Below are 72,089 nucleotides of genomic sequence, written 5' to 3' on the forward strand. Positions count from 1 at the left end.
TAAAGCAGCAATCTGCACTGATTCTAGTTCAGTAAAGAAGGGCAATATCTGACAATCTATGTCCATCAGTGTTGCAACAGCATGACTGTACTAGAATTTTCTAACTCTAAACATGGAGTCATTTGCAGTTCTCAAAAGGCCTTTTGAGGAGGGATTCAGTGTGGAGATCATACCAGATCAGATATTTTTTCACTTGATTTCCATGCCTGGTTTTCCTGGCTATAAGCTAATAGGTGTTCTTCTTTGGGCTCCAGTCTGTTCATCACCCACTGCCCCATCACAGGACAAGATTCCCAGAGCATCAGGAGAAGTTTGGAAAGTGGCCATTCTCCATTTGTCCCATGGGTTCTTGCTCCTCTCACCCATGCTAAGATCCAGAAGGTCCTGTCACTGGAAAAGGACAGGGATGTGTCTCAGCTGCCTCTTTGGCTCTCGTCCTGTCAAAACTCCTGCCACAGCTGGTTTGACTTTCAAATCCTTTGCCAGAGAAAGGGCAACATAGTCAAAAGAGGAAAGGTGGTCATAGAAAGAGGTAATCCAGTACACACCTTACAGCTCTGCCCCAGGCAGGACCAGCCATATCTGATTATTTCTATCACTCAGCCATCTCATTTCTGTATCTATATCCTGTACCTTGTATGTAATCTGTAGATATTTATTTAATAATTTTCCTTCTATCATTCAGACCACACTAAGCAAACTGGAGCTTGATAGCCTTCTGAAGCACAGTGTTCTGAGCTTTTCTTTTTCAACTGGCCTGATCAAGGCTCTTCAGTAACATCAGAATGTCCTGTACCAATTGCTTGGCATTTGTCCAGCATTGAGATGGTAGAGTTTTATTTTCTTTCTTTCTCTATTCTGCTCTGCTCAGGCAAGCCAGGCTTGCTTAATTTCCATTCTTTTCTATCCTTTCAAAGTGTAACATCATCATATGTGGAACAATGGCTAGCTGAAACAAATCCAAGTACTCCGGGCCTTTAATGCATAACTGCTGACAACATTTGTTCTCCTGAGATTGCAGACACCTCCGTTTCTCACCAGTTTTAAATAAACCAAGCCATTTCTCCTATACTGAGATGATGATTTCCCTTAAAGTAAGTAATTATATCTTGTCATAATACTGAATAAATCTGACCAACTGTCTGGTTGCCTTACACTTAATCAGCCTCTGAGGAGTTTAAACCTTCAGTGCAGCAAAGAATTCTTCCCATGTCCCAATATATTTCTGTTTTGGATATGCTCTACAGCTGGAGTCAACAGATAACATCATTTATAAATGTCAGTTTGAGTATAATCTATCTGACCCAGCTCAAATCTTTTGGGTCACAAAACAGTTTATCCAGACCTATCTTTAACTTTTTCATTGTTAAACCCCAGGAGGAGATCCGTGTTCTTCACATGCAGGTAGGAAGGCATGAAATACAAGAAAATTATAATTTACTTCAAGGGAAACAATTTCCTTTCTTCTGAAATCAATCATAGTGGCATTCATGTAAAGAAAGAGCATGTAATTTCTTTTTCTTTTCTCTATATTCTGTTTGTGCATCTTGAAGGAGCATTTAGAAGCTAGAAAATTATTTTTTAAATCATGAGAACACCAAAGCACAAGAGATAGGTGATTTAGCTACTTAGTAGTCCAAATGAGGGGGCATCTCCATAGACTTTCCAGCAATTCAGAACCCTGAGCCATAAAAAGGAAGAAAAAAGCAATTACAACAATTTAATTGTAATATTTGACACTCTCTGTTAATTGTTAGAACCAGATTAAGCAAAATTTATGAAAGTCCTTACAATCTGACATCATTTTTCTATACATGTTTGGTCTGCTTCTTTTTACTTCAAGCTTTTGATGTTTTGCCAAACTTACAAAGGAAGAAGCACTCAGATTAAACAGATTGAAAAAAACATGCTCTATCTTCAAGAGTTCATCAATATCACAAAAAAAATATTTTCTTGAGATGACTGGTCAAGTCTAAATTATGCTAGATTAAATTGAATAAAATCTGTTATCTGCTACAGTAAAGTCTCTTCCTTTCTTTTTCTGAATTCCCTGATATCCCTTGCCAGGGATGTGCTTCATAGAAACTATTAATTTCCAGATTTATATTTGCATGGCAGTGAACAACAGTTTGACCTTAGAAATAAAATTAATCACTGATTCTCTATGAGTTGTCTTAAATGTCTTACATATATTGTGCTACAATGGGAAGCCTCTTAATAAATCCTCTTTGATACCATTATTGAAGAATAAAAACTTGACTTTTGAGCCCACAAAATGAGGAATGTCAGGTAGGGTGTAGAGGAACCTGAGTAGTACAGAGTAGGCTGAGAATCTACAAGAAGTGAATGACAAAGTGTCTAATATTTCTGAGCCTGTTGAAGCACCTGTGGGTTCAGGATATAGATTTTTTTTTCGAGTTATCCCTTTGTTCTTATAAATGCACACTTGAGGAGGAAATTCATGGAGCTGTCAGTCAAATCCCTTAAGGCTTTGGGAAGATTAACTGAACCATTAGGGAGATTAATCTTTAAACACTTATACTGCCTCTTCAACCTCAAATGTCAATGCCAGGCAGATGGGCTGAATTTTTTTATTGCAAGGGATACCTAATAACAGTGTCTCAGTTTCCTTATAGTCCATCTAATTACAATTCATAGAAAGATGTATTGAGATGTACTGCACAAGAAATCCATATGTCCCAGAAAGGAACCAGCTCTCACCAAATTAATTAAGACAACAGCACTTAAATGCAAAGCTGATGATTGGTTTTAGGAATAATCTAGTGTTTTTCACAGAAATTTTTTCTTACACCTTAGGACCTTGAAGGGCATTCTGTCCAATGCAGTAATTCCACTGAATAGTGAATTCCTGATTTTTAGGGAAAAAAAAACTGCAGAAAAAGAATAGATAAATATATTCTACGTACTTGCAGCAGAGAAGCATCTTTATATTCTCACATACTCTGCAAGTCTCACATAGCATATAATCACACTATGCAATCTGAAATTATATACATAAAAATTAATGTGAATATAGACTTGTGGAATGTGGATGACATATTTCAGTTTAAAAAAGTTTCATTAGTTTAAAAAATTCATTAACAATATTCAAGGGATTATCTTACTTTGAAAACACACAGGAAATTCAGAACAGATGGGCTGTAAAAGAATTCTTTTTCCATCATATCTATAGCCTTTACTTTGTCCTTGCTGTTACATGAGTTTATTCACCCACATGATGCAAATAATCAGGATGCCTAGATGCTTCCAGTTCCTTCCTTTCTTCCTTCCCTGCAGGACACTGAAAACTCTTATTTTCATAGATAGAAATTAAGTGGCCAGAGGAGCTGTTAGTATTGAATTTTCCAAATTAGATTAAGTGTCACATTCAGACTGAGTATCACCAAGAATCACAAGACTGGTATATATCATTATATACCAAGATGCGTAAAAGGAATACCTCATTTTTAACCTGAAACAAATGCAAATTTAGAAGAAAAACACATAAAGGAGTCCCGTAGGAGCCATTTGCTTTCTTAGTGTCAGAAGCCAGCAGATCCCCCTACATGGGCTGGCACCTGATCCTCCATTCACGTGTGTGAATTCTCTGTCACGCTGCCCAGTGCCAGGAGGCCACACTGCCAACCCCAGAGGTTGGGGCCATGGCTAACAGAGACTCGTGGCTGCTGCCAAGGTCCTCTGCCTCAGGAAAAACAGGCAAAAAGTGAACACATAGGATCTTTCCTTTTCTTTCCTCTCATCCTGCATGGAGTGGGACCATTTACATGAAGCTCCTCCCAAAAAGAGTTTGAAGATGCGTAAGAGGGGGTCACAACTCACAAAGATAAGCTGAGGGTTTTATCAGAGCTAGAAAACCAGACTCAGAACAAGAATGAGAAAGGGAAATCAGATGTCATCAACTCCATTTCTCTGTGACTACAGCCTCATATTGGTGATGTACATAGATTTCCACATAAAAAAGGGAATCAATAGGACCACTGTACCTATCTGCATAGCTGTTTGCATACCTTTTTCAGTTGTTCACATACCTTTTTCCAATTCCACACACTTTTCTGGAGTTTTCTAACCACATTTTTTCTGAATAATGATCCATTTACCATAAGAAAGCTTTTTATTTACCTCTTATGAAGATAATAACATTTTCATTTTTATCTTTATTTTGAATTTATCATATGCTTAGTGTTTTTCTCACATCGTTATCTGCCAATTTCTGAGATCCCACAGGTATTTTAAATTTCAGAAATTCTTTTTTCTGTACTGGCTCTGACAAAGTCATATCAGCATTAAATTTCTGAACTGCATCACATTTGTAGTGTGATATATGGAGTAATTTTGGGATTGGCAACTCCCAGATTGTCATAATTCTAATATTACTTCTTTGAGTGATTTCAGACAAATTGAATACCTGCTTCAGTTTTACATCAAGAAAAAGGAGATAATATATATATAATTTAGCACAGCATTTCAACATATAGTTATGTTAGGTGCTACATGCATAGATGCAAAGAAAAGGATATAACCTACTCATATTTAAATACTTTTCTTATCTACTTCTTTATGAAAGTCACTTAATGATTCTTTTATTTCTCAGTTAGTTAAAAACCCAAGTAACCAATTCATTGTACTGAGCATTTTACTGTGACTCACGACAGAGAGATCTATGAAGGTGTCATTTTCCCTTTCTCTCTACCTCAAAAAGTGAAGTATAGACAATCAAGGTCACCAGGGAAACTCCCCTCCCAGATTTCAATTCGTTCTAGCCCAGCTTTTAGTGGAATACTTTAAAAATTAAGATACATTTTTGAAAGACTGTCTCTCAATGTCATAAAAGAACTTATAATCATGAAGAATATAAGAATTTTTAAAGTCATGAAAAAAGAAGTCTAACTTGGAATTCTCCCCAAAACAGTACAAGATATATTACAAAGATGATGGCAGATTATTGAATCAAATCCTTCTGTGAAATACTAGATATTAGAGTAACAATAATATCTTGAATGCCGCAAAATCAAAAAACATTAATTTTTAAAGAAGTTTAAAATATTCTATTTGACATTTGTGTTTTCCATATTTTTGTTTAACCCCAAATTAAAACCAGCTGATTGGTAAAATTGGAACCAAGAAAAGAGAAAATAAAAGAAAAACAATATTTATGTTTCAGCTGAATACTAGGCTCTTCTTTCTATTCACTTCAGTGATGCCTGTATAACTTCCATCAGTGAAGCCCAATAAATACTTTAAACCTTTGGAGAAAAAAATAAAAGGGAAAAAAATCACAGTATATATTTATTTTTTTATACAATTGTATGTCTGAAGCTTAAATCTACTACAGTCATTTTAACAGCTTCTAAGACACTAGTTAATAGCTTCCCAACAGGAATAATGGTTTTCCCAGTCTAACCTAACAATCCTGTGGTTTGGGCTAGGCTTCTTTATTATTTTTAATTCTCTTTTTTTTAGATTTTAAATATATCAGTTTCCTTTGGTCTAAGTCCAGCTAATTTTATCCTCCCAAGAATATTTATGCAGGCCAAATACTTGAGGTCTGCATCTTGAAAAGAAGCTGCTACTACTGAATTAAATTTTTTACCAATGAAAAATTAAGATGACATGACAGAGCTAGCTGAGATGGGCATATATTAGGATATAAAAAGGCTTTCCCTGTGGCGGTTTCCACACTTTTAAAAGTTAAATATAGTACCTTCATATTTAAACATCGATCTTGAAAGGCCTTTGCACCTAGACAAGAACCAGTGGTACCTACAGCCGCAGGAAACAAAATTTGTATAAAAACAATATAGGAGCTCATCAGAACTTTTATGCATTTTATTTCTAAAAGACTGGTACAAAAGAGTCAAATTAAGCATGAAGAGAAGCTCCAGGAAATGGAAAAAATATCACAGCTATTCTCAGTTTCAGGGTAGGACCAGTATTCCCAACTCTACCTTCTGAATGTAGCAACAGCCATACAAAATATTTTTGTAAGTTCTGAAAAACCCATCCATCATTTCAAAACACCAATACAACCTGTACCTAATGTACCAATCTCTCAGAAATAATCGCTAGAAATATAAATTCACAAATGTTGAAATGAAATGAGAAAGATGCAACCAATTATGGCTTCCTTACGTTGCAACACTCTGCATTCTGTGGCAGAAAGGATAATTCCTCACACACTGCAAGCCATCAGAGTTTTACAGATTGCATTCTGGAGTACATTTCAATTTTTTTCCCATTTTTCATTATTGTGGAGGAAAAAGCCAGGAATAAATATGTGTATTATGAGGAATAATAGGTGTTCTGACTTCAGCCTAAATAATAAAGCAATATTGAGGTAAGATACTAGTCCAAATGTGAATTTACTCCTTCAGAAGTTTATTCTGGTTAATATAGTAGTCATGAATGCTTTGACCTCCAGTATGATTATAAAGAAAATACCAGGGTAAAGCAGCTGATTTACACTCACCAGAAAGATAAGTAGATGCATGTATGAGAGACAGAAAATTTAATGCTGTGGAGCTATTAGCTAAACTCTCTTTATTCCAGGTCTCCCATTTGACAAGTGGCAGTCATTAACAACTGGGAAGAAAGACAGCAGACGTGCTTCAACAGACATCATGGAAAATTTCTGTCAGAATTAAAGGATGCTCTAAAAACGTCACCTCCAGGGAGAACATTATGCACCCACTGATTTTCTTTTTTCCTTTGATTTGAAAGGTTCTGAAGACTAATGAGGGCTCAAATATGCAGACCTGAGTCATGCTTCTCTCTTTACTTAAGAAATTAAGTTGTCTATCAGTCTCAGTTACACAGTTCTACAAACAGTTAATATTCAACACAAAAGTAGAGATGCTGGCTGGAAAAAAAAAAACCCAAACTAAAAAACAAGAGCATCTTGACTCTCCTATAGCTATGAGAAAAGCAGCAGAAGCACAGACAGATTTCAAGTGAGCTTCCTTATGCCCAGGCAAAAATACAAAAACATTAATTTACAACAGCCAAGACAGCTGCTTCAAATTCACTTTGGGCAGCAGTGGTGCTGCTTCTCCATCCTTTATAAATATATCCATCCTGGTGTTCCCCCACCTCTGAGGAATGATCCTCTGGCTTTTCCTAATGCAGGGTTAGCCAGACAACACAGACAGAGTCTGTGGGTGTGTGACTCTCTGTGACATGAGAAGGAATATTATTTGTCTAATAGCAAGCCAAAGACTTGCCTGTAGGTAATCCTGACCCGCTGATCACAGGCAGTGCACGTAGGGAGAGTGAGGTACTTCAGTAGATCAACTGATACAGTTGTAAACGAAAAAGACTTTTGGATACTCAAGTCTTTGTTTTACAGTTGCAAACCAGAAAGACTTTTGGATGCTCAAGTCTTTGGTTTACAACTGTATCAGCTGATCTACTGAAGTACCTCGCTCTCCCTGCATGCTTAAGCTCACACCTACATGCACTGCGTGTGATCAGAGGGTCAGGATTACCTACAGGCAAATCTTTGGCTTGCTATTAGACAAGTAATAGTTTTGGCCTTATTTGTTCTTTGAGTCACCTGTTGAAATTTAAGCAACTTTATATGAAATTTTTCAGCACTTCTTTATAAATCTGAATTTATTTTATTTTCACACAGAATGTAGGGCACCTGCCTTTGGTGAGTTATTGCTAAGGCAGGAGGACCATGTAAAGGGAATGTGTCCCTGATCTTTTGCAAGGACTATTTCAACTGCTTGCAAGTGTTGCCATTAAGACATATGGAAAGATACAAGGAGTGTGTTTTTTTCTTTCATAACTCCCACATCATTTCCATAAAAAAAATGAACTGATGAATGTGTTCTCAGAGTTAAGGAATTTATCTTCCCAGAACTAAATCAGTATATTTTTAAAGGAAAGTTCACCCTGTGTTCTTTCACCAAGCACCCTTACTCTGCTGCACATATAAAGAAATGAGATGGAGTCAGCAATCTCTGCTGCCATCTTCTGCTGCTTCTTTCCATGCAACCAGCGCACAAGGGACAGAAACATTGAAATCCCATGCTTTCTGAAATTGAGTGTTACAAATGAAATGCTGTAAATCAAGAATCAAAGCTCTGTCACACAATCACAGAAATTTGTGAAGAAAATGTTTCTGAATCACACTCAACCACCTTTATAGCACAGAATTATCCATTATGATATGTGCTCCCATCTCACTGGGGCTCTGATATCTCTCATAATAAGTTTTATGTTCTCCACAAAAGCTTCCTCCTTCTAGCATTTCCTTAGAGCCAGAGGCTGCTGCCCTTTGTGACAGGGTAGATATTCCTTTTGTAAGTACTTCATATTATTTTAATGGGACACAAATCCACTCAATCCAGTTTTTGAAACAATATATGTGTTGGGGCACAGTCTTCGAACAATAGAGTATTTTCTCCCTCCAGTAGCAATTTCCTCAGATATGTTTATAATTCCCTCATTTTCTCCATGTTTGGTGTCAGGTCAAACACCATCAGAACAATTTCTTCTGAGACATGGAGCTGGTTTGCTTCCCATTGTCCTAAATTCTTAACCTATCTTCTGAATATGGGTTAACTAAACTACCTTTACTTTTACTCTTTACATGTATTTTGTACTTAAGTCCTTATCCCCTCCCTCATTGCCACTCTTTTCTAATTCTTTTGATATTTGTGATTGTCAGCTTCTGTGTGTACCCATCCAGACCATTTCTGCTGCCTTACAATCATAACCAATTTTTCTTCATTCACTGCACTAAATCCCATTTGTTTCCTCTTCCCAACAAATCTCAGTCATCTATTGCACTACATCTTCTGCAATGAAATCATCAGCATATACAGCATGGATTTGCATTAACTGGTCAGCTTCTCTAATAGCCTTACCAAGAAATAAAAGGGAAAATATCTGCTGCCTACCTGCAGTGTCAGAGCTATCAGCTGTATCTTCCTAACAGTTTCATTAAAGATGCCAAAGTTTTGTGACTTTTGGGTGTGGATAATACATTACCACATGCCTTTTTGAAGGGAAAAAAGCACAAATATTTTTACAACACTTCTCCTTGCTCAATGGAATAAAAACATGTTGTAGTGTGTTCTGTTAGTTTGTTTGATTGCTCCCCTGTTTTCTGTACATATAGAACATAAACATAGCAAGAATAACAGAACAATCAAGAATCTGTTAGGCATTTTCCTTTGGTTTCTTTTCTGAATGCTACCCCTAGATTTTTAGTTCTCTTCTTGCTCTTCTACATATAGATGTATACCTTTCCCATCAGGGGACTAAAATTTAAATCTCAGTTATCATTTTTATCCTTCATCAAGTACCCAGAACTGCATTTTTTTTTTTTTCAGATGAAGACAGGAAATAAGCGTTAAAATAAGTCTTTAGTCCAGAAAGAAGTTAATATACAAATTTCAATCTATGTCCTAGAGGAAAAACCTTGATTGTTGCCACATGCAGTGCACAGATTCCATGACAGGTTTCAGGGACTTTCTAAACATATCCACTCTCCTCAACTATTGCACAATGGCAAGCTTCATAAAAATAATGTCCTTTCATAAAGTTTTCCCCTCTCTTTACTGTATCCTTTCTTGTTACCATGCTGTGCTTCAAAAGAAATATTTCTCATTAAACTTTGTCAACTGGTTGTTGTATTCTATTACTCGTGAGTTTTTTATCTTTCCTGCTTTATCTGTTTTTCATAACTCACATTTAAACTATCTCTGCCACAAAAGCTATAGAACCTTTGTGACACTACACCTTTAGAGATAAAAAGGATATAATTCTATATCATCAAGCATAAAGTATCCTGAAAGCATTTGCATAAAGAAACACAAGTTAATGAAAAGCCATATATTACTTTTTTATTAGTATTATAAGCCCATATTCTGCCCTTCTCCTTAATGCCCCAGACTCCCTGTTAACCAATTTCACCCTTTCACTGGGCATTTCAGAAATGTGGTTCATGATGGTTTCTGTGACCTTGGTAACCAAAACAGTTTTTTGGTCAGATCTGCTTGGTTTTTTGCCCCTTCACAATTACTGCAGCAAGAACCCACCCCTTGTACAGCTCTTGGTACCTGAAAATGCCTTCCTTCTATCTTATATGCAGCATCATTCTGCTTCACTGTAGCATTCTCATTTAAAATATGTTTGGAAAATATGTATTAGTCTTACTTGCTTAATCTCTATTCTTTTTCTCTTAAATCTGAATTCCATTAAAATGTTCCTAACTAGAAGCCTTATCTATGTAAGGAGACATTATTCTGTGGGAATGTTCTGCCTCATTTGTTGGGCATAGATTGAGAAACAGACAGAAGTAATAAGAAATGGAAGAATGCTGTCTTTTGTGGGCAGGAAGAAAAAAGGGCTTTGTCATGACTGCATTGACTTTTGTTACCATTTCTGTAAAAATGACACTTATTCTTTCAAACACATTCCTTGATCACAAGGAAACATACTGTCCTGTGTCCAGTGTAGTACGAGTGTAATGAGAAAGCAAGCAAGTAAAAGAGAAACAAAACATATTCACAGCTTCTTCGCATTTGTTCAACAGCATAATTTTTTTCTTGTAAGAGAAATAAATGTGGGATTTGGAAGTACAAGAGTGTCTGCAACCTGCAATTCCCAGGGAGTTTGAGAGCATGGTACCTCATGGTCACTTGTGTCAGCACATCTTGTGGTCCTGTCACCACATAACTGCACCCTCAGGCCTCATTAGAAAGTAAGTCCTTACAATTATAACCTTGTGGAAACCAGACTTTTGTCCTGAAATATCTTTGGGCTGAATAGCTTGTCATCCACTGTGTTTTTCCTTAAATACTTAAACCTCTGCAGAAATGGGCACATAAGAGTGATGACAACACTTAGAGCAACATAATTTTAAAAAGCAGAAGAATGATCAGTGTTTTCTCCTCCTGTTTGTTCTAAACTCTCAAAACTTTTAATAGAGTCACAAAAATGTGTTTTGCCACTCTATTTGACTGTGAATAAGTTGAGTTTGCAAAGGTGACTCCTAGTTTCACTCATCTCAATTTGAATTCTAAATTTTCAGTTTTCTACTTCTCAGTTATGGAAGAATTACATTTTTACATCATCTAATATATACTTCTGTATACTTATGGTCCTGTAGCCCTTGCAAAACTGATTTCTGGACATCTAAAAATAAGTAATTAAAAATTACCCCAAGCATCATATTCATGAAATAGAAAGTAGTTCACCACTCTTTAAACATTCCCATTATTTTACATTATTAGTCTATTTCCAGTTGTGTGAAGAATGTGCTAAACATTATCTAAGCAGAGCAAACATAAATGAGCTGCACAAACTGATTTCTGAGACATTAGTTTTACTAGTTCACTTATTTCTTTCTGCTTTAGACAAAAAAGACCTATGGTTGTTTGTTAATGGCAGAATTCAAATATATTCCTTTAGCTATCCTTAACCTTAGACTTCCTGCAAATACCAGGCTGTCAAACAACATTGTTGGAGTCAGCTGCACACATTTGATTGAATGCTGCAATATCTCTGTATAGAGGAATGTCTAAATGCTGCCTTTCATTTCTCCCTTATCACTGGCACAATGTGTTGCCCAGTTGAGCATCAGCAGCCACAGCAGTTGCACCTCCAGAACTGTGAAAAGAGTCACAGGACTTTTCCCTTTAATTACTCCAAAGTGCAAAACAGCCCAGTTTCCCCTGGTGATATTACTCCTTTGTGATGAAGCCTAGATTGGATTTATGCTTTCGCTCCAAATGGCAGATTAAGAAATGCATGAATATTAATTTGCAGTATGTTTTGAAGACTGTGTTTACAGTAATTCTGTGATTACTCTCTGGTAATTGTATCCTAATAATGCTAGTTGTTTATATACAACTTCAAAAATAAATATGAAGCAATTTCATTAGCAATGGACTCTCAAGAGATATTTCATAATGAGGAAAAATTTCCTGTGTTAAATATGGAGAGGCTGCAGAAATATTCAGATACAAACAGGTGTAACATCACTAAGGCAGACAGATGCAATAAAAACTTGCAAGCACTTTGGCTGGATTTTTATCAATTACCTCTTAGGAATTTAACTGAAGCACATAAATTGGACATCTGGCCTTGTTTCACAGTCAACAGAGATCACTATAAGACAATTCAGGCTATGAGAAATAGGCAATAAAACCAGAGAACTGAGCTGAAATTAAATATTCAGGGTGTAGGTCAAGGCTTTGTTTTATCATTGTGATCAATGCCTTTAAACACCAGAAGGAATCCAAAAGATTCTCAGGGTTAGTGCAAATGCCAACCTTCAGCAGGAAACTATGACAATGGTAGTTCTGGACACATCACATCTTTCTGCACCACTGTGCTATCAGGGACCATCTAACTCAGGTGGCATGAAAAATCACAGCTTGTGAACTGAGATTCATGAGTGAACACAGCTAAAAGGTGGGGATGCTATTACATGATGAAGTCAATTTTGGAGCAGTACCCACACCCCTTCACCAACTTCTTTTCAACCTTTTCTTGGACATACAGCAAACTCCTTGCTTTCTGCACCAATCTGATAGCTACTTAGTAGTTGCTATGTAGTGAACAATTGAATAGCTGTCAGGGCTGGCAATGCATGATGATGGATTAGGCAATTTTGGCAATCCTTACTGTTGGCAATTTTGGTCAGTGAAATTTGGAAAGAACTTCAGCATCTTTGGCTGAAAAGGCCTCTGTTAATGCCAGTAATTAATTATTAACAAATGTGCTGTTATTATTTTAATAAGCCTCTCAATATGGTTATTGAGCTGTAAAAAAAGCTCACAACTCTTTTAAAAGTTTGCTTCAAAATACAGTCACCCTTTCTGCTTCCAGTATGAGCCTGTATCCATGCCCAGGGGGATCTGCTGTGCCCTGATGATGAGCCCCACAATGTGTCCATTTCACAAGTGAAGTGTGAGAGGTCACAGCACAGCAGATGCAGTCCTGCTTTTCAAGTACAGTCTGGAGGTCTGTATTCAAACAAGTTATCCACAAAATCCTCACCTATTATGTTAAAAAAAATAAAAATAAAAATAAAAGCCCCGAGATGCTGATCACTCTGCCAGCAAGGAAGGTCCCATTTTCACTGCCAAAGGGATCTTGAAGCACCCTTTGCAGCCAAAGAGCTCCAGCTGTCACAGACTGTGCACCAGATTTGCTGTGCCTGAATGGCTCCATCCATCTCCTGGTACAGAGCAACTCTCACACACACCAGCAGGAGCCAAAATCACATACTGCAGGAGAAGGAGCAAGGATAGGGACTATGCTCACTCCTATCCAAGACATTTTTCCTTAAAAGAGCCCATCCCCTCCTATCTGGTGCTGTCTTCCAGCCACTGGGCATCCCCAACACAGGAAAAAAAAGCTCAATAATTTCTCCAATTCCACAGAAAACAAAACAGTGCTCCAGTGAAGATTAAAGTTCCCTAGAAAGTAATATTTATCTTGTCCCTTTCCACTTAAGTCTACTTCATCCAAAACTCCTATCATTCATTAATGTTTCTAGCTCATCACTTCCACTACATATTACTCCATTCTTTTGGTAATTTTTTTCTCTCCTCTTTTGTGTATCAGCTAATTCATAGAGTAACTCCATTCTATGAATCCCAGAATATCTTGATTGGAGATATTAACCTTCTTTAAAAATACCCTGAAAAAAGGAGGTGGGAGCCTAACTCTGTAATAGCTGTCTCTGTATGTCCTGGATAAATGCACTATACACTTAGAGCTGTTGTTACCACTCTTGCAACTCCATCCTTGACTTTTGCACCTGTTGATGTGGCCTATCTGTGAAACATAGCCATAATCTTCATAAAATTAACCTAAACACTTTTTCATCTCCAGATGTCTTTACAGACCTTAAATGAGGTTTTTCCGGCTGTTCCATGTCACTCTTGGAGGAGATGCTGCAGAAAATACCTGAATTCCCAGCTGAAAAAAAAAATTGGGTCTTCTACCATTACTCATCTATATGTCTACCTAGGCTTTTATGCTGGATGCTGTGACTGCAGAACCCTGCCAGGTTATTCCGACAGTGAAATGTACCTCGGAGGGGTGTCGGTCTTCTAACCTTTGCAGCATGCTGCATAAGAAATTTGACCTCTGTCCTTCTGTATCCTCTGGCTGAAAAAACTGACTTCAAACTCAAACAGTTGATTAAAATGAAAAATCAGATGTAGTTCAACATCCATCCATAAATCAGTCATATAGAACTTAGCCAGTTTCTTGGCAAAACCCTTGGGCAGCCACAAAAACCACACACACAACCACTACATATTAAAAATGCATTAAAGTTCAAAGGAGAAGAGAGTGTGCACTTCCAGGCAATTTCTTCTATTCAGAGAAGCAATAGCTTCATTTAGGAATACCTGAGCAGAAGTGCCCATGTCACTGCTATTGTTTTGAATCATATTTATTTTAGGATCACAGCTCTTTTAAGATCATTAATCTTATCATCGAACAAAACAACAGCAAATGTAATAATTTGTCCTAGGCCATTTTATTTTATAAGCAACACGAGAGAAAATGTTTGAACTTGGAGTTTGGACAGAGAAAAGTGTGGATGAGGTCACACATACTGTACTGTGTCAACAGCTATCTAACCAAATACATTTCCTTTCTCAAAAAAAAAAAAAATGCAAGGAATCATCACATCCTATGAAACAACTGTGCTGTAAAAATAAATTAACCCTCTTAAACAGTTTTGTGTTACTATATTGCAAGGGTTCCACATTGCTAGAGTTTCATACCTCCTTGGTGTTTCTTGTAGGCAGCTCCTCTAGGCACTAACTCTTCCTTGTTCTCACAGCAGCCAACTGACTCCAGCTCCCTTAATCACCCAAGCCACTCTCTTATAACACTCTTCATCTTATTGGCTACAGCTGTGGCCTGTTAACATCAGGCCTGCTCCTAATCTATAATAATTAACCCAGCTGCAACTCTTTAGGGGGTACGATTACTTTCTATACTACCTTTGTTTATTTATATTCTATCCCCCTACAGTTTTGAATTTCTCAAACGAGAGAGTTAAGTGACAATCCTCATCCCTGATAATAGCACAGAAAAAGATAGGCAGTGCTCTCTAATATATGTCCCAGTGATTATGATTATTAAAATACAAAAGAATAATAATAAGGAACCAGACTCTTATGGACATTAGAGGACCCACTAAGAGCATATAACCTAAATCTGTTATTCCCTCCACAGGTGAGGTCTACATTCTCTGTATTTTAACATACTCATGGCAATACCCAGACACAACTGCAGCACGTAAGCACAATCAGGCAGAAAATGATCTGTAATTTAGTATTTCTTCTATGACTTTTGACTACTTTACTGTTGTTTTTAGCAACAAACAGAGCAATGTCACAAATATATTTCATACATGGAGCTATATCAGCACTTGGGCTTTAAATTTGAATCAGATTAAGTAGCACTACTGAATGCAAAACTTCACCATAATGTGTGAACTTAGCCGTCAGTTGTGAATCATGAACATCCTTTAACAACATCAAAATTTGTTCACTGGTATTATTTCTAGTTCATGGTGCTGTTCAAAGCACAATGCTTATGCAGCTTACCATCATTCCAATTGTCAATTCCAAGATTCACAACTGAAATCTTGTTTGTCCTGGATCACTCGTCTCAACATCTCTTTTCCTCAAATATTTGCATTCTCACATTCTCAGAAGGAAACACAAGATGTTGCAGGACAGAATAATTTGCAATGGAGGCTTTTTTTCACTGTTCACTGAGTCCTAGTTAAGATCCTCATGGGAAAAATAATAACAAGACACAAAGAACATATTTCAATTAAAAAAATGAGAATTTACTGCTCAAATGTCTTCACTGGAGAAAAATTCAATCCAGACAATGTTTATCTGAGGTGAGAGAACTATAAAAGGATTTGACAAAATATCCAAATCTATGACTAACCCTGAGAAAGAGAATCAACATCTGTAATCTTTGTCTCAAGATTCATTAACAGAGGGGCAATAAATTATATAAGCAAATATCAAAGGAAATATCCACCCTATGTACCTTAACATGTCTTAACCAAAAGATCTGTGTCAGAATTTAATATGATTTAATAAGGAGATCAGATATTTGTAAATATAATGAAAATATCCCCAGACATAAAACTAAATACTTATTCAATATTCTGGGAAAAAAATTTTGCAGGCAAGTTCAGTATCAGTTACAACATTCAGGAACTTTAAACCTGTGAAATTAATTCTGTTGGTAAAGAAGCAGATAGATAATGTTTAGAAATTGAAGTTAAATGAAATCAAGGCAAATGCTTTAACAGTAAGGCTCCTAAACAGTGCCACAACTCTAGCAGGGGTGTAATGGATTCTCCATTGACAGAACCTTCAAAGGATCACTGAGTTTTGAGGGAGTTGTAATTTTTTATTGTTATTTTTATTTTCATCCTGAAATATTGTAATCCATAACAGACTCTGGTGAAGTAAGAACTATGGAAACCCTCTGTATTCCACAAGAGGTCGGACTAGAGGGTCAAAATAGCCACATCTCTCTATTAAAAAAATCTATGAGCATGTAAGGCTTGACCTGAAAAATGACTTCTCAGTTTTGATGAGTATATCACTCATGGAGAAATATGCGTATGAATGAAGCCTATATACAGCTAAAAACCCAAGCCCTGACACTTCACTTTCCTTTGAACTTTGATAAAACTATGGATAAATCCCTTCATTTACCAGTACTCTTTGCACAACCATAAAATATAACAATATGTTCCCACTGCTTAGTTTGTTGAGCTTCTTAATTGGTAAATATTTATAAAGGGAATCTAAATCCTTGAATTAAAGAAGAGATATGCAAATGATTATTGAATGCAGGTGTTCACAGCTCAGTAGTAGCAGAGAATGTTATCTTCCCTTGTGCGTTATACCATCTTAGAAATAAATGTCAGTTGTCATTTTAAAAGTACTAAGAACAAGCATAATAGGCTGATCCTGGGCAATTTGTCCTTCTTGGCCCCAGCTGACAGGGACGAATTTTCTGTATCTTCATGAATCACCTTAATGTAGTCACTCAGGAGATGTGTAATAAGATTTGTATATTTGTAACTTTGCAGGGCTACAAGATTTGCAATTCAGTTTTGAACTGTCAGCTGTTTCTCTTCACATTTATTCCAAAAGCTCTGGCAACCATTTTTACAATACATCACGTGGATATGTCTGTGCAATACCTCTTTCCCTAATAAGGGGTTTGTTTGTTCAGGATTCAGGCAAAAGACATCTGGGGCATAGTAATGCACTGTGTTGCATCAGAAAATAGCTGGACATGCATTTAGGATAACAAAGACCTCTGCTTTATGGGCAGCTGTAACTTGGCCTGAGGGTCACAAGAGTCATGTCTGCATCCCCTTGAGGGCTTCTCCAGCACCCCTGGAGCTGGCAGACACAGCCACCCAATATCTTTGGAGAGGGAGGGTCCTTGCCCCTTTATTCCAGTGAAGGGGTGTCTCACCATTTTCTTTCAAGTCCTTTCCCACCATTAACCACTTGGTAATGGCAATTCATATTCATATTCACTAATACCAGTGAATGGCAATTCACTGGTATTAGTTATATTTCCAAAACTGTTTACAGACCCATGAATCTTGCTTCTATTTATATTACATTCAGTGACTGTAGTTGAACCATTAAGAAATAATCAGCATCACAGTGGTTTTTATCCTAGAAGTTTAATTAGTTAATTTTGCTCTATTTGGTCTTCCCCTTTTTTGTCCTTATTTTGACATTAAAATCCCTCATTTTGGCCTTGTAAGGGATGTGGCAAAGTGGATAGAAAATGTCAAAACTGTGTACCTGAACTACAAGGTTTTCATCTTTTTCTTAGCCAACGAAAGATAAATTATCTCAGAAGTAAAGAAGCAGATCACAGGGAAGAATAAACATCATGAAATGTCCACCTCCTTCAGTAACCTGAAATTAACTGCACCTATTTTTACTTAATGACTGAAACTTCCCAAATGAACCAGAGGAAATTCCAAATTCCATCATGCTCTCTTTCCTTAGTTTCTATCTCCTGACTGCTACTTTTATGTCATGCTTGCCCTTTCAAAAAAGAAGTCACTAGATATCCAAGTGTATTAGGTTTGCATGGCCTGGTTTTTGATAATGGGGGTGCCTACAGGCCCTGCTTCTGTGAGAAGCTGCTAAAAGCTTCCTTCAGGTCCAGTGGAGTCAATCCCTGAAGCTTCAAACACAGATGTGCCGCTGGCCAAGGCTGGGCAAATTAGAAATAGTGCTAAAGCCTCTGTGATAACTGATTTAGGAAAAAAGGAAAACAAAAAGGGCTTGTACAGTTTTAGTTGTGGCCAGAGAAGAGTGGGCCGAGAACGTGTGAGAAGAGCAATTCTGCAGGCACCAAGGCCAGCCCAGGAGGGGCAGGAGGTGCTGCAGGAGCTGGGATTCCCCTGCAGGTGTGGGGCAGACCATGGTGAGCCAGCTGTGCCCCACAGCCCTGGGGTCCATGGGGATGCAGAGATCCACCTGCAGCCCGGGGAGGAGCCCACACAGGAGTGGGTGGGTGCCTGAGAGGAGGCTGTGAGCCCGTGTGATCCCTGGAGAGAGGAGGTGGAGCAGCCTGTCCTTGAAGGAGTGCACCCTGTGGAAGAGTGACCCACGCTGCTGCAGTCTGGGGAGAGCTCTTGCCCGTGGGATGGAATCACATCCAGCGGGTTACAGGGAGCTGCTGCTTGTGAGATGGAGCCAGGTTGCAGAAGTTCATGGAAAACTGTCTATAGTATGAGTCTCAGTAAAATATGTATTGTATAAGTGGCCTCGCCCCAATCCTAGTTATTCTAAATGGGCTGCAGCTGTGGCTAGTGAAGATAGCTGGGATAAAAGGCGGTGGGCTGGCTGGTCAGGGAGAATCTGGAAGGAGCCCTAACAAGCAGAAGAAGTTGTCTGTGCAGTGAAGAACTGCCCCCCAAGAAATATCACCAAGAAGGTATGGGGCTTTAGAAATATGATTGTGACAGTATGGGACTCTAGAAACATGATAACAGCAATATGGTAACAACAACTGTCTCCGTGGGAGGGACCCCATGGTGCAGCAGGGGAACACCTCCTCTCCCTGAGCAGCAGGAGAAACCACAGTGGTGGTGAGCTGACCATAACCCCCATTCCTTGTCTCCCTGCACTGGTGGGGGAGGCAGTAGAGCTGGCAAGTAGGGAGGAGAGGGGCAAAGATGGTTTTATGTGCTTATTTTATTTCTCATTACCCTGCTCTGATGCTGTTAGTAATAAATGCACTTCATATTTCTAATTAGGAGCCTGTTTTGCCCATAATGGTATTTGATGTGTGATCTCTCCCTGTCCTTACTTAAATGAACCCTTACTTAAATTTCCTCTCCTCTGTCCAGTTTGCAGAGAGGAGTGAGTGAGCAGCTTTGGTGGGTGCCAGGAATTGGGCCAATGTCAATCCACTACACCAGCTCAGTAGGAGTTTCTGCTGCATGCTATTGTTTGCCTGTAGGATTCAAAGCTATGTACAAATTCTAAGGTCCCTGCCAATATTTCCACTGGTTCTAAAACAAGCTCTGCTCCTGCTCCCACTGATGTAAGGGGCAGGGAATAATATTCATGCTGAGCATAAATTCATTCTAGCCTGCGCAATACTGAAAAGATTTAGTTTAAAAGAAGGGGGGGAAATTATAAGCATGAGCTCTAGGAATCATTTAACCAAGGGAACTAAACATTCTCAAATTTTACCAGGCATAGATGAGAAACAACTGGTTTTGTTCCCTATTGAGATTCTCTGGATACTGGAAAAAGAAATAGCTTCCCTAGGCAGCCTCAGAGCCTGATGGTGGGAATATCTCTGTCAATTGATGATTTTAACATGTTGTGCTGTATCTTTTCTTCTTCCAGACTGTTTTTTCTGTTTTGCTGGACTCATTTATTAGTTGACATAGACGTTTTTTATAAAAGCCAGCAGCACATGTTGTGGCTCAGAGTTTGTCTGTAAGGTGTACTTTCCAAGTTTCATACCAGATTCAGGCTGTGAATATCTTTTGGTGTGCCTCTGTGGCTGTTTCTTCAGGATAGAGATAAATAAATAGGGCAAGCCCCCTTTCTCTGCTTACTTCAGGTGTAGAAGCTTCTTCCAGGCAAATATTAAGTACCTCAATGGAAAAAACGTGTAACAGAACTTAGGACTGTCTGTTCAGAAAAAGACACTGGTGAAAAACAGTTACAATCACTCAGACTGTCTCAAGTTTTCTTTAAAAATAATACCCATCTTAAAAAATCTCCAGCAACTTAGGCTGTTGGTGGAAACTCTTTTTGTCCACTATTTCAGGCCTAGAAAGCCTCTTTCATTGAAACAAACCCCTCAGCTGACTTCAGCCTCACATTTGCTCATCACTAGCATCTCACCCATGTATCAAAATGGATCACACAGCTTCTCCACTCCATGGCTGCCCTGAATTGTGGAACTGCAGCAAGGTCCCAGCCCAGCAGTGAAGCTCCCCAATGAGGAACATATGAAGAAGACTCTCCCAAGAGGCTCCCCCTCCAAGAGGAGCTGTTAAAGCAGCCATTTCCACCTGCAGCCTTGACATGTGGCCATTTTTCCATCAATGCTGCCAGATTCCCAACACACACATGAAACATATTCCACTCCATGGGACAGAAGAACACAGTGTGCCTGGTCTAAATGCAGCATTGAGATGAAGGAATTCCTTCATGGCTGAAGATATGTTACCCATGGCTGAAGATGTGTTACATCTAATTTCTCTCTCCTGTAATATAACAGTCAAAAGTGCAGTCAAATAAAACAAAAATACTGACAAAACACTTTCCACTCCCTCATAGACATTGCTACATGCAAAACACATGCAGCTCACCACTGAATATGTGTGCTGTGTATTCAAGCCTATCTGAGCTGAAAGTTCAGCTCCTTCTTGATACTGGCCGAGGAGCAGCTGGAGCAGCAATACTCCCAGTGATTTCTGTTATGTGTAAGGTGAGCAAAATTTCAATGCATTGCACTAAATCCATTTCCAAGCTTCTTGTAGATTGGTACCATAGGAAAGAAGTTCAATTGAATTCATAGAAGATTGATATTATTCTCCTCCAGGCTGTGATGGTATGGAGCAGACGGAGCAACAATAACACTATGTGACAGCAAATCAGCCAGTATAGCCCACAGAATCTATCCAATCTCAGTAAGATTAATTTTTCACTTTTCTTAGCTTTCTCAGCTCTTCATCTTTGGGAATCTTACTTGAAGTTATGTATTTCATTGGTTAAATTCCTTTTATTATCTTAGCACATGCATACAAGCTCAGCTTTAAATCTATCTCTTCTATGCTGCAATGCCCAGTATAGACACATTACAAGAGCTGATGTAATTAACAGTCAAAACAAAAATATCCTTCCTCCTTTTTATTCTGTGTATCTGTCAGCTAAATTCTAATTAGCAGAAGACAGATAACACTAGAGAAACTCCACAAATACACAGACACAGGTTCCATAAGTCATATTCTGTTCCCATAATATTATTAATTATGAAGATATTCCCCACTGTTACTATGGGACTCCATGTCTGATAAGGCTAAACTGAATTACTGCGCATACTAGATATTCATGCTGAGTAAACAGAAGCAGAAATGGTAAAGACTTCGGTCCAAAAAATGACATGAACTCAAACTTGTAAAAATTGGAATAATAAAGTCATACTTGCTCCGGGGATAAAGCAATCTGGCAAGAATAAAGATAGTGAATTCCTGCAGCACAGATGGGAGGCGAGAATAAAAGAATTTAAAAGTACAGGATGTTTTCTTCCAGCCACTTGCAGTCATTATATGTAACATATATTTCTTGGTTTTTTGTCATAAAGAATTTTTTTTTTCTTGAAAAAACAGTCTAGTTTGGGGTTAGAAAAATACATACTGTAGTATATGGGGACAGTCCAATATTTGGATGTCTTTTTAATGTATGGAAATATCTAATATGGCTTTAAAAGCTCAGACAATCCTTGTAGTACTTTAGGAATTTACACTTGCAGACTTAAAAATGAGCAAAATACCTACATATTGTGTCCAATAATGTGTGGAGAATAGAACCTTTTGCTACTCATTGCATCTCACTCACTGAACTAGCTGAAACCTCCTAATTCAATCAAAACATCCCAGGAGAGCACAACACTTGAAAATTATGCTTGGCAGTAGGTAGCAACCTTCCATTTAAATCCTGTCTATTCACAACAGCAGAGGAAAGTCCAGCTGCTCTCTGAATTAGCATGCATCTTGTCTCCAGCTGTTCTGCAAAATCCATAGCTAGCACTTGGAGATATTAGATTTTAAGTTATTATATACACACATCATTAACTTTAAAAAGTAGAGTAAATGGAGTATTTTTCTTATATGTGTCAGTCTATGACATACATTTGAACCAGGCATGAATTTTGTTCTTGTTTTAAAGTATCTAGATCTCCATAAACGTGGATACAATTTTCTGATCATTAAAATGGATTCCTAAACTTCTGAAAGGCTGACAATAAAAAATAAAAGTAGCTAGCTCAATTAAAAGCCACTGGATAATTGATTATTTGATTATTGCCCTTTGCTTAGCATTTTTGGAACAATTAATTATAGTGTCTAACTAAATCGGGCTCATCAACTCGCTAATATTCAATGGAAATCTGTGGTATTTACTAAATGAAAAGTTTGAATTACATTGTTTTAAGTAAATTGCCAAGCTTATACAGAGTGACAGTAAGTTATCTTGTGCATGCTGCTTCACAGATTGCCTTTTCTACTAGCACTGCAAGTGAAACTGATTTGGTTTTGGAATTGTTTTTTGTATCTTGCAAATAGCAGGAGAACATTTTTGCTTTTAACTCTACCTCTTGTATAACCCCATAATCAGAGGGGCACATGCAAAATGCAACACAAAAAATAACCTTATACTAAAGCTAACATCACTTTAAGATAAGCCAAGATCTGAACCTCAGTCTGATTCCTTTCCAGTTACTTGGTTCTATGAAAGAGCTCCTGTGGTTTTAGTTATGGCCAAGTCAAACCCGACCCAGACAGGAACAGTTTCCAGGCTCTGACCCAGATGTATCTGATTGTGTCTTGAAAGAAAACCTGAAACCTGATCTGCCAGAAAACCTGGATGCTGAACTCTAAGGCTGTGGCTAAAACTTCAGCAGTGGAACTGCTTGAACTGCCCCGGGTAACTGACACCACCAGCTTCCCAGACATTTTTGGTTTTTGGCCTTCTGCCACCATCTTCCTTCCCCAGTTCAGCCCACCACGTAGCAGCCAGCACAAACGCTTCTGCCAAGCCAGCCCCGTGGGCCATTCCAATGGCAAGAGTGAACAGCAGGAGGGGCACACACAGTGGAAGCCTTCTTCCACTGGCTCTAAAAATTCTATTGCGAAGTTTCCCATTTAGCTTAGTTTTAGTTTCTATCCAGATCCTTATGAAGACTGTAATACCTACAGGCATGGCTACAAACAATAATTTGCCATCACTGAAGACTCACTGATTCTGACAATATGACAACAGCAACTTGAAACTGAAAGATTATAGGATGGCTGGTAGCCAGAGTCAGTGCAAAAGTGCAAAATGTAAAATGTCCTTCAGTCACCAGCAAAGGAACACACAACACATGAGAGACTTATTGCAACATTTGTTTTCCATTCCTTTCCAGAGGAATTGAATGAAGATAGCAATATTGTTTTGTGTTTGCAGCCTGTAAAATAAAGTATATCATACTAGTGTTCACTCTGGTTTGTATCCTCAAACACTGGTAAAACTGAAATGAACTGCAAAGGGAAATGCTGGTAATCCATCTTAATTGATTGACCAATACATCAGCCCTTGAAATCTAACAACAAACCAAAAGGTTGGTGTAGCTTAGGGCAAGTAATTGAAATAATGTTTTATGCCATATTTCCATGATGGAAACCTCCCTACAATACACAAAGATCAATACCTAGAATGACAGATGAATGGTTTTGAAAGCTTCAGAAGTCAGCTGGCTGACTTCTAGTTCATGAGATATGAGAAGTATGTCAAACACTGCACAACTGCACCATTAGTTTTGGGAACTTGTTTAATATGTGTTTGTGAAAAAGAACAAAAGGATTTATGACCTGCCTCTTTAATACCTTTCTACACATGGGAAGGCTGCTCAGGTGTTTTCTAACTCATCAAACTTTCTTCACACCTGGGAATGCAAGACTGAATTCTAAATTTTTGGAAGTTTTTATTCTACACACTGGGTTCACTTTGTGAAAGACAAGTTTTATTGGAACATATAGCAGAGTAAAGCCAGGGACCATCTTTGGCAGAGAGCCTAGGTCTGACTGCCAGGTTACTTACAGGATGGCAAGTTGAGGAGAGGGTTTTCCAGTGCTCTCAGGTTGGCAGAGCAAACACATGAAAGTGGAAAGGAAGAGTCATCATTTAATGTGGCTTTCTCATTGATCATCCTGGAGGAAAACCTTGTCAAAACAAAGAAGCTGGCTCTGATCAACTTCTGGTAAGGTTGTCATGGTTTAAGCACTTCACCAATGAAGACTTCTACCCTTGTCCTTTTATTTATTGTGGCAGAACTTAGAAATGTCAAGATATGTAGTGATGGCTTCAAAGGGTTTTATGATCACTCTGATACAGAAGGTGTAAGCAGCTTTATAAATGCCCTTTTTTCTGTCTAGATAGACCTTTTAAGGTGCTCAAAGGTTTGGTTTAGTCTAAATTTTTCAGGTAGAATAGAGTAGCACACGCTCACTCCACAGCGAGCAAACGCATAAGAGGCTAACAGGGCAGCCTCTCAAATTAGATATATATCCTGTAAGTCCTGTGCCTGGGTTGCAATGTAATGGTGCATGGAGGGTCTATAGCCCATATTATGGAATCCTCCTTTGTCCTTCTATACTCCATTTAACTCTTCAGTGAAGCATATGCCAGAGTCTCATCTTTCAAAGATTTAGCAGAAAGCATTACATAAGCAATAAACTAAGAGTGAACAAGGAATTCTTGGTACGTGGATGTTAACAGTCCTTGGTCATCTTGCTAAATGAAGACCATTTACTTTCTTGGGGCACAAGGAGGTGAATACCTCAGCTGCTGCTGCTCAAGGTTACATGGATGTCACCATCCAGCTGTCCTGGCTTCTTGTATTACACAGCACAGCTACTCTCACCCTGGAGGTTACCATTCCCATTTCTCCTCTCCTACTGCCTGCCTTTGTAGCTGTGCACCTCTCTGGGCTCTTGTGCAGTCCCACATTGGAAAAAGGGAAGGGAACAGAAGATCAAAGTACATCACCCAAAGATTTCCAAGTGAAAACTTAAACTACCAGAAAAGAGTAGTCAGTAATCTACTTACTACTGAGGACAAGGGTATGGGAGCAGGGAAATAAGAAACTCAGGAACAAGAACTATGTAACCCAGAGATCTCAAGTTACAGTAGGAATTTTGTTTGGTTTGGGTTTTGGTTTGCTTCTTTTTTCTAGTCTGTGATCTTGGTGCAGCAAATATTTAATTTAGAGAGGAAACACAATAAACAATATCAGATTTAGTGACTAGATATGCTCCACTTTTTCTTGCATCTGGTGGTCCAGATTCAACAGAAGATATGAAAGAGGAAGAAGATTAATGATAAAGACATCATATGATAAAACAAAAGAACAGATTCAAATTGCCTGCAGCTGAGGTGAATTTGAATTTCCTGCACATGTTTTCTAACCAAAAGGCACTTCTACCATGACTATTTCCTCTCACAGACATATTATAAATTTACTTGACTCGGTTTTTTTATGATAAACACAGTAGTTCCATGGTGAATTAAGTGTCATCTAGAAAACCCTAACCAACTGGGATCTCCAGGGACCTGTGAAAAAAGAATTTTAAAATGAAAGTGCTTAAATATAGACTCGGTCACAATGGATCACAGTTACCTGTCATTCTGCACAGCAGGACTTTGGATACCATATAAATTCTTCCAGGGGAAACAGCAAACATTTTTCTTAAAATAAGTGTATGCTTCATTTTGCTTTTACTAGATGCATCATTCAAAGCCTAAATTCTGTGTAATATAAATTCTTCTATTGTTAGTAATAACTGCATTTCTGATGGTTTCTGCAGGTTAAGAAAATACTTCTTAGTGTACCAACACTGTCTAAGTGAAGACTTGCAAAGTAGATAAGGTTAGAACAGCACTCACCAGTGTAAGTCTGCAGGACTGTCTGTAACTCAAATCTTTGTGAAGTTCTGTACTTGCCTCCATTCTCTGATTGCTTCAGTCCTCAGATAGCAGCTGGATGTAACCCATCAAACACTTTTCACAACAAAACCTTCCCACATAAATTCAGAAATACTCCACACAACTACTGCATCATAATTTTGGCTGTCAGTGAACTCATATTCTTATAAAATGCGATATTTCTCCCTAAAAACTTCTCAGACTTTGAAAAGTTAAAACACAGAACAACTGGATTATAATGGAGTTTAAACCAACTTATTACCAAACTCCATCACATTTTTCTAATAATTTTAAACCAAACTGGGTTTAATATATTATAGATATGTTTGAATCATGAAGTTATCTAAAGTTAATTTGGAGCAATGAGTCAGCCATAACACCTTGATAATTCTTTCTTCCTACGTTGTCCAGGACATATTCTTTTTTCTTTTTTTTCCAAATTTTAGTGTCTCTGTGTGAATAGATTTTAATTTCCATGCATTCAGATACAAAGAATGTGGTCTTTGGTCTGTGGAGGAAACCTATCTGTCATGCAGAACCCAAACCCTTTTGTAGCACTTAAGGTGTGCAGCAAGACTTGTGACTTATCTTCAGTATGTTACTTCTACAGAATCTATTATTTTGTTTTAGGATTGTGTGGTGCATCCACACTCTTGTGCTACAAAACAAGGACACACAGTCCACACTGTCCTTCCAATGTGGAGCATCTACTTCTTTAAATATCTTGCTGTAAAACAAAACAAATCCTTTCTCAGTGTTCAGTACAAGAGCAATAACCACAACATGTAGCACCAAGAAAGAGGTGAACTCATATTCTGCAGAGTTAAAGGGATCTCTTGAAATTCCTGCTTCTCTGAAATATTTTCAGGAATTCTACAGTTCAAGAGCACAATATAAACTCTAGGAAAACATGAAGGAAGATAGGGATGAGTGCGCACAGCATCAGAGTAGAGGCTACAAAGCAATACACTGCACTCCCCTGGAATCTGTGAGCCTGTCCCCTCAGAACATGCAGGAACAGAAACAATACATGAACATTCTTGCCAGAAAAAGTGGAAAATGTTGACAGCCAACATTCTCACAATCAGTCTTTCATATTTTTGTCACACCTGTCATCAACAAACAGAGATCTGAAATGCTGTTAAGACCTCTTTTCTGAGGTCTGTGTGCATCTGGAGAATGATATCTTAGCTGCAAAGCACATTGTGGTTTGCTAATATTATCCTAGCTATAATCCAGGTGTTCTTATTTTTATTTACAGAGATACAAATAAGTCTTTTCCTATCCACCCCTCAATCCATCACTGAGAGAGAAAAGAGGTAAATACTAATTATCAGTTCTTTTTAATTGCAGTCCTGACTTATTTCTAAATAAAAATTTATCTAGAATATATGGGTTTGTTCAGGCAAACAGGTGAGCACATTTTTAAGAAGAGAAGGCATTTGAAAAAGGAAAACTATTTAAAAATGGGCATTCTAATCTTTATGGCTGGAAAAGGATAACTGCTCTACTGTTTAATTTCTGTAAATTGCATGAAAAGTTTGTCTGCTTTAGAAATTTCTTATATTTAACACCTCTGTGTGGTATTATACCATACCTCAGCTCAGAAGATTGCAAAGGAATTTTCTGCTTTTCTCCCATCTTATGCATTTTCAATTAAAGAAAATGGTGGAGCATGGAAATGGACAAAATCCCCTTTCACAAGACTTTTAAATTTAACAGCAGTGAATTTTGAGCAGTATGCATACAGAAACACACGTAATTCTTCTGTTCATTAGCAGTAGGGATATGTGCAAAATAGACACTTGTTCTCCCTATAACTTTCTCACATTTGGCCCTTTAACCATGGAAAAATAACAACCTCAGGTTTTTTTCAGATGCCAAATGGATCCTCTGTATCTGCCAGCTATTAACACCCCCTCAGTCTTTCCTGGTTAATCTGGTTAATAGGATTATTTCCTTTTCTGATTTTGCTTTTCTAACTTCCTATGTAAATGGAAGTTGTTCCTATGTAAATGTTGTCCTTCTAAAAGCAGCACATGCTGAGCTATTTTTATCTTACTGGATCTTGAGATCTGCCTCAAAACACTCCATGTCCCAGCTATTAGCTGGAATGAGAATTGGATCCAGCTGGTGCCTCCACCCCTAGAAACTAAAAGTAGACAAGCTTAAATGTCTGGTATGCACCTTTGTGGTGGGTCTGATTTAACAGTAGTAAAAAATTTACTTGAGCATGTTCTCTGAGCAGGAACTGAACTGTTGCATCACTTCAGTTTATTCATATATCCTGAGATCTTCCCTTGTTCTGGCAACTCCATTGTTTCTTTCACAGTAAATCTGACTCATTTTCCCCTCTGCATACATCCCAATCTTTCTGACCTTTTTCTTCCTTAAGGCATTTTCCCTCTAGACAGGCTCTTCTTCAGGCTTACCCTGTGTCACAACAAAGGTCCCAGCTTCTTCTTCAGTTTTTAACTGAGAAGCTGTAAGTGTAATTTTACTACTTTGATGATTTTTATGATGAAGCATAGTAGATCGGACCACTACTGCTAAATGTTATCCTATAAACCAGATTGCAAAGGAGAAGTAAACCCTCAGCTTTCCTAACTGCAACATAGCCTGAAGAAATTGTAAGTAAAGCAAGAGGTGCTTAATACCTCTAATTAATTTATCTGCTTCCAAATGAAACCGTGCTCTGTCTTCAAGGTAATGTTAGATCTTAATTAGACCATCAGTACTCATACATAAGTAGCCCCTACAGAGTAAATTTAAGTACAGTTACTTGGACTTGTAGCTGCCTTTCCAATATAATGTCTCTTGTATGAATGACAAAAGATCCAACAGGGGCCTCAATGAATAATACACTCAAATCTAATCTCAATTTCCCAGCTGTTGAGAGATAATGATAATATTGCTCCTTATTATCCTTTGATGATCTTGTCTAGTGAGAGCTTGATCTGTGTGAAGGAGCTCTGTGCAGTCCTATAAACTAGGAGCACAGGAACTTATTGAAACCCAGAAATTCCTACTGTCTACAAATAGTAGTGCTAGCAATGGATATTGAGACCCTAGGTAGAATATAGGGATGTGAACAGAAGAGAATGAAGAGTTTTTGATTATTATAATGAGGAAAATGCATTTTTACTTTGATGAGGTCTGGGTTGAATTTCTAGCTGATTTTTATTTTGTTGCATGAATTAGTTTTCTATTTCTAATTATCATTAGCAAGAGAGTAAAGGAGCATTCAGTTCCCTGCTGCTAAAAAGTGAAAGGAGAAATAAATTAGAGACTGTTTATGCAAAGAAAAAGGAAAAAAAACCAGAAAACCAGAGCAAACAATAATCACAAGTTCAGCCTGCTCTGAAGGAAGATGATCCACAAGCTCTCTGAAGGAAGAAATTGCACACCTTCCTATAGAGTGCGATAAATTTCCTTCTAAAAATGAAGTAATTTTTGAGCTATTGTATGTACTTACCTTATGAATAAAGTGACAGCACTGATATTAAAATTTGATGCCTCAATATTTTAATGTTAAAATAAATCAAGCTGTTAGAAGCTATAAGACTCCTTCATTATTTTTCTGAGAAGGCCAAACTTCTTTAATTTGAATGGATGTTAGCTTATGATTGAGAAGTGGGTTCTTGATAGGAAATTGTATGAATTTGTGTCTCTGTAGCAATCAGAAGCTGCACACATAGTTCATAAAACATGCAGTACATTGCTGTCTGTCAGTGCCAACTAGCATTCTGGGGCTTTATTAGTACAATAGGTCATGGGGATGACAAGCTTGAAGCTAGAAATAAAGATCTAATGATTGTTTTTAAAATTCATGTTCCTTTGCTTCAAGGTACAGTGAGAGATTTTTTTCTTATTAATGTACAGAGCTTTCAAATACAAAGGTAAAGAAAGAAATTCAAAACAGAAGATAGTAAATTTAGTTACTGGCAGTAATTACTGTTAGAACAGAACTGCTTCTTTTACATCCAAGACATTAAAGTGTAAAGAAGAAAAAGTTCAAGATCATATTCTAGTATGCCCACTGCCCAATAATGCATAAATTGAAAAATTATGTTGATAATATGAAATATACTTGATGTTATCTAAAGTCCAGGACTAATATTGTTCCAGAAGAATTTGGAACATCAGACAAGGATTTGCTTCCAAAGGACAGAGCAGATGTATGTGCTACTCCATTCACACTTTGGTAGATGTGCTGAATGGCAGCAGAATTACAAAATTACTTCCTCAGCATAAAGCTAGCCTTAAATTAATCGCCTATTATGCTGCAATTTTTCAAGTACTGACTTATAGGTATCTTTTGCTTTATTTTGCTTTAAAATTCACTTTTTTAAAACAGAAAAAACATAGAAAGAAATATAACAGCAGAAGAGTCTGGAAGTTAACAATTTTGACCCTGAGTTGCATTTTCCTCTGCTGGCAAAAGGTGGAGCATAGCTAAGAGCAGGGATAAGTATGTGGAAAAGAAAGAAAGCAAAAGCAGAGAGGTAGTGAAGGAAGATATGCAAGTAATGGAAGGACTCTGTAGGAGCCAGTTAAGAAGATCAGTTGTATAAGGACACCAAGATAAAGAGCCTGTGCCAAAAAGGTTTGGAAGGTACAAGAGCTTGATATTCATCAAATTGCTTCTTGTGAGAATGGCTTTGATATTTCTGAGACTGATTTGGCTACTATAGTTCCAGCCAAGATCTCCACATCTCTCCTCAAAATCCACCCTTCCTGGGAGCTGTCCCTGTGTCCAGAGCTGTAAATATTGCAGGAGTTCCCAACCCATAGTTTGCCCACCTGTTTTATCATGTCTCCAGAACAGCCACAGACTAAATCATTTGAGAAAAGGTTTCAGCAGAAATGAATGCAAATATTCACAATTAAGGAAAGCAGAAGGCCTATTTTCCAAATCTCAGGTTCTGCTCTCAAGTTCTGCAATAGTCCCAAGACTGTCCTAAGTCAAAAAGTAAAAACTAAATCTCCTGTAGGTGCTAAGAGTAGGCAAAGAAAGTGGTAGTTTATTCTACAAACATCTGGAGCTGCAAAGAAAAAAAATTGTTATTCACTGGCAGTCATTGTTTCTGACTAAAATTGGCAGAGTGATGAGAGTGATTAATTCTCTTAGAATTGTACTGGGAAATTAAGATGTTAATGGAGAAGAATCAGAAAAAAATTGCTTCTATGTTTCTTAGGAAATAAGGTACCATTGACTCATAGCTCATGTGCCAGGTCAGCCTCCTTCAATCTTACCTATTCCACTAGATTCTTAATTATTCATTGGAATAGAGGAAAGGGTGGAACAGTTCTGGAATTCAACGATTAAGGTGACTAATGGAAAGAACATATCTCATTTTGTCTCTTTGGGGAAAAAAATTGAGGTAGCCTAGATTTTAATAGATATTTTACATCTTCCAGTAACTTTTCTTTGTGAAACAAGGATTCTCTCCTAAGACTTTCTAAACAGCATCTGCACATACTTCTGTGTGATTTGTCACTCCTGTTCACAAGCACTTTGTTTTCCTTGTGCAATGAATTTTTATGCAATATTTCTGACTTGGGACTGAATATTCTTCCAGTTGATGGCAACCCAGGATTACATGCTAAAGTTACCTAGATCTAGGGCTAGAATGCAAGGATTTAACCACTATAAAGTGGAGAATCCCAAACCCTCTGACAGTCAGGAATTGAACCCAATTTCTCCCTATGATCCATGAGCACTTTGTCCTGACTGGCTGATTAGATCCTGGTTATCCTGTACTCATGTCTCATCAGGATCACAACCTTGGTCCCTGTATTCCTTCCTCCATGAGGATCCAATGATTCCTGCTATTTGCAGGCAGTTTCAGAGCAGAGGCTCTGCAGACTCTCTTGCATTTGGGGAACTGAATTCACAGCAAGCAGAGGTGGATCTTGCAGCTACCCCTGTGATTAATTTATGGAGCTCTGAAGTGTGCTCTGATTGCTTTATCTCTGAAACCCCGCACTAGGCTGGTGTAACATTGTCACCTCCATCTTACAAAAGCAAATCTCAATTGAAAAGAGGCCTGGTACTTTACACCTGGTCACACTGAGGAATTGGGAAATGTGTGGAACTAAAATCACCCCCTCAGTCTTTCTGTCTTCTGCTTTAAGGCTCTGTTCCTGACTGATAGAAATGGGAGAGTAGGTGGGGAGGATCTTGCACACATAAACACTTTACCTGTTTTCTCATCACCAAACCCCCTACCTGACATTTCCTCTGAGATTCCATAATTTGGAATGGGAAAGGGAAGCTGTTAAAGAGAAGATTTTCCATTAGCCTAACCTACATATATCCCCCCAAGCAACATTTGATCAGCACTGGAATGCAGCGGTAAAACTGGATTTTTTCAGTAATTCACATGTAAATTTTTATAAAAGCACTTTCTTTCTTAAGTTCACTTTCCTATGTGCTCATATTCTAGATATGATTTATAGAGCACCCAAACATTTCATCAAACACTGAATGGGAAAGCAGCAGCTTTTTCATACAAACTGATTTGTTAGCAAAGGATAAATCAATGTGGCAGGAAGAAGTACAGTGGAGATTATAACACAAATGGTAAATGTGGAAGGCCTCCCAGGTGGGAAGGGCTGGTTATTGTAAGGGGGAAATCAGTGATTTATGGTTTGTAAAAGAGGAAGTTTCCTTTGTAGTGATGTTACATTACCTTTAAACAGAGTAGGAGGCTGTCATGGTTTAACCCCAGCCATCAACTAAGCCCCACAAAGCCACTCATTCACCCCTGGGGGCATGGGGAAGACAATCAGAAGAATAAAAATGAGAAAATTTTGGGATTATATAAAGAGAATTTAATCAGGAAAGAAAGAGCCACATAAATAAGCAAAGCAAAATGAGGAATTCATTCACTACTTCTCATGGGCAGGCATCATCCCCAGGAAAACAGGGCTCCATCCCACAAGATGGTTATTTGAATGGACAAACACCACAACTCCAAGTGTCCTCACTTCCTCCATCTTCTCCCAGCCTTACACACCAAGCATGATGCCAGCATGATGCCAGCATGATGCCACATGGTCTGGGACACCCCTCTGGTCACTGGGGCAGCTGTCCTGCCTGTGTCCCCTCCCAACTCCTTGTGAACCCCCAGACTCCTCCCCAGTGGGGTGGGGTGGGTGAGGAGCAGAAAAGGCCTTGAGCCTGTGCAAGGCCTTGAGAAAAGGCCTTGAGAAAAGGCCTTGAGCCTGCTCTGCTCAGCAGTAACTAAAAAGTCCCTGTGATGAGCACTGCTTCCAGCACAAATCCAAACCATAACCCCAGACTGGCTGCTCTGAAGAAAATAAACTCCACTCCAGTGGAAGCCAGCACAAAGAGTAGGGGAAGAAATAAGGAAAAAATCTCACGTTCTAAGATACATGGAATGCAAGGTGGTGCTTTTTGAACTACTTTGCCACTATGATTTTATGCAGGCAAGCACTTTGTCATGAATCTGTAGTCAGGGAAAGGAATAGTCTGGAGAATTTCCTAACATATTTATGAATTGGTAATATGCATGAAATATGAAGGCCAGACCAAAAAAATATTTGTTAGCAGAAGCTGGAATATTCACACAGTCAGACAGTTACTACCAGGCAATTACATTAAGGAAGTCAAAAGTTTAAACCAATCCTAAATCCCCTTTAGAAAATATTGTCTGCTTAAGGCAGGCATGAGCTAGGTATTTTTCATTTCCAAATAATTACAAGAGTAACAACTGCTGTTCCTTAGCAATGGATTAAAGACTTCAAAATTAAGAATGAGATCTCTGAAAAGCTGCAAATAGATCAGCTGGTGATGGAAGGGCATGGTACCACCAAATCTGGGTCATGCATTTAAGTGACAGACTCTGGTGAAACTCACATGTTCTTCCCAGGCTACCTTATGCTGCTCAATCCATAGGCATCACTAGTTAGCTACCCTGCATTAATTTTATATATGTGGAATACTCCAAGGAAGTAAAGTAGTGTCCTCAGTACTGCCAAGACAATTAAACCACATTACCTACAAACAACTTTACTACAGGGACAGTCACACACCATATTTTTAATTCTAATTTAAATGTCTGAATTAGCACCCTAACCTTCATACATGATGCACACACCAAAATCAGGGATTCTTCAGAAGGATATTTATCTAGGATTCAACTCATAATGTAGTGAGCTCAAATGGCTAATTTGAGCATCTCCTTTAAATGTGTAATCCACTGTGAGTAATCACTGCTCACAGATTCTTTACTGCAAATGCTGTACAGGCACAATGCACAGTGAGGAGTATGAATTGGAAGGCAAATCTAATGAATTATTTTGCCTCACCACAGCAAACACAATTCACATGGGTTTATTCTGGGAATATAACAGTGGCTGTACTCAGCCAGAAAAAAACTTCATTTAAATCTGGATGCCACCAACATCAGGGAATGGTAGGAGGCCCGGGCAGCACCCAGTGCATAACAAGATGGTGAGCAGACCGTGATATTCCTCCTACCTTCCAGGTACTCTCCAGGGCCTACAGTGTATTGTGTTGTTATGTTTTTACAGAACAAATTACTTCCTTTCACCAGCAGCACTTCCTTCTTTAATTGGTTTTAATGTGAAGTGCTGTAAAGCTGAGTGCAGCTCATTGCTCACCAAAGGGGGTCGTAGGCAGAGCTCTATGCAGTCTACAGAGACTCTATATAGTCCAAAGAAAAGCTTTTCTGCAAGATGCTTAACAACCCTGGGAAGTCCTTCTTTTTATTTATTTTTTTCTCAGTAGGCTTTTGACTGAAGCATTGTCAGATGAAGGGAACTTGTAGACTGTTCAAATTTGGCCTTCTTTCTACCAAAATCACATGTTCTGTATGCAGACTATGTTCCAAACTCCAGTGGCAGTCCCATGCTTTCAATGTATGCTCATTCACAAGACCTGGCCTAGGATGACCCAGTTCCTACACCATGATCATCAAACATGCATCAGCAGATTTCAACATCTAAAATGTCAGGCTGCATTTGCCTGAAGCCTGAACTTAAAATGATCTCTGTAATTAAGCTTCAAGTCAACTGGTTCCCAAATTACTTTTCTAAATAAAGATTCTGCAGCATGTAAAAGCATTATTTACTCATTCTTATAAACACAACTGGGCAGGACCTCAGCAGGTTCAAGTAGGTATAACCTTCATTGAAGTTAATATTATAAACAGATTTACATTAAGTTCAAGAACTTCATTTTTCTTGGACTTTACTGTAAAATATATTTCCTCTAAATGAAACTTGAATCTGTAGTTTTGAGAGAAATTGTAAGATAATGTTCTTATAAAAACCTATTTTTAGCATAATCACAGCAGATCAAGGCAGTGTTTAGTTTCTATCAGTATCTTTTGAAACACACCCTATCCACCTCAAAATGAATCATTCTTTTCATAAAAAGCAACTAAGTTATTCAGACAGATAAAATATTAATCCTAAGTAAGGGAATAAGGAAAGAAAAATAAAAAATCTTAAATTTCTTACCCTAGGCCTTCTTGCTATGAGGATTCAAGAGTTCCCTTCTGTTGCACATTAATCATTTCAGCTACCAAGGGATGAAATGTCCCTTAAATCAAGTTCTACTCAGCTGTTGGGAGGAACATTTTCAATATTTAGAGAAAGCAGAGATCAAAAATTCCTCAGTTTTCACCTTCAATGAAAGACTGAGATAGAAGTACACAACTTATTTTGGCCTCAGTTTCCTTTGTTGAAATGGGTACTTCACATTATTCCATAAGGTTTCATTGGTCACAGACTATTGCAAATGGGGCCAACACGGACAAGAGGGGATTGGGTGCCACAAAGGTATTTCCCTGCTCAGAGGAGAAAGTGGCTGTGTTTCACTCTGGTTCTTGGAGAAAACATGCACAAAAAATGTGCTTTGGCTTTAGCAGAACATGACACAAGGACAAAAACACACATAGGCTTGTCTTGGCTTACTTGGAAAAAAAATTCTTGTATTCTCATGTGATAAAATCATAGAAGAGTTGTCAAGGTGAAAATGTATTATTGTCAGTCTCCATTCAAACTAATTATGAGAGAGCATCACATTGTTTATGTAAAGGTATTGCTGCTCTTACAGAGACTGGAGAGCTTTCTAATTTGTTTTTCAATAAGTTTTTTCCAGACTCTTCATTAGTGACCTCAGAAACAAAAGGAATCCCCACTGGAGGAGCTAGAAAAATCCTTTTAGAAAAGCACTTTTAAAAAGGAACACATTATCCCTCCCCATGTCCACGACCATATGCACAGAGATAGAGGGGAAAAAATATTAGACATTAAGTTATGGATACCTACTACCTACAATTAACTAAATTGTGGTAGAAAATCAGAACCAACAACTGGGGAACAAAGATCTGTTTTAAAGTTATGTTGCAAATGAGAATGTTTGTGAGAAGGAATTGTCAAATGCAGCAATAAAGAGGGAACTAAGACAGTGAAAAGAGGCTGGTAGCTGGATATATTTAAAGCAAAAATAGAATCCTTCTCAATATGAACATAAAATTAGGAGTGGAGGGTGTGAGATTTCATTGCAGCAAATATCCAATATAAATTTTATAATAAAAGTGAGGCACCTGGATTTTACAGCACAAACATCAAACTGTAAAGGTCTGACTGGGACAGTCCTGGATCTAAGCACCAGCCTGCTCTTTCATGAACCCTTGTCTCTGTGATAATTATAAAGTCAGAAAATATTATTTAATTATGTATGATCACAAGTGGGGAATAACTCAAAAAATATAGCCCTAGATAAGCAATCTCAGGTTTTACACAAATAGCCCAATGAATTTTGGGGCTTGTTTCCAAAAGTTGCAGTTCATTATTGGTGGACACTAGGGCCAGATGAAAAACTCTCTATTTCCCTAAATTTGTAACTCTAACTGCAGGTTACCTTTTGATCTGTCCAAAACAATCTTGCTACCTTGGAGCTTTTGTTGGTTTGGTGCATATCTGCTTTCTGAACACTTTCTGTGAGTATTTAAATTTTGAAAATACTTCAGGTGAGAGCCTTAAGTCACACTGTACACTTTTATTTTTCTAGAGAATACATACAATTTTAAAGCTAATTTCCAAGTCTAAGATTAATTTGAATTTTACATTCTTCAAGTATTTGAGAGGAAAAGAAAAGCCATTCTAAGAAATGCCTCCCACTAAAATTAGAGTATTCATGGATTACAAATCCCTGTGTGGTATGAACAAGGAATCTGCACATTTAATAAAAACTGAAAATATTAAAAATACACACAGAAAATAATCAGAATAATTTGTCAGCTTACTTCAGGTGTCCATGAGAGTAGACCTGGTCCTTGAAAGAGTCCTGCTTCACCTACAAGCTTCTCAGACCTCCATCACTCATTCATTTGCAAACACAACCCACTGTCAACAAAGGAAAAATTGGTACATGAACTATTACAGTGGTTTGACCCTTACAAATTGATGGGCCCAGACAATGCCCACCATGCCCAAAGGTTACTAAAAGAGCTGGCTGACATCCTCATGAGGCTGCTTTGCATGACCTTCGAGCAGCTGTAGAGATAAGGAAACATCTCAGAAGACTGGAAGTGGGCTGGGATCATACTATGAGGACCAAGGAAATTATAGTCCAAGGAAACTATCAGGAGCAAGGAAATTATAGTCCCATCAGTCTGCAGTCCCTGGGAAAGTTATGGAATGGATCCTCCTTGGGGTCACCCCAAACTGGATGAAGAACACAATTGGAAAAATCCAGCACAGATTCAACAAGGGCAAGTATTGTTTGACAGACATGATTTTCTGCTATGACAAAGTCACCCTCTTGGCTGATGTGGGCTGACAGTGGAGATTGTTTTCCTGGATTTCTCCAAGGGTTTTGGTAGGGTCTCCCTCAGCCTGGCTTGAGGGTATCTGCAGAGTGACATCTCCTGAAAGAGGGATCCTTATGAAGAACCCTTTTACAGGTGGACCAGAGGATCCGGGTGAACAATGCTGAAGCACACAGCAAGGTAAGACAGTAAAGGACAAACTTAATATGCCTGCTAAAGTAGACACAGTTTGTTGTGAGGGAACCTGATCCTAACAGTTGCAAAGAGTTAGATACATGTTATGATTCCTCATGGAGAAAAAGCAAGCAGTTGAATATCTTTTGCTCTTTTAAGTTTTTGTAACAGATTTCTGAATGTTATATTACTGAATTATTCATAACTATTCAACATTAACTTCAGCAGAAATACACAGGATAAATATATGACCATGTCCGCCACTAAAAATTCCTGATTGAGAAATAGTTGATTATTGTAAAGTTAATCATGGTTGGGAAAAAGGGTGTATCAAGAAAATTTCCTTATATCTTTTTCTTTTTTGATTTCCATTGACAAAGATGGCGGGATCATCAGGTGCTCAGAGAAGCAAAAAACACATAAAAAACCCCAAGTTTAAAAAAAAAAACATGTAATTTTCACTGTAGCCATCAGCCTGCAGCTATTACAAATGAGTTATTTATAAGTGTGTAATTTACAGAATGTGTATGGAAGCACTTTTAATGCTGATACAAAGACAGCTTGGATGTGTAATGAGGTTTTTATAGCATATTGTGCTAGGTTTAATGCAGGCATGTAGGTACAGCTTCCTCAGCAATCACTAAGGCTTGGTTGAGGGTGCTTTCTTTCTTTTAAGCCTGAAAAATGTGCTTTTAAATAGAACTCCAGAAAAAATTTACATAATTATTTCAAATCTGTCAATGTCTGTTCTTTGGACACAATCACTCTGTAATATATGGAGGCTACGTTAGTTATGAGGGGTTTTTTTAAACTGTCACAACACTACCTAGATGAGAAAACTAATCCTGTGCTTAATGCATGGCTGGATCCTTCTGGAAAATAATGAGAGGCATCCTAGGGAGAAAGTACTACTTACCATAAAATACAGTCTCAGTATATTTCTCTTCCTTTTTTTTTTTTAATTTCATTTTTTAAGCACATTTGCATGAAAACAGGATCTCTGGCTAAGGATGCCCTTTGGATTCCCCCTCCCCCTTGGTATTTTAACATTCTCTTGTGGTGACTAGCATCCAAGTTCTGTCAGCACCTACAAATTTAACCTCTCAAACACACCCACTGATTTCCTTGAAGCAATCTACAGAGTGTGGTGCAGCACATGGACAGTGTTTGCAGGAGCAGGGCCCAGATAATTATTTCCAGATGAAGCGTGCTGCAAAAAGAGTGGTAGAACTAGCGCAGCCAGAAGAGTGAAATTTCAAGGAACCGAATTCAGCCCAGAGATATGCCCCTCAATAATTTCTTTGCCTGGAACAACTCAAGCGCAGGATGATTTTCACCAGTGAAAATCAGAAGGAGCAAATGCTCCAGGGTCTCAAAGGGAACCTGCGAGAGACAAGAGCAGGGGCAAAGACCCTGGAGGGATTGCATCTTTAGGATGCTGCTGGTCCAGATGGCAAAGCAGAGATGATCTATGTCTCTGTGGTATGAGCTGTGACTCCAGTCTTTATTAAGAGCTCATTTTTAGTTGAATCCATGTGCTAAATTTTGGTATGATGTTCTTGCCCTCAAAGACAGCTGCAGTTACTGGATCAAATCAGCTTTTCTAGCACTCTTTTGCCTGATGACAATGCTGGAGAATAACATTAAAAAACACTGATGAGGCACATTGAAGATTTTAATTATATTTTCTCCTCAATCAGAAGTGACTTCTTCTGTGGGTAATCACATCTTTTTACATTTTGCTCTCAATAAGGAGAGTTGTCAGGTTGTTTTCACCTCGACAAAAATTCTAGAAATGGGCTTCATTTTCTCATGTGCTCGTGCATTTTATCTTTGTAGTTGAAAGCCCCAGTGCACTGTCAGAAGACATCCCCATTTGGGGTGTTCACAACTAGTAAGGAAGCAAATCCTAGGCTGCCAAACTCAACTGAAATTTAGGGGAAAAACATGAGGAAGAAGAATTAGGTCTACTTTACTAGCAGGAAAAGATGAAATTTGAGAAGACTGCTGTGGGCTTCTGAGGGATAGTTCTGATTTGGAATTTCATCACCAGAAAAATAGCCATTTTTATCCCTAGAACAAATACTTCTGAAAGCCAGATTATGCTCCAGGTCAGATACAGATTTGAAGCAAATAACATGAAATACTGCAGTGCATGCAAAGCTCCAGTGTACCTTCTGATTCCCAGTCTGCCATTCAGTGTTAACAGAATTCAAAAGTGTAAACTGAAATTCATCCTAAGGCACTGAGTTTCTTCCATTTCTGGGTTTAATTGGAATTTTTATATACAGTTTCCAGATAAAGTCATAAGTCAGGTCATCATTTCCCAGCTAAACTTTACCCAAAGGTCCCAGAACCTGAGTGAATCTTTAAATAGACCCCAACCTGTTGTTCAAGTTTCCTATGCAATATGGAACAAGGTGAATTTCCATCCTGTGGCTTGGGGCTTTGCTAAGGATCCTTCTCAAAGTGTTTCCTTCATGCACATGACCTCCCTATTTTGTTGTAGCTTGCACCAATCTAAATAAATGGCAATAAATACCGAGGTTATTTTATGAGAAAATAGACATCACCACCTTCCCCCGTGCTCTGTGCTCATAAGTGACAGGTGACATCCAGTTGGTTTTCACTCTCAGCTGCTGCCCACTGCACACACCACTTGCCAGAGAAACCTGACAAATAAAGAGAAGAAAAAGTATGAAATAGAATAAATTTTGATACTAAAACTGAGTAAACATGACATGTAATTTATCAAAAGCATAAATACAAGCAGTGCCAACATGTCTTTTTCCTCTAAAATGATAAATTTTACCAGAGGGATATTTCAGATTTTTCACGTAGTGCCAAGGTAATTTTAATACCTTTCTAATCTACAACATATGGGTCATATGATATTGCACATTATTTGCATCACCAATAAAACAGCCCATTAATCAAACATGCCACCATAACCTCCAACAGTATAAACTGGAAAATGTGCTTAATATTTTAAGTGGAATTATTTGCTTGAAATGCTCTTTTTTGGTGTAATAAATGTCTGCTAATTTTAACACTTGGTCAAGCATACCAAAATTATTCTAAATCTCTATCTATTTGAAGTCTTCGCTGTAAATAAAACCCCGTCTGTGAATACATTTATTTTCAAATTATCTGATGTGGTTTTGTTTATTTTTTTCATCAGCGTTACTGTGTAAGCTTAGAATAGAGTCATTGGGAAATAACTAATATATATTATTTGTGTAATTATGATAATTCTCCCAAGCTTGGCCATCCTGTAGCAAAGTCTACTAGAAATGAACATCAAATTTATGTACAGATAGATAATTTTCTTAGAGTTATGTGAGACTAAAACATTCACAAGACACTCTCAGGACCCACAATGAAAGGTGCTATAAATTCAGAGATTGTTACTGCTTTTTATTAGAAAGCACATTCCATTAAAACTCCTCAACACTTTCCCATTAAAATTACTATTTAGGGGGAAAAAAAACCAAAACCAAAGCCAAAACCACCCCCCCCACAAAAAAAAACCAAACCAAAAAACCACCAAAAAACCTCAGCACTATTCTCATTAGGGAAGATCAATCTGCTTTCAGCTAAAATGAGCACTGATCTTACATTTTATTCAGCACTCACAGGCATTTTTAAATTTTAGAAAAAGTTCACTAAAGGTTTTTGGTTTTCTTTTAGTCAGATATAACCAAAATGAGGGCCTCTTCTACAAATGCTTACATGTGTGCTCAGGTTTAGGAGGGTTTCCAGTGAAACAAGTTCCTTGTATAAACTTAGGCAAGTGCATTTCTGTTTGTAGACTCAGAGTCTAAGAAACCATATTCTACCATTTCCCTGGATCATTGCTCCAAACCTGCTAATAGCAACAAGCTCCTGCTGACTTTAAAGTAAACAACTAATTCTCAGTAGTGTTATTAATTATTTTCCTGCTGAAAAATACTTCTAATCTCCCTAGAAATTTTAATTTCATAGGAATTCATAAAAAATAATATTTTCCCAAATATCAGAACAGGTATGTTCAGCCAGCCAAGAGAAGATGTAAAACTAAAAAGGGATGAAATTTACACTGAGTGTCTGCCCAATGTAAATTTTCATTAGGTGTCATGCTATCCAGTTATTGTGAAATAATAAAATACATCCATAGAGTGCTGTATTTTTTTTTACCTCTGAGTTCTGATGACATGCACAAGCTGTTAGAGTAATAATGTCACTAGCAACTCCTGATAAAAAAATAGTTCTATTTAATACAGCTGGGTGCAGTTCACTCACTCTGTACTGTAAATATAAACCAGAATATCACATGAGAGCAACTAAATTATATAACTGCTCATGCAAACCTGTACAATGCCCTTAACAGCCCCTCATAAATCTGGAATGTTGTGCTGTTTCTTCCCCTTCTCAAGCATCCAAACTTGGGAGTATTTCTTTTCAAATATTTTATTTAGTTGTACAGATCTTTTTCCCCGCTGCTGTCAGTCAAGGCAGTGATGGGGTGAAGGTGCAGTATCAGTCACTGTGCACAGCAGAGGAAATCAAAACCTGCAGAAAATACTTGCCATCAGCAAGAGGTAACCGAGCTGCCTGCTTGACAAATGCTTCTTAGACCTAAATAAGGCAAAAAAAGAGCAAGCACCATGTTTCAGACAAGCAGTCTGTGGTAGACTGGATTTAAAAAGAAAGTGTGGGAGGCCAGCACTTTCTAGTGAAAACATTTAAAGTTTTGCTATTGTTTCTAAATAGCAGTAAAACACATAATATAATCCCCACTCTGCAGAAAAAAAAAAAAAATTTCCTATGAGCTGATGGCACTTCTGATAAAATTAATTGGGTTTTTCTTTACATTAGAAAATAGCAGTCTATCAAAACACTCCAGAAATATATCAATTTCCATGAACTTTGACCAAAACACAGAGAAGTCTATAATGAGTCAAGGCAAGGCAAAGGCTGCTAAGAGCACCATTTTCTCCTTGCACTAGTAAATTATGCCATCACTGTTTTCTTCAAAGCCATCTTTTGTAATGGTACCTTTACTTTCCTGCCCACTCAGGTTCCCCACATGCAGCAGAGGACACTCAATAGGATCTTGCTTCACCTGACACTTCCTGCAGATTCCAAAGGCTTTGCTGGGGCTCTGCTGGAAGGACCCAGGGGTGACTGCAGGTGCTCCAATGGTAGATAAGTCAGCTGGTGGTACACACCTGTGCTGGAGAATTGTGTCCCCAAAACTCCCTCCAGGACTCTGAACATGGACTTTTGTTCCGTGTGTCTGAATGAGGCAAGTTTAATCATTCTATCTCTGATCATATGGATCATCCATGGTCCATTCCAGGGAGCATTTCCTGGGGAAAAATCATTAAGAATTAAATCTTAGCAGCTTTTTTTCTGTTTTCTGGCCTCATCCTTTTGTCCATTTATCTCTTGCTTTGATCCTGATGTTATCCAACTATACTTAGACATATTCTTTAATAATCTCTCCAGGTGCTGCTCCTGTCTTGACAGAGAGTACTGAAATTTTCTTTGAGATACAGTCAGAGAAATATCTTAAATTCAGAAATTACACCAGTAGTGGAGGAAAAAGCATCTGTAGACAGGTCTGTCTCTAATTACTGCACTATCAACTACTGTTTTTTTCACATCCTCCCAGAATTTTCAGGTTCAAGAAAGATACTATTTTCCTCCTCCCTATCTGTTATATTTTCATCCTACAGTATCATAAAATACTTCTGAAACTACTGCACCTAACTTCATTTGTTTGCAATTGATAAGTACAAGCAGATTAAAACAAAAATTTAAAAACCACCTCCAAAAAAAAACCACCAGCAAACCAACAATCAAAATAAGCCCTCCCATCAACAGTATTGGCACCTTGTCAGACTTTCCAAGTACAAACATTATGAGTATCTATATTTCACCACAATTCTGTAGAACTGTAAAAAATAGACCCAGAAGATCATAAGACCCTGTAATATACCCTCATGTCAAGATCAACCTTATTGAAATCTTCCATCACCTTTTCTTTGACTTCCTTAAATTTCAGTTGTACAGATTTCATGTCACCTGAAATAAGACAATGCCAGTTCACTTTCTGTATTTTCCCCTTTTTTCTCTCTTACTTTTAAAGAAAATTCACAGCTTTTTGCCTTGAGTTCAGGGATACAATACCAGTTTTGGTACTCCTACTCATCTGAAGAGTTGAAATGGCTCTTAAGGAATGCTTTTTTTTTTTTTTTTTTTTTTTTTTTTTTTTTTTTTTTTTAAGCCTTGGAAAGGCTTTTGCTTTTTTTACCTGAAAAACTTGCTTATCCAGAGCAACCAGAGCAATTTTCATTTTTGTTACTACCCAGAACCCAGAACAGAGAAGACTGAATTTAAGTTATGTTGTTTTGAGAAATGTGTCAGTATTTTGATTGTACTCAAAACTTACTCATAAAATCTCCTGATCTCACAACGCTGATCACCATATGATCAACACTTCTGGATGCTATCAAGACACAAGGAGACTGTCTCTCATTTCTCTCTGTACAAAAAATATTTACACAGCACCCTATTTAACTGTACCATTTCCTTATTTATTTTGGGCTCTGTTCCAAAACTGTCCTTTGGTAGTGCTGTTTTGGGGGAAGGAAAGAGGAAAAGTTAAATAACATCCTTCATGGATTCTTTCCAATCTGAGACATTGCTAGCCTTTTCTTACTGCCTCTTACCCTCTATTCTGTTGTGATAAACTCTCCCAAAAACATTTTATCACTGTTTTCCTGTATCTAGATTCCCTTCTATTCTCAGCATCACTCAGTGAAACATTACCCCTCTGTTTTCAGCCGTTATAATTTGTCTTCATTTCTTATACTTCATTTGTTAAATATGTTTATTCTGTAAAGAGGGATGGATCTCAACTGCATACCAGATAAATCTGCCCTTTCCCCCACAGATGTGTCACGTTCTGCCACCCTCATCGCCCTTCTACTCAGTGACAGCAGCTGTCTGGGACCTCGGAGAGAAGCTCCCCAATGGAGAAGAAAATAGTTACATGAAGTGTAAAGATACTTAATCTTAGCCATAAACTGAGCCTGTTTATGCACAGTTGTTAAGTGAATGAGTCAGGGTATAAAGCTGCTTGTGAATCTCAGCCTAGACTGCTGTCTGGCACCAGGGGAGCATTTCTCTGTGCTTGGCCTTCCACAGGTCTGTCTGTTTATCTGCTTGCTGAATCATTCCTGAGCCTGGTCACTCCCAAACCTTGCTTCTTTTAAGTATTTTTGTAGTTAAGGGTGGAAAAGAGGTAATAATGGTAGACTTAGCAGAAACAAAAGTGAGACAGCAAGGGAGTTAATTACAAAAAAAAAAAAAAAAAGAAAGAAAAAAAAAAACAAACAAAAAACCCACAACAAACAACAACAACAAAAATCAAACAAAAAACCCCAAAGTAACATCATTTCAGTCACTGGACAATGTAAGTTTGGTGAGTTGCTGACGGCAGCTCTGCTCTATGCCAAAATACTTACAATTCTCTCCTTGTTTGTTAGCTCTCTCTTTGGCTTTCCTGTGCCAGTTCAGATCCATTAAGGCCATATATTTTAACAATGATGATTTTACGGTCAAATATACAATGCATGAATTCATGGTGGTCAAACCCAAATGTACTCTCAAAATGCTAACGCTTAGGGAAATAGTCCAGTGGGGGATTTTGTCATAATATTTATTATAGTAATGCCACAGATTCTGTTAGCAAAACCACTGCTGTGTCAGCAAGTTCTGGAAAAAATAATAAAAGGAACTATAAATAAAATACATAAATTTAATTAAAGGTTAAATCTTTGAGAGAAAACCCTCCTTAAAAGGTTTAAAAAGTTTTGTGATTTTATCTTCACGATATATCTTGCTTTTCTCTCCAATTTATATATTTTTTTAAATCTTGCTGCTTATTTACAAACACAGTAATTATTCAAACTATGAAAGCTTAAAAAGTCACTGCATACAAAGCTATTCATCTAATAAGTAACCTAATGCCCACTACAGTAATTGTCCAAAACCACACCACAGATGAAATCAGGTCAAAAAATTGAATCTCCTACATTTTTTGGTTGTTGCTTTACAACAGATTTTTTTCTGTTTTGAAAGAAAGATAACCTGTTATTCTTTACATACTTGAAAAGGTATAACATTTAACAAACAAACCAGAAACATTTGGATATGTATTATTGCTTTAATACAACTGCTTATAATTTTGAGCTGTTCCCCACATCCCTGGATTGCCTTGTTTCAGTATCAGGTTATGTTTTGAGATAATTCCATTTTTTCCTGCAAGTTCCTGTGAGAGGAACTCTGCTTGCTACAGAGACAAGTTATTATACATTATCAAAGCTGTTGTTCTGACAGATATCCTCAAATAACATTGAAGACCTTGCAGATCCATTATGTAAAAAATTAGGGTACTGAGATCCAATTTGAGCTGCTTGCTTTTCAGAAGACAGCCTGCACTGCAGGCAGGTGGATATATGGAATATCTGGTGTCTCAGAACAGCACATTCCAGGAATCCAAGGTGGCTACAGCTCAGGTTTCTCATCTCAGGCAGGTGACATGTACTGTCCTCTCTATGCACTGAGGCTGTAGGGGACATATAAAGAATCAGGGAGAAAGAAAGTAGTCCTAATTTTCAGTTAAAAATAAAGGAGAAATACCTTTATAGAGTAGACTCCTTCCAGGACTTATCTCAAATGGAGACATTCATCTTGCATTGTGGCCGGGGCAAGGGTTAAAGCTTAGACATACAGGTAGAAGCATGACGTGTGTGGAAAATCTCTCAGGTGTGAAAGAAGGCCATCAGCTTTAGAAGCCTGTGAAAACCTGGTAGATACAGGCAACAAATATGTTATAAAAATGCAGGATCTCTGATGGGCATCTGATTGTGTAGAACAGTCTAATATGTATGGGAGATGAATCCCAGCTATGAAGCCTGAGCAAGTGAATCCCAATCTTATCATCCCAACTAAAAGACCAATTAGCTCCTGAAATGCCCATCTTGTTAAGTTTTGTGGATTTATAGACCAGAAATAAAGAGATTTTAACATGGGAGGGCTTAGAGTTTTATTAATGGGATAATAAAACAGCAAAAAGAGTAATGTAATAATATGTTAGTTTGAAGTATGCACAGACAAGGTAATAAAATAGTTTAAGTAGCCAATGTCCTTAAAAGATATTAGTGCAATCAGGTTTTTGAGATCATAGATTCTGAGGCAGAAGGTCAAGATTTTATGCTAATGCATTATTTCAATTTAAAAGTTAAATTTACCAATTGACAGATAAAATAAGGTGTTTTCAGTATATCATGGATTTCAGAATCTTATATTGCTAAGAAAATGTACTGGCCTAATGTGTCTGTAGGAGCAACTGCATGTTTGCCGGGCAATGAAGGAGCTGAGCACAGTTTTCCCAGAATAAGTCTTCTGATACCTATCATTTCCCTAGGTCCTGTCAAATCGAGGAGACTTTAATATTATAAGGAACTGAAAAGTTCAAATAATTACTTGATTTTCTCAATAGAATGGGAAATTTCATCTTCTTTCTTTCTCCTCTTGAAGTAAACAGTACTTACTCGAATTATGTAATAATTGTGCCCATTGTAATGTTGAAAGAGGTATGCAAGTATTTAATAGATGTGTTGTTCTTCGTTTTCCACTTAGCAGTCAACTGATCCTGTTGTCATTTGGTGAGAGAACCTGCCTTGCAGTATTTGTCCAGATGCTGGGCACTGCACCATGAGCTGCAGTGTCTGAGTTTGCCTCAGATTAGCCAGTTCAGGAGCTGGCTGCAGTTTACCAGTGACAGTGTGGAATTCAGCACTAGCAAACTTGCCCTGCAGGAATGATTCCCATGTAAGATTTAGGCTGTTGCAGCTTTTGGTGTTGGAGCTAGTTAGCTGAAAATGAATTACTGCAGCTGTGCTGTACTGGCATTATTAGACATCTGTCCTGTTAGGAGGAAGTCCCTCTCATCCTTTAACAAGTACAGAAATTGCATTAGTTCTGTGAAGAACTTCCACTTAGGGAAAAAAGATCCTCTGAGGTCTTACTCTGGTAATTTAGGGAGGAATGAGAAAAATGTCCCATGTCAAAAGCTGGAGCAAGGGATGGTGGTTTCTCTCTCTTCTGGTACATCCCCTCTCATGGCATCTTTAAAGAGTACACTGCCACCTACACAGACCTGGCAATCCTTGTCACTGCCCCCTGTCCCACCTTCCCACCAGCGTCTCAGCAGCTGCCACTATCACCAGTCAGCTCCTCCTCTCGGCAGGGAGCACCAAGGAACAGGCAACTATGGCCTGATCCTTGAGACTGCTGCCCAGGAAAAGTGACATTAGTTTTACAGCTATCAAGTCACATATCTTTGGTGTCACTCTGCTGTATAAACACACCATCCTTCCTGAGAAGAATATGTACAGCACTGACCCCTTTCCTGCTTTCTCTGACAATGGCTTGACCTTCCACTGTTTTTGCCATGTTATTCAAACCATAAATATTGTCTTTGTTTCTCTCAACAGAGCAACAGCCCATCTTTGTGTCTGGCTAGGCTTTGCACAGCTCCAGCATGTATCACTGTACGTTCTGCTGAGCCTGGGCTGGTCAGCACAGCATGACAGCACCACTCACACGGGGTACCAGGGAGCACCAGCAGTGCTGGAGCCACGCTGACACAGTGCTGCCACACTCCACCAGCGCAGAAAAGCAGCTGAGCATGCACAGCAGCCAAAGCTGAGGTGCTCCAGGGACTTAATATCATTAACACTTTGGGGTTAGATACTTAAAAGTCAGGCTGCAGCTGAAGCAGATATTTGGAAAACATAATTTTGGTTTACAGAGCTGAATTGCTTTCAGTAATTCTATTATATGCCTAGACCTGAGCTTTAAAAGATAAAACTACATCCAAAGCCTTCAATTTCTTAGCACCCACTTCTCTGTGTTTTGCTGTCTGTATTCTACCTAACAGTTAGGAATATCAATACTTACCATAGATTATGGAAAAAATATTACTACATAGGTCCTAACAAGTGCTTGTATTCCCCTCTCACAGAGGGGTTTTGAATAGGAGTACTTGCATCATTAGTGACAGATGCTTGTCTAATCAAGGCCTCTAAGGATGTGAGCACTACAACTTTAGGCATTCCATTCCAGTGCTTCACTACTCCTACTGATTTGGTTTGGTTTTATTTAACCTGATGGCTAACCTGGATTGGTCTTGTTGAAGTTTAGTACTTCTCCCACATATAGTGAAGCATATAGCCCTTTGGAACTGATTTGATTTGACTTCTTTATCAGCAAAAACAAAATACCTGATGAGCTTGTTAGAAGTAGCAAATGTTTTTACATTTCCAAAGAATCAGATTTTTGAAAAAGAGAACCATTTTGGTAGCATTTCAGAGGTTTTACTCTCTCTGAAAAAAAACATTGCCCCTTTTATAGTAACACAACAGAAATGCCAGTTGCCACAGCTGATTTGCCTTCCTGTTTCCAGTCAAGTGGTCTGCTGAGAAAAAATATAGATGTGGGTGGTTAGGAAAAGAGGTAAAGACCTGGTTGAAATAAACACAATATTTTTAAAATGTTGAAACTCACACAGTGAGTGAATAGCAATTTTCTATTGTGTAGAAAGACAAGTTGAGGAAACTCAGCTAACATCTGTTAATGTTAGGAAATATCCCTCTGCTGTGACTGAATGGCATCAGGGATGCATCCTGTTATCAGACAGGGATGGATTCCACTCACTACAATTAAACATTTACCTTTCATTCCACCCTCATCATTAATGTAGCTCTCTCTGCCATGCTGAAACGACAAGGTTATAAACATACAATGATAGAACATCACGAGACACCTTTATCTATCAAAGAAATAGCACAGAAATCAATAGCATAGAGGAGGGTGATCCTGGGAATTCGATGAGTGGATGTGAAAAATAGATATTTGCAGGTATGCCAACATACTTGTGACTGTTGTGTGACAGATTGTTTCAGCACAGCTAAAGTGTTCACCTTATTGCTTTTTCTCCTATAGCTATAATATAAACTACTCTCTAGAGGCCTTGTATTTGTTTCACTTAAATATTTGGCTTTTTATTTATTGGAAAATACCTTTCCTACTTTCTTATCCTCCTGAAGTCACTTGGTTTGCATAACTGAGTAAGGTATCTGTTCTGCAGGAGATATAAACACTTTCATATCAAAATCATTGACACTAATCAAATATCCTAATTGCCCAGGTAGGAAAAAGTACAAGACAAAGCATTTGAGAAAGCAAACCAATTACTTGTGACTTATGTCATTCCTAAAACAAAAAATACAAAAGACTGAAGCAATGAGAAATTGCCATTGAAATTTTGTACAGTCAGAGCACAATAATGCTGTAATTAGCCAGAATTGAATTCTTGCTATTACTAAAATGCATAATAACAAAAATACCTTGTGTTTTATTACTTTAAACTTGAAAAAGCCAAACAAATTTGGTACAGTCATAATGTGGTAAAACTCTTAAATTGGATCAACTCAATTAAAAAATAATTAAAAGTTCTGCTCAATCTGGAATTTTAATATTTGTCTTTTCTTTTTTGCATTAACTGAAAAAAAAATCTAAGACATACCATTTTGACCCAAAGCTTTGGACTTCTTAATTTAAAAGAAATATGAAAAAAAATCTGGGGCCATTTCAGAATTTTTTATTGTTTAGGTGAGGATGTTAAACTCATTTCCTCAAGCACAGTGTCACTAAAGCTAATTGACACTTTCCAGAAGTGAAATTCATTCTCAGTTAGCCATATTCCAGATGTGTGAGAATCACACACCCAGCCCTGAACTCTGCCACGCACTCACAGGCAGCATGGGCAAACAAAGCACATTAACTATGACTCACTGAAAATGAGAGGAGAGATAGATGCCAGCCCTGTGAACAAGGACAAGAATTAGCTTAGCTGTTAAATCCACAAAGCTGGCATCATTTGGGGTTTTTACTTCTATACTGCTCTGTTGAAAAGCTTATTTATTTAAAACCTTTGCATAACTCCCCACCTCCTTCATGCAAACAGTTTTTGAAAAGGATCCTTACTACAGAACTACAGTAAGAATAGGAAAAGCTAAGCAAAATACTTTTTAAAATGTCAGTCACAAGAGGGTAGTAAATATATTTGTACCAAAAGGACTGCCATTAATTTTAATGAGATCTTCTCATGTGGAACATTTACAGGTTTCAGTCTAATGGCTAAAGCGTAGCATGTAGCAGTGTCAGTAATAATAATAAATTTCTTCTTTAATATTGTTGCAGTATAAAGTAATTATTGATGCATTTGATGTGGAAGCAATAGCTCTGGAGTTTACTTTATCCAAAATATGTTTGAGTCTAGCTGACTCCCTGGACAGGTGTAGCTATCCACATCCGCCACTGGAGCTGAATTTGGAATTCAGTTTCCAACATCCAGAGTTTTGGACACCTTTGATTCTTCTGCTTAAATGATCCATTTACAATCAGGTGAACTGGGAATAAGGCCAGAAGTTTTACCACTGGATCATTCGGTCATACTACATGTAATTTATAATTCTTCTTTTCTGTGAACCAATATAATTTCAGACCAATTGCACAAGGGAGAGAAATGATGAAAGTCCTGTGCTGTTCATTGAAGAGTTCAAGAACTAAAAGAGTGTTGTATTGATGCTTTGAAACAGAGCAAATTACTAAAAGCAAAATATTATACCTGCCCTTGTCTTCTGACCCTTCAAACAAAATAACACATAACAGGTAACCAAACAGAAGGACCCAGATCTCCTTTTGTGTGGAGATCAAAGTGTATTTGAGGCTTTACTTCATCAGAAAAATACTGTATTATCACCCAAGCCTGACTGCAGCCTTACTTGGTAAAAGCAAAGCTAAATCCTAATGCTAGATGTAGCCTGCAAAGTTATGGATTTTCTGATAGGCAAGGAAGCATGAATTTGAATGCATCCAAGTTCTCTGGTAAGTAAAATTTCTTCTCTGAACTGAAGTTTTGTTTCTGTGTGGTAAAAGGAACATCTCGTGAGAAGTTACAGGTGCTAGAAGAAGTGTCCAGACAGGTCAGGAAACAGGGACCTAGTGGGCTGAGGGAGCAAGGGGGACCATGCAATGCTTGGAAGTCCAAGGTGACAGAGTCCCATTAATAATAATTCTCCTTCTTCTTCTTCTTCTTCTTCTTCTTCTTCTTCTTCTTCTTCTTTCTTCTTCTTCTTCTACTTCCTCCTCCTCCTCCTCTTAGGAGCAGAGTGATGACATTGAGCACCTCCAAAATCACAGCTTTACAATCAAAATCTTATAGAGAGCTATGCTGGATGCTAGAGATAGAAATAATATATTCCTGTGTGTGTATTGAACTTTGTTTTTTAATATTATTTGACCTGCAATGTCTGCTCACTGGCATGAAGGATTAAATAGAAAGTTGTTTCATTTCACCACAGTCTGTTTAAATGTTTAAACAAGCTTAATTCACCTCTTTGCTTGGTTGCACTTTCATAGCCTTTTCCCATCCACTTGTCAGCTCTCTGAAAAGTCCCTCTCAGATTGGCCAGCCTGAATGCCATCAAATCATATGGGGAAAAAAAATCAAAAACAAAAAGCTGAAAAAATAAAAGACCTTTCCTTCATGCAATTGTGATTTAAATTTGCATGTATCCAAATATTTCCTTTGGTAAAGCTTTTCACAGTCCCTTGTGCAAGGCAGCAATCAGCTGTTAAAAGCAGATAAATGAAAGAATGGAAAATTATTACACATTCCACCTGCATATTGGCTTTAACACAAACATCAATCATTTTCCAAGGTAATTAGTATTGTGCTGGCCTGCAGGGACCGGGCAAATGAAAAGGGTAAGATTTAATGCTCTATGCAACATGCATAATAAACACATGCACATCCACACATATACACACAACCATAGCAAAGGGGTTTTCACAGATAAAGAGCTTGCCATAAAAGCTCCATGTGAATGTGATAAATCTCTTAAGAAAAATTTAAGAAATAAAAAGCCATATACTGATCACATTTATAAGAGGCAAAACCAGAAAAACTGATGTCTACACCATTTCTCAAAGATCACAGAAGTAAATGAAATATGAATCTGGTGCAAAGTCCTTGCCAAGTTCTCAGGCAACAATACTTTCTTGATTAAGCAAGGCTATGAGGTACAAGAAACTATTGTCCAAGCAGCTGGCAGCACACTGATTAATAATAGCACTAGTAGACATCTGAGACATGCTAAAAGTTATTGAATTCATTAAGCTAAATTCTGTTGCAACTTGAAATGACTAAGAGTCTTGCCACTGATCACTGTTTAGGCAAGCTTGTCATTATTTCCCATAAAAAAAGGCAATAAAGCCATAGCTCCAAAAAAACATTGAAAACCAAAATTGGACAGATCCCTAGGAAACACACAAGTTGTGAAACCATTGCATTTTAGAAGCTGAGGATGGATAACAACTCCAATAGCAATCAGAGTAAAAAGGCTTATGCTACAATTCATCAGATACCCTTAATCTAAACACACTATTAGCTAATCTAGCAATACACTCATAACTGATGGGTTTTGCCTTAAAATATTTTTGTTTCTTTTCTGCACACAAGGATGCACACAAAAGCCAAATGAGCAAGACATTGATCTCACAGTCACATTAGGAGGTTCTAGTGTCCTTTCTGAGTCTGTGCACAGAGGAAAAATAAAACAACTTGCACTATTGTAACCAATATTAAAAAGCTGGAAAAGGATGTGCAAGCCATCATGTAAATGATGAAGAGGATATCAGATACATATTTTTAAGAGTCTCTACAGTTTTAATTCCTTTTCTCCCTCCCTCCTCTCTTTTTATAATTGATGTCACAAATGGTTCCTGGCCCCAAAATCTGAAAGCATCTTGGTGACTCAGTGCAGGGAACCTAACACACTTGTGATTATTATTGCCACAACATTTTCAGTCAGCTTGTGCCCTATGGAATTCAGAAGATTAGAGATTAACCTGGTCATTGAAAAATTTGCCTACAGCCACCATAAGCAGCAGCACTTACAGCTGCAGAGCAAAACGCAGACCATGCTTAATATAATCATCTCTGGAGAAAAAGGCCAAAAAAGAGGAGGGATTTCTTGCCTTCCTGAAATGCTGAAATAAAGAGTATTGCTCCTTCAGCTATTGCTCTGGGATAATACAGAGACTAAACCAGGGAGTCACTGCCATGCTGTAGGTGCCCTTTTCAGGTATAATGGATGGAAACATATTGCCCAGACCAGAAGGCAGTGTTGGTGCTGTGGTCTGAATAAATCCCTTGTGAGCATACCTGAGCTAGCTCTCAGCAGCCCAGCTCAGGTGTGGGAAGCAGTATTGCCCTATTCTATGGCCTGACAGCGTGTCTGAACTAGCAGGCAGGCTGACAAAGCTGGGAAAAAAGCTTTTTGAAGTGACCAAACTGCATTTGATATCAAAAGGAGTTCCTCAGGAGTAGCTCTAAATCTGCACATCCCTGTTACTGGAAGTGGAGGATGTGGTGCCAGATCATCCTGTTCACTTGCAGCATGTGGGACAGCAGTTCTGGAAGCTTTTCTCCATGTCCAGTGCTACAACCCATAATCCACATGTGGCATTACTCAGCATCCTGCACAGGAGCCAGTGAGGGGAGCAGGCAGGCTGGGACTGGAATGGGCATGAGGGAGATGACCCTAGGAAAGAAAGGATGAGGAGATCAGTGTGACTGACAACAAGGAAGAGAAACTAGATATTTAACCTGGATTTCTGGTATACATTAGGTGATTGAGGATCTCAGGACAAGGAGCTCATGGAAAGGGTGGAAACTGCACCAGGAGTTTGAAGCCTGGGACTGAGAAATGTCATTGGGTAGAGTGCAGCAGAAGGCCACAGGCAGAGAGACAGCAACTAGATGAGGAGGTAGGGAAAAAGATCAGAGGGAATGTGTAAGAAAGAGCCTGGTTATAGAAACAGAGCAGGGGAAATGTGAATTATGATCCCAGACGTTGCTGTTCTTCCAGTATTCCCTCACACGGGAGCCAACAACTTTGTAATTTATGCATCCTCTTAACCCCTTGGAGGTCTAGTGAAAAAAAAGAAATTTTGCAGAAATGAGGTCAGCTTTGCACTCCTTCCAGGGCTTAGGCTGCTTCTGGTTTATTCTTTCCCCCATGCTGTCGATGACCCAGAAAAAAGGACACCCATCTAACAGTGGAGAATGATGTCCAGCCTTTGCTGTTTGGTCACCTTGGGCTTGGTCACCTTGCAAGCAAACTGATGACAAACTCAGTGATTCTAAGAGACATCAAAGAGAAGTGAATCTGTCCAGAAGTAGTAGCAGTGTTTCTCACTTATAATTCAGGCATTGGTAATAGACTGTGTGTGGAGGATTTTTGTTTATATTCTTCTCTTTTGCTTTTATGTTCCTGTTCTTGAAGAAATCTTTGGAAAATAGCATTTTATTCAGATGTCACACAGCTGACAGCCTGCTGCTGCTATCAGGAGATACATCTTATTTCAGCTGAGCTGATTTGACAGACACTTGTGAAGTTTCTCTGCTTTATGTCTCAGCTCCAGGAGACATGCTTACAGAAACAGAGCATTCTATCAATTCCACTTGTGACTAAGAGATTATTATTATTTGTTTCTTATCCAAAACAATCAATACTTGGCAGTCTGTCCTGAGACACACTGCTCACAGCTCTTTCTCCCGTTTACTAGATATGCTTTTCCCTGTTATTAACTTCATTTTCCTGCACATAAAGCTAGCTGGTGGGGCTCTTTGGGACATTGCTGTCAAAATGATTTTACAATAGAAAACATTTTTTCTGCAAAACTTTTTGCTGGGAAAATGGAGTGAGTGCCCAGCATTTAATTTGCTTCAAGGGCCAGGGCAGATCATCGAATATGTCACTCCAGAAATTTGTATCTGCATCCTAGCTCAGGGATCAGACATCATTATATGGTGCCCTACGGTAGGAGATGGCAAGGAGGAAGCAAGACAAAAGCAAGGACAGAGAGATCTGCAGATTATGTTTTCTGTGAGACTCTGCTGCATCATATAAACATGCATAAGATGTAAATTTAACTGAAGTGAGACTTCAGCACCTTAAGAGGTTTTTGGGGTGAACAAAAGGAAACTGTAGTCTGACTTCAATTCATTTACCATATTTAAATAGCAGCAATATCATGCCAGTAAGCCCTGATATATCCAAAGTATGATAGTTCAAAATGCAAGCCTGGTCACATGATTTTAAATTAAATCTGGGCTTTATCTTGTTTACATATCCTTTATGAAGAAAAAAAAAAAATCCAGTAAATTTTTCAGCCTGTTTTGTGATTAAACTGAATCCTGCACTTTTTCCTCCAGGGCAAATATGAATTTTCACATCTGACTTGAATCTAAAACCTATAATCATCTTCATGGTCTCACCCTCCAAAACCCTGTAAGAACTTGTCCTATGTGCTGCAGGACTTAAATGGAGTCAAGGAAGGCAAAACCCTAAAACCCTTCACTGCAGACTCACTGCAGAGCCCTCTCTGACAATGGGGAAAGTCACAACATGAAGACAATTACTGACAATCTCCAGGACTTCAGAGCCATTTGGTAATCAAGTCCCTAATTTCCACCAGTTTAGCAGAGCCAAAAGAGCCTCAGTGCACATGCACAGAGACAAGCAAAGGCCCAGCCACAGAGCCAGCCAAGCCCCATGGGAATGGCATGTTCTTTTGTCCATGGCAGATAATCAAAGGAGATCCTCCTGGTTATCTCCAGTCTCCTCATTACAACTGCAAGCCTTTCTTAGCAGGGAGGCATTTTGTACCTGTTGCACAGGCACAGGCTGTGTTCAAGTCCCTTTTTGTTACATCAGACCAATCCTTTCCTTCTCTAAGCTTTCATCCCTAAAGGAGGTCCTGTCAAGCTCAGGCACAAAACACTATTTCAAGGAAGTCTGAACAACTGATTCTCTCTTCTTTTCCTGGGCTGTTGCTCTATTTAACTCAAGGGCACACTTTAAATAAATGATCAAAAAAAGTTGCAGTTATGTTTCCAAAGCATTAAAGAAAGCAATAAGCGGCTTTGGGACTTCTGGTCATCTGCTGGTAAGTTATGGAAATCTAGATGAAGGTGTCCTTGAGGCTATTTTCTAAGGCTGAGACACTAGAGTATTCTCTTGACACAGACTGAGGAAGGAAAAAGAGAACAAAAGCAATGCTGGGTCTGCAAGGCAGAACTGCAGAACAAAACAGCTCCCTCAGCATCACAGTGCCCTCCTCTTGATGCTGCTCTTGGCTTGCCCTGTGTTTCCAAGCAGAGTCACACACAGTTTCTAGTTTTAGGAGGTGTATGGCACTAGCAACACAGTCACAGTTCAGATGACTGGGCAATCACAGTCCAGCAACAAAATCACTGGTCAGACTTACCCAGGACATCACCTGCAGAGCAGCTGCCCCTCCACACACAGACTCATGGACACACAGACAGACAGACACATAGACACACACACACATGCACACATTTCTGCATTCCCAATGGGTCACATGAGGTAGTGACCACATGCACTGTTGCACCCAGCCTAGGCTAAAAGTAAAAACAAACTGGACTGGCACAAAAAACACCATTAGCACTAAGGGAAAAGGTACCCAAAGCCACAATATTCAGATGGAAAGTGCAGCTGAATCTATAGTTTCCCATAACACAGCTTTGCAACAGAAGAAAGAATGAGAAAGAATTTGTTACAGTATTGTTGTACACCCTTTTCTTCACAGCTAATCTGTCTGACAAACAGAAGATGTTTATTTGCCTTTTGAAAATGAAATGGTGGTGATACCGTTTCTGTTGGTATCACTATTGACTTTCATGTAGAAGGGCTTTTTTCTACAGGACTGTTTGTATCTTGTCCGTTTCTCAAAAATAAATTCTATGCAGGAATAAGATCTCTGTGGGGCGTGGTGGGTAAGAGGTCTTGTCAAACTTGTGACAGAAGCTGGAAGTGCTGTCAGGCAGGGAATGCTGGAGGAGATGTTATCTGGTCTCCTTGCTAAGGCTGTTGAAATCAGGGCTGCTCTGGCAGAGCCCTTCTCTGCCTGCCATGGATTTGCCACTCCAGCCTGTGAAAGGGGATGAGGGGCACTGGTCATCACTCACCATGACCTCTCTTTCTGCCCTTGAGAAAACCAGCCTTGAGATTCTTAAATCACACTCACGTTAACACACACTTTGACTAAAATTTCAGTTTATCTCTCCTTCACTGTGAACCACTTCATCTGGGAAAAAGGGATAGCAATAAGACTTCACATTACAGGGTTATTTATAAATCATAGAATCATAGAATTATTTGGGTTGGGAGGGCCCTTAAAGATTATGTAGTTCCAACCCTCCTGGCACCAGACCAGGTTTCTCTGACTCCAGAAAACTTGACCTTGGTCACTGCTGAGGATGGAACATTCACAACTTTGTTCATGTGCCTCACCACCCTCACAGATAGAATTTCTTCCTAATGACTAATCTAAACCCACACTCTTTCAGTTTGAAGCCATTCTCCTGTGCCTTCTCACTACCTGGCCCTGTAAATGTCTCCCTCCATCTTTCTTGTAAGCTCCTTTCAGCTACTGGAAGGCCACATTTAGGTCATCCAGAAGCCTTCTCCTGGATGAACAAACCCAATTCTCTCAGCCATTCCTCACAGGAGAGCTGCTCCATCAGCTGCTCTGATCAGCTCGGTGTCCCTGCTCAGGACTCCCTCCAACAGATCCATGTCCTTCTTGGCTGAGGGCTCCACAGCTGGATTCAGCACTCCAGGTGGGGTCTCACCAGAGCAGAGGGGCCCTGCCCTGGTGTCCACACTGCTTTGGATGCAGCCCAGGACACGTTTGGCTCCATGGGCTGTGAGTGCCCACGGCTGGGTCATGTCCAGCCTCTCATCCCCAGGTCCTTCCCAGCAGGGCTGCTCTGATCTGTTCATGCCCAGCCTGTGCTGACACCAGGACCTTCCCTCAGTGGAGCTGTGCTGACTGCCTCAAATCCTGTCCCTGTCCTCCACCTGCCTTAGCACAACTCCTAGGAGGGTCTGTTCCATGATTTTCCCAGGCACAGAGGTGAGGCTGACTGATTGTAGGTACTCAGGAAATTAATTAATGAATTAATCCTCCTTTAGAAGTAAATTAATGATTATCTATTAAAAGAAGGGTTAATTTTAAAAAGAATTGCAGTTAAAAAAATAGTTATTCCATTGTTAGAATTGGTAGAGCAGCATCTGAACAAACCTCAGATTATGCACAAAATGACACATAATGCTGTAAGAAAATAAAGACAGAAAAGTACACTTCCCTACAATCAAAAACCATATTGTACTCTTTATACACAAAAAGGTGCCATCTGGAGTGCCCTTTTTCTGACTGCAAAATTTTAAATCAGTAGTTGTACAGAAGAACTCTCTATAGCTTGCCAAAAGCCAAATCAAGAAAATTCTTTTGTAAGTATAATAAGAATTTAAACATGCAGAAAAGAAAAACATCCATGATGGTACTACAGTGTGGAGCAAGACCTGGAGTTTGTGAAGAAGATGATCCTAATGGAAAGCTCACAAGCAGCTTCACAGGTAATCAGTCTTACTTTCCTCTTGTAATGATAATCCATCGCCACATACCACACTCAGACTTAGCCAATTATCATCAATAGAGTACTTTGCATTGACTCAGAAGACCAGCCTTGAAAGCAGTGTAATAAATGAAAAATTAGCAAAAGGGGTTTTAATTGAAGAAAACCATCTGCCAACAATATCTACCAAGAGAGAGTTCTCTAAAATTGTAGTGCTCCTTCACTGACATTCTTGAACCAGTCACAGAAATCTTACTCCACAGAGCCATCATTGCCCTGTAATTTAAAAGCAAGCGAAAATCAGCACTTAATCAGATCAGAATGTGTTAGTCAGAAGACATGCACATAAAGACAACAATACATTATAAATCCATTTAGCAGAGCACCCTTCAGGATGATTTGCTCACTTGCAGAGAATACTGTCTTGACAAGAACCTTTAGAATAGCACTTACAGCTCTATTACTTGACATGGATTTTCAACTAGAGTCAGCAGAAATATAATTTAAAAGTACTTCAGACTACTTCATTATTGACATGATGCCCTGGCTACCATATTCCCTCAGATAGCCATTGTCATTAGTGGAACTGCTCTGACATTCTTTGCTATAACTCTCAAGAGCAGTTATCCTCTAATTCAGTAACTTGTAGAGCAATGCACCTCTTCTGTGAGAGATAGGAAGGAAGAAATACAAAATCATTCTCTCCTGCTCCAATAATTTTGTTGCTTTGGTTAACCATAGAGATATGCCTTGTTTGTGAAGTTTCTTTACGGTTGGAAAGTTGGATCTATCTCCACAGACTGTGGGTGGGTGATACCCAGTGAATTTATTCACACAGATTCTTCACACAGCTACAACACTAATTCCTTGTGTTTCGCTCGCTGAAAGCATCTAATCCGTGTCCAAACAGCAAACATTTCTGACTAGATTTAGAAAACCTGTCTTCTTCTCACCTTCACTCATGTAAAATACACTGCTCGAGAAGGCAAAGAGCTTTTTGTCTATAACAAAATAGGCATTACAATTAATCTAGGTCCTCAATTTGGAATTCAGATAATCAAAACACATATTAGGTGTCTAGGAATATCTGAACAGATGGAAACAAAAAAAAAAATCAGCATTTCAGAATTATACCCTATTCTGTCATGACCATACTAGTCAAATTTACTGGAGGAAAAAAAGCAGTGGAGGGGGTAGAAGGCCCTTACACATATAATGCAGCCATCAAAACTGTACCTGGCATACGAACACATGCACAGATGCTTCCTATACTAAATAGGGAAAAATTTGGGAGTTCTAATTTCTCTGAGTTCCTAGCAGGCAATCTCTTCTAGATTTGACAATCTGTTGCATTTTTGCAAATGGAAAGTGAGAATTCTACACCAAGTATCTCCAGGAGCTTTCAAACATCCTTAATGTCACATAATGGTAACAGTGAACTTCCTCAGTGCCTTCCTAGTTACTGCACTTATTTGTCAGCCTGGTTCTCAAAGCACAAGTTTATCCTGCCAGGAAATAATGATGAGAGAAATTAAACAGTTGGTAGGAGAACGGTGTGTTTACCATACTTCAGAAGAAAACTCTGGGAGAAAGAGTTCCTTCTTCTTCCCAACAAACACATACAATAAATAATATGATAAATAAAAGTGTTTTGATATAGCTTGGTATATGCACTCAATAGAGTGAACCACTGCAGATCACAATTAAAGTAGCTGGCATGTGAAGATCCTAAATATCAGAGAGAAACCAGCAGTCATAAAAACCAGCTATAAAAAATTAATAAATACTCATAGCCTGAGCTACATCTTAACCAGCAAGACTTTGTATGAGCTACAAAGGGATATGGGATACTGTGGGATTTTTGTTAAAAAATCATCCCTCTTCCCAAAGCAATCTTTCAATCCCTACCTAAGTTTGATTTGGATAACAGGAAGGTGTAAACACTGACACCTTCAGAACTGTGCCAACAGTAGGTCAACTGTCCTAAGAAAACTATTAATACACACAGTGAGACCCTTAAAAGAAACATCTTGTGAAGACAGATTTAAACACAAAATTAACACTAAATACACTAATTTGCTGATAGAAATCTCTTCTAGGAAGAAGGCTTACCTTTTAGAAAGACCTACATTTTTGACCCACCTTGCTTTGTGCATTCCTACATGAATATTCATCAGCTCTGTAGCTAAGTGCAGCACCTTCAGCTCTAGGAGTTCAGTAGATGGAGAATATGTTTGTCTGGCAGCAAAGTGGGGTCACAGTGAGCCCACAAACACATATAAATGTCAGCCTTGCATCAGTCAGGGTGGCCACTGCTAACAGGCTGGATCAGTCATGACCCCATCAAACCACGCTGTTCTCAACAGAGCTGCTTCAACTGGGATGCTGAAATACCTTCAGTATCAGCATCTCCACCATGTGTTTGCTTTAAATTTAGACTCTCTGTAGTTTAAATGTAAGTATCAGCCTTTAAAAAAGAAATTACTGAATAAAATTTGATGGCCCGCTATAAATCAGATTTGATGATCCTGGCCTTAAAAACTGACTAATTTAAAATAAAAATGAAGTTTAATCAACCTCTGTCTTCTCTCTTATGGTGCTGCATTAAGACCAGTTATCAGGTTCTGTTATGCAAAATACTTCAATACAATCCTACAGAAAAACTCCATAAAAGAATATGTCTATGGGCAGGAGTAAAAATGTCCTGAATTTTTAAAATTTTGTTCACCTTATAAAGTATCTCTCCCAACTCTAAGCCTCAGTATTCATAAATCAGTACCTATAGTATCGTACTATATGCATGACAGTGTAAATGAAAAATAATCTGCTACATGAAATTTCCCAGATGCTTGAAGCTTAGTGGGCAATGTATAATGTTTGTTCCTACCTCATGATATCATAGGCAGAGAAAGGGCGCTTCTTCTGAAGTCAGGCAAATCTCTCACACTGTTCATGGATTTATTAAATAACACAAGGTTCCCAAAAATGTTCTTATCTGTGAAGTCAAACAATAGCATACTTCTTAAATTAATATAATAATCACAGATTCAGAGAATCAGCTGAGCTGGAAGGGACCGTCAAGGATCCTGGAGTCCAGCTCTTGGCCATGCACAGGACCATCCCCAGGAGTCCCACCATGTGCCCAAGAGCACTGTCCAAATGCTTCTGGAACTCTGTCAGGCTGGTGCTGTGACCACTGCCCTGGGGAAGCTGTTCCAGGGCCCAAACACCTTCTGGGTGAAAAACTTTTTTCTAACATCCAACCTAAACCTCCCCTGACACCACTCCAGGTGAGTCCCTTGAGTTCTGTCACTACTAACCAGCGAGAACAAATCAGTGCCTGTCTGTCTTCTTTCCCTCACAAGGGCTGCATTCTGCATTAGAGTAGAAGAATAATAGTTTTAAAAAAGTTTGTAGAAGACAGTGGAAATATCTCTCAACATATTGCCCTTTTCCCCACTCATTTTCTCTATGCATAGTTGCCTCTTACTCAATTATTTGCACTTTCTGTCCCATCACCAGTTTTTCAAGTCACCTGTAACTCAGCTTTTCCCTCTGCTCTGTCTCATGGTAGACAACCTAGGTTGAAACAGGAAATCAATAAATTCTGTGCTTCTATCAGACTTTCAGATCTACAGTACTTAGGTGAATTTTAATTGGTAAACCACAGAGTGCACAAGAATCCATTAACGTGTGCATAGGCCTTCTGGATACAATGCTTCATCTAATCAGTTTTCTAGCAACCCCAATGACAACTATGGTGATAGCCACTGTGTAGTGAAAGAGCATTAACAGCATTTTACATTTATTTTTTTACTGCACCGGAAAATTTTTTAATTTAATTTCAATTCTCATTATATAAGGTCTGATTGAAAATAACAAACCTAAAAGGAAAGTGATCTCATTTAACCGTAGTGCTTGGTTAAACTTCCTTTTTAAAGGTTGCTTTCATTTCATTTTATGTAAGTTGTTGGGGATGGGGGGAGGATGGTTAATGACAAATAGTAAGGGGGGGGTTGCATTTAAAATCCTACTCAGCAACCTGATACGTCTCAGTACCAGAAAGTGCAAACAGTGAATGAATTATGGGCTTCATTTATCTTTCTCTTTTTATCAGCCGTGTGTTACATTAAGAAACTCACTTATTGTGAGTGCTGTTGGCTCAGGTCCCTTGGAGCTGACTGATCACTGTGTACTGCTGCAGCACTGTGACAGGGGGGTGAATAGCAAGTGAATAAATGTCCCTGGGAAGGGAAGGCCAGAATACCCACCAGTTTAAGATGAAATACAATAGTTTTCATCACGGCAGACTCATGAAATAGAGTCCAAGAGCATAATGACAAGCAACCCATGTCATTAGAGATCACACAGTACTGTCATTAAAAAAAAAAAAAAAGACACAAGTCTCAATATCCATGCAAAATGGGTAAAATTATCTTCATTCTGAAGACAATTTTAGACATAGAGTTTAAACAGATCAAGTAAGGTGACGTAGCAAGTCACTGGCAGAGCCAAGAATACAATACCAAATTCCATACTCTACACTTAGTGCTCTCGTCACTGGGACACAGGCCTAAGATAATAAGAGGGTCCAACCTGACAGAAATTAAAAAATCCCATAAATTCTACTTTCTACTTGCAAGCAGGGTTTGGAGTGTGCATCTCAGTGCAAGAAAAGGTGGCTGACATCAACCCCTGCTCCTGCTCCACAGCTATTGCAGAGGTCACGACCACTTGTTTCCTCTCCTTTCATTCCTCAGCCTGATAATTATCTCTTTCGGCATAATTAAATATGGTTGCACTGTACATTTCAAAATGTAAAAAACTCATGTGTTTTTCACTGGGACATTGTGCAGTCAAACAACAAAGATGTTTTCTTTGTGTAACCTCTGCTGCTGTTATACAGCCAACCAATATCAATCAGTCTTCCTATCTCATAAGGCAGAAGAATCACATAGAAAGAAATAGGACTAGTAATATATTAGTGGAAGGGGAGAAGAAGCAGCAGCAAATGGATTGAAAAGCCTACATCCTTCACCCTTTGTGAGAAGTGAGATGAAAAAATATGAGCAATAATGAATGAACCAAACAGATGGGTTATTATCTTCATTGAAATATGACATTTCCTCAGGTGAATGGCTTTACTGGCTGATCAAGATTGGCACTTTGCCCTCAACAGTAGCCATTCCTCAGTGTTCAATTTATTAGCAAAAGAAAAGAAGATGTAATAGACATAGCCATTGAGAATTCTCACTGGCATGTGATGATAGTTCATCTCTCTGAGTCAAGGGAGGAACACACTCTTGAAATTTTTCCAGCACATTTAATTTTGAAAATATGATCCTCCAAACTAATTTTAAGTCCAAGTTCAGATTAAAGTCATCAACAGACTCAGAAGTTAATATAAACAAGATATTTTAACATAAACAAAGCATCAAAATCTAAACAGGGCAAATGAAGAGAAAATCATGGAAAGTCTTGGTCCTCAACTAGTAATCCAGGAGGAAGAAGTGCACCATATATGTACCATATAGCCACAGCATGATTTCCCAAGAGAATCCACCAAAATAATTTTGTTTCCAATCAGCCTCAGCTCTCTTTCTTGAGAGCATAGATGAGAGACAAGCAAAGACAATTTGGTTTTGGACAAGATAACCATGAGCCATGAGTGTGTGCTTGTGGCAAAGTACCCAGTGGTATCCTGGGATGCATTAGGAAAAGTGTGGCTGGGTGAGGGATGTGGTTCTGCCCCTCTGCTCTGCATTGATGAGGCCACATCTGCAGTGCTGTGCCCATTCCTGGGCTCCTCAGTACAAGGCAAGGAACTGCAGGAGGAGAACCAGCAGAGGGGCACAAACAAGATCAAGGAACTGGAGTTTCTCAATTAATAAGAGTGGCTGAGAGAGTTGGGCCTGTTCAGATGAGGGATGACTGAGAGGGGACCTTAGGAATGTTTACAAATATCTTAGAGGGAGATGTCCAGCAGATGGGGTCGGACTCCTTTCAGTGATGCCCAGTGGCAGGACAAGGAGCGATGGGCGCAAACAGGGGCACAGGAATTCCTATCTAAATACGAGAAAAACATCTTTAGTGTGTGAGGGTGTCTAAACAGCAAACATTTCTCACTGGGACAGGTAGCCCGGAGAGGCTGTGGAGTCTCCTTCTGTGGAGACATTCAAATCCTGTCTGGGCACAATCCTGGGCAACCTGCCATAGGTGAACCTGCTTTAGCATGGGGGTTGGAGCAGGTGATCTCCAGAGGTCACTTCCAATCCCGACCATCCTGCTATTATGTGAAGGCTGTAGGAAATGAAACCCAGACAAGAAAAACTATTTTAACATTTTTTAAAACCCAGTATCAGAATGGGGAAACTACTCCTAAATGTTTTCTCACACCCAGAAACAGACTGCTCCCAAGGGACATTTTTGCCCTAAGATTTTTCAAGAGTCTGGATGTGGATTGAAATTCTGTGCTGTGGGATTTTTGATTTTTAACCTGACCAAGGAGTAATTTCACTCGTTTCTTATTTCTCCACATTGCAGAAACCTTCAGCAGCAATATTTGAAGCAATTTTACCTCCTTAATGATGTCTACACTGTAACAGTATCCCAGGGACAAACCTATCTCTTCCCGCTGACTTATTAAGGGTGGAAAGGAGTGTAGGTCATGTTTCATCAAGACATCTTGTGCAGCATAGCTTTTTTCTTATTTGTGTACACAGTGAGTCAGGTTGTGGAGCTGTTAAATTGGATTTTAAATGCTTTGACAGATATTACATTTTAAATGGGATTAACCTCTCTCTTCAACCTACAAAGTTTGAGCAAATTATTACATATATCCTGCAATGATATCAACAACAAACTGTTAGAATTCACCAGGTGAAAACTTCAGTGCTGTAGCCTTAGGCAATACACAGCTAGACCGGGAGAAGAGAAGAAAAATAGCATGCATAATTATTAAATGAATTAATGGACTCAACCAGAAACAAAATTGCCACGCTACCCTAAGAAGATGCAATACATGGCAAGCTCTGATGTGCCAGGTGTAGCATGGGAAAACTAGAAGAGTGATATTTCTTCAAGAGAAGAAGTCCAAGAGAAGAAATCAGCTTCTTGTCCCATAAACTTGTGTCAGAAACACAGAGTGATGGAAAATTAGTCTTATCTATGCATCTAATTTTTCTCTCTTGCAACAGTAGAAGGAAACTCTTTGGAGGCAGCTAATATTTAAGATTGGTCAGAAAACAATATTTCTTCTATGTCCAACAACCAGGTTTTTAAAAGTCATTTGCTTTGTACATCAAGAGAAGACATGGGTTTTTAATTCTTTTAGGAGGGGAGAAGGTTTGCATTCTATATTTTCTTGTTTTTACTTTTTTAATTGAAAACTGTGTACTTCCTCAGAACACCCAGCTGTAAGTAGGATGGTTCCAGCTCCATAGATTTGTGGAAACTTCAGGGTTTAGGTCAATGTCCTAAGGATCAAGCTGCTGGCTACTTTGTCAAGAATTGGTCATTCACTGTTCTGTGGAGGTCTTACCCAAACTTCACATCAGAAATTTTCTTGAGAAAAGAAGTTGGTCAAAAGATATATTTTTTTTGTGAACTTCAATTTTTCACTGAGTTCATTTTAAGAAAAGATATTTTGATGAAAACTTCTTGCTCAGTCTTTTCATGAACCAAATTTCTTCATTTTTAATAGCTACAAGAAAAACCTCTGCCCTCACCAATATCCATGTTTCTGCCAAGCCATTTCCAGGCAAATCAGAACAAAGGAGGGCAAAGGCTATCACTGCCTTGAAAATCTGTATCCGTGCCTTCATTTCTTCCTGCTGTTGCTGCCAGAGACAAAATCTCAAGAGCTGTACTTCTTCAAAGCAGGATGAAATTATCTTCTTGAAAACAACAAAACAGAAGAACTTTTAAGGGAAATAAATACCAAACATAACCTCTGTGTCACCTCCTTTAGCATCTCCTGATTTCTTCCTTTGAGCTTCCCAAGCTTTGCCTTCTCTTTCCTGCTCCTGCCTGAAAAATTGCTCTGTTTTTCACACCCTTATGCATTTAGCCTCACAAGAAGGCTATGTTTATCTCTGTTTTAAAAATGGCTAGCAGGCTGGCAAAAAAAAAAAAAAAACCACAAACAAAACAAACAAACAAACAAACAAACTGCAACATAAAGCTGGAATTTCTGAAATATCCAAACAACACAACCTTTTTCATAGCCAGGTTGGTTAGCAGCCTCTCTCCCCAGCAAGCCCATGTCCACAGGCACAAACTCTCACCTGGGCATGGCTTTCCCTGGCTGTCTCTGAGGATCAAAGAGCTCCCGAGCCCCAGACCTGGCTGTGACCCCACCTTCCTTCAGGGGGAAGCAGAAAAGGAGGGAGCACCCCGCAGGTGTGTGCAGGGGTGAGAAGGGCTGGGAACACTTCAGTGACCCTGCATCCACAGGCTGCAGCAATGGCAGGACCCCTCCAAGCACAGCAACATTTGTCACACCTGCCTGCCTGCCACTGCCAGGGCACTGGGACCTGTCACTTCAAATCTATCCACGATATGTTTCGGATCTGGAAACAAGTCATTCTGCAGCAGCTTTGGCTCTTGGCTTGAGGAACAGGCTCCTGGGTGGGTTAGCTGGGTGTGAGGCATCAACACGCTAAAACAGACAACTTGGGAGCCTGCTTGCAAACCACTCTTCCAGCCAAGAATGTTTCACTTTTTTTTTTCCAGCACTCAAAAAATAAAATAACTTGAAACTTGTGAGATAATAGAGTTACTCCACTAGCTCAAAGTGATAGGAATCAAGCATACATATGATCTACAAAACAGTTACATAGCTTTTATAGAAATAAGACAAAATCAAACATTAACTGGGTCAACAAAGGTAGTAGAAAATTAATACAATTATTTCACACTGTTTCAGGAACCTTTTGTCAGAAATTCATCTGATAAGGTTCACATTTCTGTTGGCAGACTACCACAATGGGTGTTATATATTCAAATCAATGTCTGGAAAAAAAAATTTCTTCATTTCCAAATCTTTTAAATTGCAAAACTAAAAGTGTTTTATGTTCAGGCTTCACAGCAGTGTCTTCTGTGAGGAGTGTAGCATTAGCTGATAAAATGCTAGGCTTTGAAAAGATCTGTAGTTGATAGAAATAGGGATGAAAGAAATTTTTCTCATGAAAGAAAAAGGTCATCAAATTGAAAGGAAAAAAAAAATGGTATCATGGTGTCATGACCGACTGCCCAGTTTTAAGATTCAGTTCCAGTATGGGAATAAAATTACCAGTGAAGAGTCCAAAGATAATCATATGTAGGTAATTGTTTGTACAAATGATTTTAAAAATCTTTAAAGCAATCCCTAGGAAAAAAAATTACAAGTGGAAAAAGGTCTTCACTTATAAAATAAATTGCTCCTTGTGTATTGTTTCTTCAGATGAAATTTCCATTTTGAATAACTGATTTCATTTCTTCTCACTTTTCCACGCTCTTTTCTTCTCTTCCTGTGAAAAAAGAAATAGTTTTCTTCCTTTCACACAATAAAATATGTAAAGTCAAGATTGTTTACTACCTGATGTACCAATTTGAAAATGAAACAAAGGAATGTATTTTTAAAACAATAAATTTCCAGTATGTTTACCCCTTGCATAAACAAACAGAACTGGAGTTTGCAAGAAATATTAAAGTTAATTTAAATTGCAAATCTGACCTTATTAAAATGGCTTTGCAGAGAGCTATAAACAAACTGTATGTGAGCTGGTAATGTAGCCAAAATAACACATTCTCAACAAGCATTATAATTAAAGCAAAAAAAAAAAATTGTTTTCACAGTTCTGAAAATCTCAGAAGGGGAGGAGGAGTTAGGAAAATGTTATAAGGAAATCTTAAGTTTTGGGGGAAACAAGTGTTCCAGTTGGATTTCTCTTTAAAGAATTCTTGTGACATTTACTTTTTCAAACTAAAAACAAATTCTGATGAACAGCTTGAAAATGAAATGTTATTAAGTACTTATTAATTTAATGTATTTTGAATGCTTTTCTCCTACAACCACTACATTGCTGCTTAATGTTTGAAGCACAACCATTAAGATTTACTGCATCTTCTGTGAGAATAAAAATGGAGCAATTAAGACTGTGCTTGTATCTGAAATGGATGTGGAGAGCTAATAAATTTCAGAATTAAAAGCTAACAGATAGGTTGGGCTGCTTTCTAGGTTTATGGAAAATCTATACCTGAAAGTCTATTTAAAACAGCATAATGTTAGCAAGCAAAGTGTTTCCTGTTATTTACAAACAGAATACAGGTTGCAGAAGACCAGGAAAATTAGATGGAGCAGAGGTGAAACTCAACAGAAGACTTCTACCACCCCAAAAGTCTAACATGGTTATGCCTCTCTGGTACAGCCTGCATGGCTCTAGGCAAATGTAAAGGAGCACTTGCTCCTTTCCAGGAGTAAAGGCATTTTCTGTTACAGGGGTGCAGGTGTTTTCTGATCACAAAGGGGTCTGTACTCATGTTCATGTCAGAAGGGATTGTTTGTGCATTTATTTCACTGAAGTTGGTCTAAAGTAAATGTATGAAATGCAATTAAGTTAGTTACTTATCAGTGTTGCCAAGAGTACATTCTCATTTGGACTCAGTACATCCAAACACAAAATAGTCAAGGACAATTTTACTGATGTAAAAAGAGTAAACCAAATGCTAAAATGGACTGTGATCCTCTAAGGCTACTTTAGGCAGGGATGCAAAACAGAGTTTCTCTTTCTTTCAGTATCTGTGTGGGAATTTTCAGGATTTTACAAGACTGAGTTTGATTTCCAGTTTAAGCAGAGCATACAGGGAGGGAAGCGCAGTGCCAGAGTCAAGGTGCTGTTTCTCATGGCTTCACAGTCACTAAACCTCCTAAAGCCCTGCAGCATGCAGAGACACACATTTCCTCAGTACCTAGAGCTGTGTCTGAAAGCAGAGACCATGAACTCTCCAATGAAAGCTTTTCAGTCCTTCTTACTGTGGCAAAAGCATTGCAGTAATTCTTTGCAGGGCTTTCCCTCATGCCAGGGTGGTGCCCAGTGTCAGTATGTATGGCTACTCATGTCTGTCTCTGGGCTTTGAGGCATTTTCTGGACCTTCAGTTACATGAGACTTCCCCTTTTCACTGCCTCTGCTCAGAATGAAAATATCAGGATCCATTTGCAGCAGTTCAGTGCTTTCTGCATCAGCACAGACTAATTCCAAATGCAAAACAGGAAAAGATGAATCAGAAAAAGATAAGAAAACTGTTGTAAATCTAGCAAAACTGGTGCAGATTCTGGATTAGCCTTGTGGCAGGTCTGTCTGTTTGCAAAGGACTTCTCAAAATTAATTTCTTTACATGCTGCAGGACTCTGAATTACAGCAAGAAAAGTTGTTTGTGTGGACCATTTTTTTAATGAGTTGTTACTTTGGCTAAAAATATCCTGGCTTCAGCCATCAGCTCTATTTACCACCAAACTGAAAAATGAGCCATTTCCCTCAAAAAAAAAAAAAAAAAAAGAAAAAAAGAAAAATAGGCAGGAGAGAGGAGGGAAGCAGTTGTGCTAGAAGACATAGGGTTAGAAAACTATTATTATATGTAAGTAAGGGGTTTTTCCCCATGATCCTTCTGGGTTTAAGCTTCAAATCCCCCATCAGCTATATGCAAATGCTGTAAAGCTGGGTTTGTAAGATTCTGTGGATATGGTGAATGCATGAATGCCCATCTGCTTTCCCTGGTCCCTGTGTGCAGAACTCGGATCTGCTCCAGCTGAGCCTGGAGCCTGATCTCTCAGTGAGAGGCTCCAGTGGAATCACTGGCTGCAGAGCACTGGCCTGTAGTCAGTCTCAGCCTGCATTTCCAGAGGGCAATTTTTCAGAATTCTTCAGCAATGCTCTCTTCTACCTCACCCATAACTGTGCCTCAAGGCAACTGAGCTGCATCAAGCTCTTGGTTACACACAGCACAAAACCAACAACAATCACAGTTTGGTGAGCTGCATAATCTCTATAACAGCATAGCAACGACAAACACAGCTTCTCAGTGCTAACAGTGTTCAAAAATTTGACTACCCCTTGTGTGACAAAGGAGCTGAGACTCCTGCCTAGCTCCTTATACTTTAAATTCTTCCTGGATATTCTTCT

Source organism: Melospiza georgiana, chromosome 6 (genome assembly GCF_028018845.1).
Source record: "Melospiza georgiana isolate bMelGeo1 chromosome 6, bMelGeo1.pri, whole genome shotgun sequence".
In the NCBI taxonomy this organism is placed as follows: Eukaryota; Metazoa; Chordata; class Aves; order Passeriformes; family Passerellidae; genus Melospiza; species Melospiza georgiana.